Source organism: Camellia sinensis, chromosome 4 (assembly GCF_055761805.1).
Source record: "Camellia sinensis isolate YWXY chromosome 4, ASM5576180v1, whole genome shotgun sequence".
NCBI lineage: Eukaryota > Viridiplantae > Streptophyta > Magnoliopsida > Ericales > Theaceae > Camellia > Camellia sinensis.
In genome coordinates, this window is record NC_138964.1 from 140,588,800 (window position 1) to 140,655,613 (window position 66,814).

A 66,814-nucleotide genomic window follows, 5' to 3' on the forward strand; every position below is an offset into this window, starting at 1 on the left:
GAAAACCAAAAAGAACCACAGAAGTCGAATCATTCGGGATATAATGAAAGCTGATATTAAAACTATAAAAATATTAGAGGTCCCAAATATTCTACTAAAAGTTTTATCAAATGTCTCACATGGGTGTGAGATCCACATGGGACCCACACCCATGTGAGACATTTGGTAAAACTTTTAGTAGAATATTTGGAGTCTCTGGTATTACTCTTAAAACTATAGTGCAGAGAAAATAGCATTTAATACTGAAACAAAAAAAAAAAAGAAAAAAGAAAAAAAAGAAAGAAAGAAAGAAGCAGCAAAGAAGTCGATTAAGCGATTTAAGCCAGCACAGAACTTGTGATCCTATAGATATCTCACTTCATCACAAGGTGAAACAAAGACCTCAGGCACTCGAAAGTAGATTACAAATTTACACAGCTCATCAATAGAAAAGATATATATAGTGCACAAACAAATGTCTCACATGAATCAAAAAGTTAAAATATGTACATAGCACAAGATGTGATGAGCAATGTTTCCACAGTATTAGATGACATTTAAATAAAGTTTTAACCCGGTTTTGGATGGTGCTTTGACAGATGGGACATAACTGAAGATCTTCCTCACAATCGCTGCAAGTCTGCAAATAAACATTAAGTCAAATCATCAACGTAGCGTCAACTTTTTCCTGAAGAAGGGATTGTAATATGAATTGACTATTTTACCTGATATCCGCAACCAAATGCCATATTCTTTGGATTAATGAAGCAGATTTGAGCAAACCTATTGAGTAGGCAAAATAAAGAAGAAAGTTTCAATTGATTCAATGCTCGTTTACGAAAAGAACATTTCTTATATTTGGTTCCATCCTTAAGACTAGTAATATACTAATGATTGCATTAGTTGTGGTGGTGGTGGTGGTGATAGTGGTGGTGGTAGGCGTGGGGGTGGTGGTGGTGGTGATGGTGGCATTAGTAAGTAAGATCTTAGTCCAGAAAACCTTTTTGAAAATGAAAAATATTTTTAATCCAAAGAGGCTTGTTTTCCATTGACTACATGAAAAGTCAAGCAAATGGAGCATAAGATCATACAAGAACCACAAACTAAGTTTTATGATGTTGCAATTCATTATTCCACAACTAAAGGAGGCTAAAAACAAGAAAATAGGGAATTTCAAAAAAAAGAGAAAAAACGATGTTCTTTTAGAAAAGTGATGAGAATGCACTTACATGATCATCTGACATAGAACTTGCAGGCTGACTTGTCCCGGTGGGCACATTATGTCCATCGAAATCAGATTCACTTGGGTGGAAACTGCTAGGCTGTGGATGTTTTGATGTGGGTGGTGGGGGCAGAGGAACCCTGACTATAGCCTGCCCACTAGGACGACTGATTGAACAAAGTAACATAAATAAATAAATCATACAAAATCTGACCATGGACATAAAAACCAAATCCTCAACTCTAATGTAGAGAATTCTAATTGTTACCCCAATTTTTGACGCTTTAATGTTGCTTTATATTGTGATGGTATTCCCCTCAAGGCTGCTCGAGCAAACGCTGCTTCTTTCCTAGATATGTCCATATCCTTCGACATAATTTCTGTAAAATTCACAAACTAAATAGGAAAAACATGGATTAGAGTGAATAGGACAAACAGACAAGATGAACTTCAATTGTCTGCTAGACTTCTATTAATATTTGCCTGGAAATTCTTATAGTTCCTAACAGAAGGGTGCCCAAGAACGTTCTTCATCGTGTCCCATGGTCCATCTCCAACTCCAACTACAATTATTGTCAATGGATATTCTCTACAAACAAACAAGAAGCACATTTGAAAATGTTTTGGCATTTGTAGTGTTTTGGCAACAGAGCTATCACAAAGGAAATTTACAACCTGCAAGTTACCTTGCATTCACAATAGCGTTAATAGTTTCCTCTTCCAGGGGGCTTGGATCCCAACTACCCTTAGCTCCTGTCACCTATGACAACCAGTAATTAATAGGACCTTGAGAGTCTGAAGTTGAAATGTGATCAACAAAGCAAGATAGAGAACTTGATAATTGGAATATAGACCTTGAATTTCATATACATATTGCCACTAAATAAACTTTACATACAATACCATTAGGCATATCATCAGGCAAAAGTGGCAGTTTGGCTTCATATGTGCCATTTTCAATATAAGTTACGGCACATCAGGCAATTAAAACAAACCTACCTTAGACAAAATATCATATTAAACTAAAAAATCCAGAACAAAAATAGATACCGGTCCATCTGCTATTATTACTAAAACATGGTATTGGCAGTCACTTTGCTCAACAATAGTGATGGCCATTTCAATGATGGGAGCAAATGATGTTGGTCCTGCCACATAAAAGAAGCCAAAAATATCAAAAGCTGCAGAATACGACTAGTATAAGAACAATAAAGGAAATGCATGAAACAAATTTCAACCGGAAAGCTTTAGGTGAGGGACTAATTCTTTATATCGTTTCAGCACTTCCTCAAATCCATTGCAAATTCTTTTATCTGGATAGAAACTAAAGATGTCTCGGTCAAGCGTTGAAGCTGCCAACATTGAATTAACATATGATCACCATTATCTGAAAAATGTACTAAACGCTACATTAAAGGTTTCTTCATTAGAACATACCATCTCCAAATCCAAAACAAGGAATTAAGTTATTGTCATGAAAGCCAGATAATGTTCTTCCAATAACTGATATTGCTTGTTCATAAGGGTTCTGTTCATCACCACTATGATGCAAGCTCCTCCCATGAAATGACGTTGCACCTAATACCAAGTATCAACACAAGTTAAGGCATGTATACTAAAAAAAACTTACATTCTAAGATGAGATCAAACCTGTCCACTTATTGCTCCTGGTAAAATCAATGCCAAGAATAAGATTTGAAGTTTCTAGGCCATCAAGTGCTAAGGCTGTCGTAACCTGTTGGAAAAGAAGTAAACTTAGTTGGGTTATTACTTTTTAAGATAATTTTTCAAATGGGATCACCCATGTAGGTAATGATAAGCATCCATCCAAGCCTCATACTGATCATGATCAAGATGGTCAGTCATCTCCTCAGCTACAACAGCTCAAGTCTTACGTACCACAGTTGCAGCCTAAGCCAGATACAGGACAGACAGCAACTGTATGAGCTGCAGCTCAGCTAAAGCTTGGAGGTTGTTAGTTTGTTAGAACTAGAGTCAGATAGTTGTTATGGTTCAGTTAAGTGGTTAGGAGTTATAGTTAAGAGATAGCTTATCTCTATAAATACTGATTGTAAATCTCTCAGTAATGTAGTTGAATATCAAGATCAAATTCATTTGTACCAATCACATATACAGACATCACACAAATATGCAATATTTAATGAGTAATCAACCAATAAAAGAAGGCAAAACAAAGCATTGTGCTTTGCAAACAATTCAAACATGCACTATTCAGCCAGGCCATACAGATAAATCCATTTGTTATGACATACATTTTGATACAAAAATCAATATTGCAATATCATATGCCTAATAATGTCAGTTCTCTGTGGCAATCATTGAAACACCTGGTACAATTAAATCTAAAATCATTCATAAATAGAGAAGTGTTTACCATAACATTACTAATACCAGGAGTTCCATAACCAATGCTTTCCAACCTCAATACTTATGAGATCAAACTCAAAATTCAAAAATCATAATATCAATGAAAACACTAATATCTAGGTTCCATGCAGAATTATGAGTAGCACGATTCAGACATCACAACCAGCTCAAAGATTAAAATGGCATTAATTTTCTAGAAATTAAAGTAGATCCTTCAAAAGATGCCACCTACCGCAAGAAAGCTCTACACATTGCAATATAGTACACCTACTGTTCTGATTTCCACATTATTGGCAATCATCTTGCCCTTTTATTATTACTGAAATAAGTTTAAAAAATTATGTTACCTCGTCTATGTTCTCAAACTTCCTTTCTGGCTCTGGAGGTTGACCACCATAGCTTTGAGTTGGACGTGGTGGGGTCACATAGATTACCCTTTTAGAACTCATGCAACCCATGGCCTATATAATTCACAAAGGTTCTGCAGCATCCAACAAATGTGACTTCTTCTAGTTACATAGATTAAATATTACAAAAATTAATAAAAGCATCCAAAGAATTTATTTATTTTGTTTATAAAAAATATATATATATAACTACTATAAGAATACTAAAAGGCCACATGAAGCTTACTTTTTAGCAATAATCACAGACAATGATGTAATTGAAATATGCAATATCTGAAAAAGGACAATCTTAGCGAGGGTCCAATGTTCTAAGACCAGGACCATTTATCAAACCAGAAAAATGACCGGATAGTTTAACCGTCAATTTAACCGGAATTGAACAATGATGTCATAATTACATAGTAAAAAATTATATAAAAACAATAATAGTTATTCAAATACATTCATTTAAATTATTTTTACATTTTAACATACATAAGTATTTGCATAAATATAGCTTACCAGATATAACAATCATACATATATAAATATATATTGATTCTGTGGCTGCTAAAAGAGCAACTAGTGTTTATTCAAATACATTCATTTAAATTATTATTACATCTTAAGATTTCTATTGGGAAAAATAAATACCCGCCATAAAAAACTCTGATAACACCGTATAAATTATGAATTCATGTGTCAATGGAAGCATATCCACAAAATATATGCACACAAAAAATAACCACACAATATTTAACGTGGTTCGGCCCAAATGCCTACATCCACAAGAGAGAGGTAAATCCACTACAGGGATGGACCTAGGATTTTCATATAAGGGGAAACATATATATACAAACAAAATTTTTAAAAAGTAAGTATGAATTATAATATCAATTTCCACTAACGTGATCAAGTAACTAACTGCTACCTTCCTCTATTATAGACTATAGCTTGTAATTAACACTAGTTTTAAAAAATTAATTTCTTTTATTATATTTTGTCTATTTTTTTGAATTTTATATTTTGATCACATGTTACATAGATATAGAGTAACAGTCACCTTTTTTTTTTTTCTCTTTTTCTTTTTGTAATCTAGAGAGGATGATCCTTAAAATTTGTAAAAGAAGAAAATTTTAGTGGGGGCAATATCTATAATTTGTAAATAATTGTAGCTAATACTACTATAATATAAGCAATAAGAGGAAGTTGAAGCTAGAATTCTGGAAGACCTTAAGGTTGATTAAATCTACTTGGCTACAAAAATTGAGACAAATTTGGTTCAAGGAGGGAGACAGAAATACTAAGTATTTTCATATGGTAGCAAGCACAAGACAAAGGAAAAATTCCTTAGGGAGCCTAATCATTAATGGCGTAAGTATCGAAGATCTAGAGCAGATAAAAATAGGAGTCAAGCAACATTTTCAGAATTTTTCTCCAAAAAGTGGCCCTCAAGACCCGCATTCTCGGGGCATTTTGAACACACACTATCAGATGATGATGCCAGAATTTTAGAAGAGTCATTTTCAGAATCTGAAATATGGGATGCAGTAAAACGTTGTGAAGGAAATAAGGCACCGGGTCCAAATGGATTCAACATGCAGTTCATCAAAAAGTGCTGGGCTATTGTCAAAGATGATATTTGTCTTTTCCTCAATGAGTTTCATCACAACAGCAGAATTAAAAATGGTCTTAATTCTTCTTTTTTAACTCTGATTCCAAAAATCCCTAACCCATCTTCTTTGTTGGACTATAGACCTGTCAGTTAATTGGATGTGCAAGGTTTTGAAAAGCGGTTGCGGTAACCATGATGGTTGCGTTGACAGTTGTGGGGTGTAAAGACCGTAGCGTAACAGTTACGATAACCAGAATCGTGATTTTTTTTTTTTTCTCAAAATTTGAAGAAAATTTACCGATACGCATATTTTTTTTTTCTTTTCAGAATCACATTTTTTGGGATTTAATTTAAAAAAAATTTTGATCAATTTTTGTTATTTTTAAAATATGATCCAATATATTTCATATTTTCAAATCACTATAAAATGAACTTTTTACATTTTATTTCAATAGTTAATGATTTTAAGAATAATTGATTTTAAATGTCTATAAATTATTTTTTACCAATACATGAACTAATTGAATAAAAAATATTCACAATTATTAAATGAAAGGATTATAAAATAAAAATTATGTCATAAATTAAAAAAAAATTATAAAGAAAAAAATTCATATATGATTTTTTTTTTTTTTTGGTTTGGATCAATTGAGTATTTATTCATTTTTTGTAAGCTTTTGTTTTTTGGGAAAAAAGAAGCTATTCAGAATATTGTAAAAAGGTGTAACGGTGTCTGACAGACCGTTATGACCGTTACGATACCACTACAGCCGTTATGTAATACCAAAACGGCCGTTACATATGAATTTTCGTCACACTGCTATAGCGGCCGTAACGGGTGGCGGTAATCACTACAACCATTATGTAACCGCATTACGTAACAGTTATAACCGCTTTTTAAAAGCTTGAGGATGTGTCTATAAAATAGAAGCAAAAATTCTATCAAGGAAATTAAAATCAATCATGCCCAAACTGTTAGATGAAACCCAATCAGCTTTTGTCAAATGAAAACAAATCTTGGATGGTATTCTCATAGCCAATGAAGTTGTTGATGTTGTTCAAATTTTGAAATTAAATAAATAGATTTATGAAGAAATAAAATTATATATATACTAAGAACACATGCTAATAATTACAACTAAATTTCAGCAGAAATACACAAAACAATAAAATGGTAAAGAGACGAAACCGAAGCCTGCACGGAAGCAGTTTCCTTAAAACAGATTTCGCCGCCTCACTGGTCGAGTGCTTAAGGAATCCCAGCGTCTGTCTCCCAGGATACGACGGTCAAAACCAGCTACGGCAGAAGCACTCTCTGTCTAGCTTAGCGAACAAAACAGTGGCAGCACTCTCTCACTGTAAGAACTTTTAGGCAAACTGACTTGTGAAATGGAAGTAAAAATTTTTGTGTTTGAGACTTGACAGGAGGGTCTCAATTTATACATGTATAGGGGAGAGAGGCAGGAGTTACAAACCCCATTAATGCAGGAGTTACAAACTTCATTACCTTTTTTCCATGAAGCTAACTTCATGAGGTAATTTCTCATTCAAATCTCAATGGTTTTTGGCCATTCTATCTGTGGTGTAATGATCTCAATGCAAAGTATCTAGACCCACTTGGACCCAACACAATAGACGGTTGGGACCCACTTTAATCTTTAATTAAAGTCACCACACTTTAATATTAAATTAAAGTCCCCAAAAATTATTTTTTCCAACAATCCCCCACATGAATAAAAATTGACCGAATGACGCAACAAACGAACACCGTTCAACAATAATGACTCGGAGAGAGAGTACAACGGACTAACCCCGACATCAGAGAAGGTAGCTTTTGGCTTTGAACCTCTCCCAGTGAAAACCTATCGAGTTTACTGGCTGATCGGTGAATATGACATCTTGAACTGCTCTGCCGTTTATGTAAACTGAGACAATAGATCTCACACGGGAATTACTCCTACCACCATTCTGTTCTCACTGGTCTGCCCTGTGTGGCCCTGGACACTAGCCTGGTTCAGCGAGTGGTTTCAAAAAATCTTGGCCTGCCCAATTCTTCTAGAAACGGCCCCACTTCACACTCACATAGGTGACTCTACTTGAGTATCCTGCTATACTCAGCTCAATAGCTTAACACACTAGAGTCATTAAAAGCTCAGCTTAACCTCTACACTTGCAGGTATCACTGATAGAAGGAATGGCTGGAGGTTTAACCTCCTCAGTGACATACCACCGTTACACGCAATTAGGTTGTCCCATTGAACCTAGATCTTGGGATCTCTAGTCAACTAGGTTGGGTTTCTATTCCGGTAACTTCCAAAGGCCTCAACCCCATTCCTTTTGACGACGTTTCGACTAACACTCGATTTAACCCTTTGGTTAGCGGATCCGCAATGTTGTCCTTAGACTTTACATAGTCTATAGAGACAACTCCATTCGAGAGTAGTTGTCGTATGGAATTATGTCTACGACGGATATGTCTAGACTTTCCATTATACTTATTACTCTATGCCCTACCAATTGCAGATTGACTATCACAATGAATACAAATAGCAGGCACAGGTTTGGACCAACTTGGAATATCTTCAAGGAAATGGCAAAGCCATTCAGCTTCTTCCATTGCTTTATCCAAAGCGATAAACTCTTATTCCATCGTTAATCTAGATATACACGTTTGTTTGGAAGATTTTCAAGACACCGCTGCTCCACCAAGAGTGAACACATATCCACTAGTGGACTTTGAGTCCTTTATATCTGATATCCAATTTGCGTCACTATAGCCTTCAAGCACCGCTGGATATCGAGTATAATGCAGCCCATAATCCCGAGTGTAGCGTAAATACCTTAACACCCGCACAATACCTTTCCAATGAGAAGCATCAGGATTACTTGTGTATCTACTAAGCCTGCTAACCGAGTAGGCTATATCCGGCCTAGTACAACTCATTAGATACATTAAACTTCCAATTACCCGAAAATATTCTAACTGTGAGACACTTCATTATTGTTCTTGGTAAATTGTAGACTTAAGTCTATAGGTGTCGATGACACACTCGTATCTGATCCACTAAACTTCTCAAGTATCTTATCAACATAATGAGACTGAGATAGTATAATTCCGTCAGAGATTCTGGTAATCTTAATTACCAGAATAACATCTGCAATGCCCATATCCTTCATGTCAAATTTAGAGTTTAACAACTTCTTGGTAGTTTTGATCATTTCATCGTTACTACCTATAATGAACATATCATCAACATATAGACACAAAATGACATAACCTCTGTCAGTGTCTTTGACATAAATACACTTGTCATATTCGTTGATTCGAAACCCATTTGACAACATTGCGTTGTCAAACTTCTCATGCCATTGTTTAGGCGCTTGTTTTAAACCATACAAAGATTTGACAAGTTTACAGACTTTCTTGCTTTGTCCTGGAGCTGAAAACCCTTCAGGTTGCTCCATGTAGATTTCTTCATTCAAATCCCCATTTAAGAAAGCTGTCTTTACATCCATCTGGTGTATCTCAAGATTGCACAAAGCTGCTATCGCAATCACTATGCGAATGGATGTTATCCTAGTTACAGGTGAGTACGTATCAAAGTAATCCAGGCCTTCTCGTTGCCTGTACCCTTTGATAACGAGCCTTGCCTTATACTTGACAATAGACCCATCGACCTTCATCTTTCGTTTAAAAATCCATTTGCAGCCTAAAGGCTTGCAACCTAGAGGTAAATCTACCAACTCCCAGGTGTGGTTCTGTAAGATGGAGTCAATCTCACTTTTGATCGCTTCTTTCCATAATGGACTCTCAGGAGAAGTCACAGCTTCGTAGAAAGTTTGAGGTTCGTTCTCAACCATATAAGTTAAGAAGTCGGGACCAAAAGATTTGGATATCCTAGCCCTTTTACTCCTTCTAGGCTCATCTAAAACCTCAATTTGATCATCACCTGAATCATTAATATGATCATCCTCACTAGCAAGCTCATCAAATTTCTCCAAAGACCTTGGAACCCTTTCATGGGTTCGGCAAGGAAAAATGTCTTCAAAGAAACATGCATTCCTTGACTCCATAATGGTATTCCTGTGTATGTCTGGAATTTCAGACTTATGTACAAGAAACCGATATGCACTACTATTATGTGTATAACCAATGAATATACAATCCACGGATTTCGGGCCTATCCTAACCCGTTTGGGTGTAGGAATTGCCACTTTTGCAAGACACCCCCACATTCGTAAGAATTTATACGAAGGCTTAACGCCTTTCCATAACTCTTTTGCTGAGCTCTTGGAACAAAACACACTATAGAGTGAGTCTGCCAAGCTGTTGAACACATAGTTCCGGCAAAGATAGTCTGTCTGCTTCCATGTGTCAAGCGCCATGACTTTCTGCCTATCAGGCTCATTCTCTGCCACGGCTGGAGGATCCTCGCTCAGAACCTTTGCAAGGTTTAGCGTGGTCAAGTAGAACAGCATCTTTTGCTGCCATCTCTTGAAGTTCACCCCAGCAAATTTCTCTGGGCACTCATGATGACTGAGCGGTCCTCCCGGAACAGTCGGAGTAACGCCATGGTTAACCACAGAGGTCACAACAGTAGGGGTTGGTAACCCAGTTGCCCCGGGGTTCAGATCCCCACCAACATTAGCAGTAGCAGCAGCATCAGTGATAGTTGCCATTTCTGAACAAATAAAACCTCCTTTTAGCTAAGGCTAAACACTTTGGTTTCTATTCCAGAAAACCAAACCAAAATCCAAACTTACAAGCAATTTAAACTTGCAAACAATTTAAAATTACTACAACCAAATACATGCATATAAAATGCGTCTAATAAGCAAATAAAACTTACTACTACAAATTGGTAAACAAACCAACTAAATCTCAAGTAAAAAATTTCTTCAAACATAAAGAAAAATAACCAATCCAATTGAGGATTATAAGTAGTCCAAACAATTCCTTTCTTCGCTTAGGTATGCCTACAAAGAGAGTTAGTAGAAAACGACAACATAATATAAAGCAATTGTACATACAATCAAATATTATTTAACCTTCTAGCAAATCATAGAATAGCAAAATAACTAAGGAATTAAGATACTATACAAGTTACAAAACCTTATAACTTCTACATTAAATTAAAAAATTAATTGCCATAAATTATATAAGAATTTAATTCACAATAACCATGTAAATAAATATAGGCAAGTTACACAAATTTTATAACTCCAAAGAACTACATTTAATTCAAACTTTAATTCATCCAATTAAATCACACACTATTCATGGAAATAACTTATGTGTATAACTCTAGAAAACTAGAAGCAATTTCGCATGCAAATTAGATAGTAAAGCTAGAAGCATGCAAAATCAAAATATAGATATGCAACATTAGACAAATAGGATGAAACCAAATAAGTAGCATGCAGTTTATGTAAATAATTTGAATTGTTTATATGTAATAAACTAATAACCAAGCACTTCAAGTATATAACCATTCAACCATTAACATGCAAAATTCTAAAAATTAAATCATGTAATCTAGTCTAGAAAATTATAAGCATGTAACAAATTAAAACCTAGAATAGAATAGAATTAGCATGTCAAAATTGCAACATCAATAAATTATATTTTATAACCTTAAAATTCATGCAAATCATAGAAGGGGAATGATGAACCATACTCATAAAATAAGATCAGAGTAATATAATTAAGTATACAAATTATGATAGAGCATTCTAATTAAACTAAACAATTAGAGAATCACATTGCATAATTTACAATCATTGAAATAGGGAGCAATTCCGCAACAGTTCCTAGTAACATTATACAAATGTCTATATAAATCTATTCGATCAATTTCATAGGAAAAACATATACTCCCTCCGTCCCAAAATATTAGTCTCTTATTCCATTTTTCATTGTCCCAAAATATTAGTCCCTCTTCAAAAATCAAGTACAAAAATAATGTAAATTTCCTATTTTGCCCTTCTTTTAAATTAATAAACAATATAAAAAGTACAATCATAACATTGATATTCCCAAAAAATGTACTATCAAAAGGGTAATTTTGGAAAATCAACTTTTTTCAAATGCAATAATTATACTACCAAAAAAAGTTGGATTCCCCAAAAGGGACCATTATTTTGGGACGGAGGGAGTATGAAAAATCTGTTTTAAGCTTGTTGTTCAAATTTTGAAATTAAATAAATAGATTTATGAAGAAATAAAATTATATATATACTAAGAACACATGCTAATAATTACAACTAAATTTCAACAGAAATACACAAAACAATAAAATGGTAAAGAGACGAAACCGAAGCCTGCACGGAAGCAGTTTCCTTAAAACAGATTTCGCCGCCTCACTGGTCGAGTGCTTAAGGAATCCCGGCGTCTGTCTCCCAGGATACGACGGTCAAAACCAGCTACGGCAGAAGCACTCTCTGTCTAGCTTAGCGAACAAAACAGTGGCAGCACTCTCTCACTGTAAGAACTTTCAGGCAAACTGACTTGTGAAATGGAAGTAAAAATTTTTGTGTTTGAGACTTGACAGGAGAGTCTCAATTTATACATGTATAGGGGAGAGAGGAAGAGCCTCCAGCCTTTATGGCTGTTCATAATGCACCATTAACCTCTGCAATAAAGGCAGGAGTTACAAACCCCATTAATGCAGGAGTTACAAACCCCATTAATGCAGGAGTTACAAACTTCATTACCTTTTTTCCATGAAGCTAACTTCATGAGGTAATTTCTCATTCAAATCTCAATGGTTTTTATCCATTCTATCTGTGGTGTAATGATCTCAATGCAAAGTATCTAGACCCACTTGGACCCAACACAATAGACGGTTGGGACCCACTTTAATCTTTAATTAAAGTCACCACACTTTAATATTAAATTAAAGTCCCCAAAAATTATTTTTTCCAACAATTGATTTGTGGAAACATAACTCTAGGGGTGTGGACTTCTCTTAAAATTAGATTTTGAAAAGGCCTTTGACAGTGTCAACTAGAATTTCCTCCTATATATGCTTTAGAAATTTGGGTTTGGTGAAAGATGGATATCATGGATTAAAGAATGTATTTCTTTTCCCCACATCACTGTTTTGGTAAATGGCTCCCCTTCTCAGGAATTTTCTCCACGGAGAGGCTTAAGACAAGGGAATCCTCTATCTCCCTTTCTTTTTAATCTTGTGGTTGAAGCTCAATAGTCCCATCAAAAGAGCTAAAGGATTATATCTTGTCAAAGGCGTTGATATTGGAAATTTTGGGCTGAACCTATCACACTTGCAATTTGCAGATGACACCCTTGTGTTTTGTAACCCGGAGTGTGATGAGATTGTTAATTTGAGAAGAGTCCTTAGATCAAGGTTTTAAAAAGCGGTCGCAACCATTACGTAACATCGTTATGTAACGGTTGTGGTGGTTACCGCCACCCGGACGAAAATTCATATGTGTAACAGCTGTTTTGGTATTACATAACAGTCGTAGTGGTACCATAACGGCCGTAACAGTCCGTTAGACACCGTTACATCCTTTTACAATATTTTGAATAGCTTCTTTTTCCCAAAAAAACCTAAAACTTACAAAAAAAAATGAACAAATATTCAAGTGATCCAAACCAAAGAAAAAATCTTATATAAATTTTTTTCTTTATAATTTTTTTTATTTTATGGCATAATTTTTATTTTATAATCCTTTCATTTAATAATTGTGAATATTTTTTATTCAATTAGTTCATGCATTGGTGAAAAATAATTTGTAGACATTTAAAATCAATTATTCTTAAAATCATTAACTACTGAAATAAAATGTAAAAAACTCCTTTTATAGTGATTTGAAAATATGAAATATATTGGATCATATTTTAAAAATAACAAAAATTGATCAAAATTTATTTTAAATCCCAAAAAATGTGATTCTGAAAAAAAAAATATATGCGTATTAGTAAGTTTTCTTCAAATTGTGCGGAAAAATAAAAAAATCACGATTCCGGTTACTACAACCGGTACACTACGGCCGCCTTTATACCCTGCGTCACCGCAACCGTTACAGCGACCACAACTACTTTTCAAAACCTTGCCTTGGATGCTTTGAGTTAATATCCAGATTGAAGATTAATTACCATAAGTCTGTAATTTGTGGAGTTGGAGCCAGTAGTGACTTCACATCACAAGTAGCTGAGTACTTCAACTGCAAAGTGGGGTCATTACCAATCAAATATCTAGGCATGCCTCCTGGAGAGCACTACTTGGGAGCCCATTGTTGAAAAAGTGAAGAAACAGTTATCATCCTGGAAAAGAAAGTACCTTTCTCTTGGAGGAAGAATTACTTCAATTAAATCAGTACTATCTTCTCTTCCACTTTATTATGTTCCCCTCTTTAGAATTCCCGTCAAAGTGGCAAGCTTGATTGATAAATACCAGAGGGTCCTTTCTTTGGGGGGATAGTGATGATAAGAGAAAGCTACATTTATTAAATTGGGAGGCATGATCTGTCAGCAAGAAATTTGGAGGTTTGGGATTTAGAAAGACAAAGGTAATGACACTTCGTTGTGCAAATGGTGACGGAGATTTGCCACTGAAAAAGGATCCACTACAAGAAATTAAGGTTTTAAAGACAAATTTTTAGGGACAAAAATAATTTGTCTGCAAAAATTATACTTTTAAGGACAAAATGAAAGAATTTAAAATATATATATATATTTAATCATATTGTTACATTTTCTAGACAAATTTACTTAGTTGTAGAAAGATCAATCACTATTCCCTACAATTTTAATTGGTTGCTAATAAACCCAAATCATATATTATTGTATTTTACATATTAATTTTTGAACTTAATAATCGGGACTATCAAAAAACAAAAACAAAAAAGCCAGGTTCATCACTCACTCTCTCCCTCTCTCTCTCTCAAATCCCTAAATTCTTTTCATATATCAGGTTTCAAATCCCTAATTTCTTTTCATCACTCACTGTCTACGGATTCGATATTCTGATCTGTGGTTCATCATTGTCTCATAGCATCTCTCTCCGTTGCCGCCTCATCTCTCTCGATTCTCCGATTTCCCGGCGACTCTCCGGTAGCGATTCCGATCAGGTACCATTATATATGTATATACATACATGTATGTATCCGTATAATCGATTTGATATCTCAATTTTAGCCATGTATAGATTCATGTGTTTGTTCAATCAAATTTACCAAATCGAAATATGCAGATCTAAGTAATGATTTTCCATACTTCATCTTCTGGTAGGTAAGAATACCAGAAAGTAAGCGAGCAAAGAGGTTTACATTATTGTGGACTCAAAATTGCATCTAAATCTACCTAAAAACATTTTCGTGTTTGATCTTTAACAGTAGCGTGCAGGACTAGTCTCAAGTTAAATTAGTTCTGTATTGGTGTTGAATAGATAACTCAGAGCTCCTTGTGTTCAGTGATTTGTAATCAAGTGTATTGGTTCAATGAATTGTGACATAATAAAGTGGAAAATAGAAACTACCTGATTTTGCCGGATGAAATCATTTCATTCATTCTTGAAATCCTCTGAATTTGTTGGATGAAATCTTTTTGCACCCCCTCTGTCCTTTAAATTTGCTATATGATTTCATGTCATTGGTTTGGTTACCACAGATTTAAGCAAATTTTGAGGAAGGTTGAAACACAAATTTGTTACTAAGAAGAGTAGAGAATGAAAATTTCAGGAACTATATTCATTGTGTGGGTTGGGAAATCTCACATGTTTCCCCTTGATACACAGCTCTACACACCTAGTAATCCGCTAAAACTACATCTTTTAGGTGTAAGTCAGTTTCTGTTAACAGAGCAAGGGTACATATATAGGACTTGAGAGCATCATTAATGTGGGATCAAATATACTAGAGACTTGTTTAATATTACTTTTGTAAGCAACCTAAGTTTGATTCATAGTGTTTAGTCACATCTCTACCCACATCTAATTGATTTACTTTAGTGTTTGTTAAAGCTTTACAAAAACTGTATTGTTGACCAAATAATTTTGATTATGGAAAACAACAAAATTTTATCTATGAAGGAACACTATGTGTGTACTATAGTTCTATTATCTATACCCTAACACATGTTTTGATAAGTAATGATATAATTTCATTTACAAGAAGGCCGAAAACAAATTATGCTATTAATAATTATTTTAGTTCTGATATATTAGGAACTACCATATTAGTGTATACAAGAGTTATATCCTTCTCTCTTCTGGGTATTTTGTGATTGTAATCAAATTCAGTCCTATGCTTATTTGCTATGATGAATATGCTCTGAAATTTGTTGTTCCACGAATATAATAAGATCATAATCTAAATTGTTCCGAGGTTTGTTTTTAAACCTGGGAGTTTCCAAGAGAATGCTTTTTAGTGAGCTCATATAATTATGGTGCTGAAAGAGAAAAGTAACATTTTAAGTAGTAATTTTCATGATTCCTCAAAAAAAAAAAAAAAAAAAAAAAAAAAAAAAAAAGAGTTGTAATTTTCAAATATTTCTTTTCATGTGTGCAAAGGCTTTGATAAGTAGTTTGGAAGTAAACTGAATAAAAGAATTGAGAATGCCCATCAATTGCCTTAAAATATAACAGTCATGATGATGAAGGTTTATTCTCTCCCTCTTTACATCTCCCCTTCTCATTGCTATTGCATATTTTAGTGGTATGATCATTAATTTCATTTTTATTGTTCCTTTTTCCTTCCTTATTTTACAACCTTTTGTTGTCACTAGAGTGATTCTTATAGTTTAGGAGGGAACTAGAACTTAAGGTAAAACAGGGCAAACACAGGAGCACACATTTATGTGGTCTGGCTTAAAGCTTATGTCAACGAGTGAAAAACGACAGTGTTTATTGACTCCAATTAGCTTAGATGAACACCTAATGGAATTTAGTAAGTCACATTTATGTAATATGCTTTTTAAGCATTTGCTTCAACTATGAGCATCTCATATTTGCCTCTTTGGATCAAAACTCATTCACAAAAGGTTTAAAAGAACAAAAATTGCGGGTTAAAAATATTAATGTTTTTCACTTTCAGAGATGGAAAATTGGCAACTACATTGCTCGAGGCAAAATGTAATATGAAAACTAGTCTTACCTTTCATGATATGCATATAACAAACTCACTGCTACTATCAGCTCCATCAGTGACAAAACCCCATTCATTTAGATACAATGTATGCATGTTTTACAAATCAAAACAACCTTGTCCCTCGCTAATTAAATACATCGGTGCAGACAGTTAGCCATCTTTGCTTGTCATCCCCCACAAAGGAAAACAAAGAAAGTTTTGCAACTTGCGTAGGCCAACATACAAACTGACACACTTCACCTCTTCACCTTTCTATGGAAATGAAGTAATATTGAAGGATAACAAAGAAAGTTTTACATGTATCTTCTTGGATTTAGCTCTCATAAAACGATAGTAATCACTTTGCTTGGTTAGAGTTTTTCAAAAGCAAGGGTTTGGGACTACCAATGATCTATCTACCTAAATATCTAAAATCAAGATTTATCCATTTAGAATTTTTTGAGGGGGTGATTGTGTGGTGATGAAGAATTCGTAGAATCCCTATATTAATGCTTAATTTGATGTTTCTTTTGCTTTGATGATATGGTCTGATCTAATCCTGATTTGTTTGATTTTATTATATTTGTGTTATTTGGAAATGTAGATGCCAATTCGATTGATTGCATTGTTAAATTTATTTTGATTCGCTTGTGTTATGAGAGTCGAAAATTGTAGCATTATGTTTCCTATTTTTTAAGCTTTTACCTTCTTCTTTTTCTTTTTCTTTTTTTTTCTCTTTCTTCTTTAGTTCTTTTGCACCATGGATAGGAGTTGGATGCAACTTCGTAATAGAAGGTCACCTCAGTACATTGATGGGGTGAGGGAATTTATCTTGTTTGCTCGTGATCATATGAAACCAGAGATAGATAAGATTTGGTGTCCATGTTATAGATGCAACAACCATATTCAAAAAACCATAGAGGAAGTTGAAATTCATTTGTATGCATATGGGGTGGTCACGAGTTACACTAGGTGGGTGTATCATGGGGAAGGTTTTGAGTTGAATGATAATGATGACTCACAAAATGAAAATGACGAATATCTTGACAATGTGACAGACAAGGTTCTGCGATACTTTCCTTTAAAACCACGGCTACAAAGGCTATTCATATCCAGGAAGACGGCTATTGATATGAAGTGGCACAAGGATAAACGTGTAGAGGAGGAAAATGTGTTGCGTCATCCGGCTGATTCTGAAGCATGGAAAGACTTTGACAAAAAGCATGAGTCTTTCGCCAAAGATCCGCGTAACGTTAGGCTCGGACTAGCTAGCGATGGTTTTAACCCGTTTGGAAACATGAGTAACTCATATAGCATATGGCCAGTTTTTCTTGTCCCATACAATTTACCACCATGGAAATGTATGAAGGATCCATTTTTTATGATGCCTTTGCTTATTCCTGGGCGTAGGGCTCCCGGGTTTGACATTGATGTGTTTTTACGGCCATTGATAGATGAGTTAAAGGAGTTATGGGAGGTAGGGGTAGAAACATACGATGCATCAAATGGCCAAAGTTTTCAATTACGTGCCGCATTGTTATGGACCATCAACGATTTCCCTGCATATGGTAACTTATCCGGTTGGAGCACCAAAGGGAAATTGGCTTGCCCTTCATGTAATGAGGATGCATCTCACCAATACTTGCATCATTGGAAGAAAACTTGTTACACGGGACATCGTCGTTTTTTGCCGCATAATCATGTTTTACGAAAAAGCAAGGCATTCAATGGTGAGCCAGAGCATAGATCGGAACCCAAGTTGTTGTCTGGGGAGGAGGTTTTGGGACAATTGGAGCATCTTGACTCGACAGTATTTGGGAAGATAGATGAACGTGGGAAGAAGCGAAAACGTTCTCCTCAATATTTGAATTGGACAAGGAGAAGCATCTTCTTTGAGTTACCTTATTGGAAAACCCTCAAAGTTCGCCACAACCTCGATGTTATGCACATTGAAAAGAATGTATGCGATAGTGTGATGGGAACATTGATGAACGTTGATGGAAAAACCAAGGACTCATACAAGGCTCGTCTTGATCTAGTGGCTATGGGTATAAGGCCTGAATTACACCCAAGGCAAGTAGATGGAAAAACCTACCTACCCACTCCTTGCTTCATGCTCTCTCCAACTGAAAAAAGGAGTTTTTGTGAATTCTTGAGTACAATTAAGTTGCCAGATGGCTATGCATCAAACATATCACATTGTGTGAGCGCTAGTGATTGTCGAATTACAGGGTTGAAAAGCCATGATTGCCATGTTATCTTGCAAAGATTGTTTCCTGTTGCCCTACGTGGATGTTTGAAAAAGGATGTGAGCAAGGCTTTAATTGAGCTTTGCTTGTTCTTTAAGGAGTTATCGGCAAAAACATTGAGAGTTGATGTCTTAGAACAACTTGAGAAAGATATTGTGTTAATTTTGTGCAAGCTTGAGAAGATATTTCCACCATCTTTTTTCGATATTATGATCCATTTATGCGTACACTTATCACGTGAAGCAATCCTTGCTGGACCGGTGCAATACCGGTGGATGTATGCATTTGAGAGGTACATGCATATTCTTAAGGGCTATGTGCGTAACAAAGCCCGTCCAGAAGGCTCTATTGCTGAAGGTTACATTGATAATGAGGCTCTTACATTTTGCTCTATGTACTTCAACGAAGGTGAGACAAAATTTAATAGACCAGAGCGGAATTATGATGGGCCTATTAAAGCTACACAAGATGGAAATATTTCTGTATTTAAGCAAAAAGTACGTGGAATAGGAGCTGCAGTTAATGATGTGTTGAATTTAAAAGATTTGAAGAAAGCTCGATGGTATGTGTTGAATAATTGTGATGAAGTTCAACCGTATGTGAGGTAAGAAACCACCATATGATTATATTCACTGCAAAAAATTTCATTGTGAATTCTACTACTTTCACAACTATTTGTGTCAAATAATGTTGTGTAATAATTTATAGGCAATACATGGATGAACTTGAGAGACAAGGTTTGAGAAATGTTCAAGAGAGGCTGGAATCAGAGTTTCATACATGGTTTCTAAAATACGTAAGAGCTATAAATTTTTAACCTTATTTGTGCATTTAAATAATGTAGCTAAGTATATGCTAATACATTTCACATCATAAATGGAATTAGGTCACAAAGCAACAACTTGAAGGGACCATGGACGCTTCCAATCAACTTATGAGCCTAGCCCGAGGTCCTGATAGTCGAGTGACACGATACAGTGGTTGCATTATCAATGGGACCAGATTTCACACTCAAGATCGTGACATGAACCGAAAAACTCAAAATAGTGGTGTGGTTGTTAAGGGTGACCATAAAGGAGAAGCTATTGATTTTTATGGAGTTGTTAGAGATATAGTCGAGTTGAAATATCTAGGGAGAAATCGGGTGCTCCTCTTTAAGTGTGATTGGTGGGATGTTGGCAATGAAAAAAATGGAATGAAACTTGATGATTATAAATATGTTAGTGTGAATGTTACAAGAACTTGGTACAAGGATGAACCGTTTGTGCTAGCATGCCAAGCTATACAAGTGTTTTATATGAAAGACATGAAATTTGGCAACAATTATCGAGTTGTACAAAGAATAATACCTCGGGCAATATATGACATTCTAGTGAAAAGGGATGAAGAGGAAGAGAAAGAGGAAGAGGAAGAAAAGGACAATGATGAACCATACCAAGAATTTGAATCATTTGGTCTTGGAAATGCAGTGCACATGGATGATCAACCCATAGAATTATGCAAAGAAGACATGGAAATGATATGTGTTGATATTGATGGCGAATTCCATGAGGAGAATCTTGAAGATGATGAAGTTAATGATGATATGATTGATTATGATAGTGATGATAGTCAATGAAATTTGATGCTATATAATTTTCTAAGGCTTTTGAAATTCTGTATATATTGTTTGATTTCGTTGGAAATGCCCCTTTTTTATACTTTCAGTTATTTAGGTTGAGTGAAATTAATGTTGTTCTTTTTCTATGTGTTGAAGAGTTCTTGAATTGCCAATATGAATCTTATTTATTTTTTTCAAAAATAAAAATCATCCAAATTATTTAAAAACTTTAGCTTTTATGTAATTATCCATCCTTAGATTGGTTCAGGGTTGCTTTCAAATTGAACCAAGGTTTTCCAGATTGATGGAGTGGAGTGTTAGTATACCTAACACATAATTCAAATGTGAAAATTTGTACTCTAAAAATTGGATGAATTGACTGGGAATTAGTTTTCAGAATTGATTTATAATGTGTAATACTCATTATCCATGGTTATAGATCCGAATTCACTAGTGCATGATTACTTTCTAGGATGAACTTCCAGGGGTGATCTTCAATTGAATAATAAGGTGATTGAGATGTACTCAAAATGTGGAAGTATGGCCGATGTGTGCGGAGTTTTGAACGTATGCCTGTCAGGAATATAGAATCTTGGCATTTGATGAGGGCGAATTTGTTGAGAAACCAATGCTGGCAATGCTCTGGAAACATCAGCTGAAGAAGACCTGAAGGAATCTGGTTGCATAGCACAAACTTGTACAGAACTTGTGTAATCAAAAGATCTGGAAGTTGAATTTGAGAAGTCTGCTAAACCTCTTGTTCAGCACTGAAGGTCATGAGATTGCAGGAAAAACATGGCAGGATTTAAACTTGACATTTTCAACCTTTTCTTTAGCTGGAATTCTCAAACGTTAAATGGGTTTCTGAAATTTGTAACTAGACTAGTTGTTGAATGGAAAGGGAATGCAGTGTAAAAAAATTGTTGTTCCAATTGATATTGTGTGCTGTTGTTGATGGTGTGAGAATACCATAGGCCTACTGGGAATTATGCTGGGCACAAAGATGGCATAGGATCACCAAGGTTGGAGAGTAAGAGACCTAAGGCAACCATACTGGAGAGAGAGAGAGAGAGAGAGAGAGAGAGAGAGAGAGAGAGAGTAGCAGTGAGGGTAAAGCCTCGCATAGGGAGAATGACCTCTTAAATGAGATACACCAAACTGGTATGTGGTATATCTCCAATTCTATATTTCTTGTAGATGAGAAATGTTTAATAATAAAAGAAACACTTTGTACTCTGACTTATGCATTTAATAATAGGTGAGATGTGGCAAGAATAAGTTGAATCGGGAGAAGTTGAAAGTCCTCCACACTGCTGGCTCAAAGGCCTTCAGAAAAGTGCAATATGATGAGGTATTAATTATAGAATCTATAATTTATGTTTTGTAATTGTAATTGAGCAACATAATCTATATTGAGGTTTAATGTGTGCTATAAATGGCACAGCGAGACCATGCCACTGGAGAGGAACTTGGACTTGTTGAGTTGTACAAAAAGACGCATTTCAGTGAGAAAAAAGAGGCATGGGTGCATGCTGATGCTGAGATTAGACATGTAAGACATCAATCTTTATGTACTTTCATTCCTTATATCCTTAATAAAATGTGGATGGATACTTAATTTTATCTCAACTAATGAATATTGTAGTACAAGCTTGAAAAGCGGCAAGAGAAAGCTATTGAAGAAGGATCTTGCCCGATATCTGATGAGCAACTTTCTATTGAGGTATTTGGACAAAAAGTTGGCTACATACGCGGCTTAGGGCGTGGTCGAAAACCAAGTACAACATTATCTGGAAAACTTACCCGTGCCCAACTCGAGAGGGATAATGAGGCTGCTACAAGGGAGGCTGAAGAGCAACGAAGAATCAATGAGGAGCTGGTGGGAAGAATTCAAATCTTGGAGTCAGATCGCACGGAATACAATGCCAAAGTCGACTTCTTGATGCAGCAGATCAGTCAAAGAGTACCCTCTACTGATTCTTCTTCTTAGTAAGTCATCTTTTCAGAATGTTTGAGTAATTGATATTTGTTTCATTCAATAATATGATGAATCTTAGGATATTAATATGATTGGATTGCATGTATATGCTAGTACAGGTTATACATCACTGTGCTTTTAGTATCTTCTGAATTGTTTTCTTCAAGGCAGCAGCACCTGATCTGGGTCCCTTTTGATTGTTTGTGTTAAATCTTAGGATATTAATATGATTGGATTGTTTGTGTTAAATTTGGTTTTTAAGTTTTTGATGAGGTCAATGGAAATTATGCTGGAAATTAAGGTTTAGAAACTCTCTCTAAGCTGACTACATGGCAACAAGAAAAGCACTGATCAGATACTTTTCCTCTTATCACCTCCAGATCTAGGAACTAAAGAGGAAGTGGAGAACACACTTGAACAGTTTATAAAAACAATTGTCTACTTCTCGTTTTACTGTGCCCAGCAGACACAGATAAGAGGAAAGGACTATACATTCACTTTTCTAGAAATTGTGAGTATTAACTTTCTAGAGTGATTTTATAAGATAAGATTACATTAATTTATGAGCAAGGGGGAGGACTAGTTTTGAGCTCTTTCTCTCTGAAGGAAATGGATTACATAATAATGAGTGGGCGAAGACAATTTCTGAGGATTAGTTTTGAACTCATCACAACTTGCTGCATGTATACCAGCTGTGGACCTGATTTATACCACCTTAGGGGTAAATTTAGGGACTATTTTTTAGAGGTCTCTTGCATTACTCTTTAGAATTTTTATAAGTAGACATAATTTTTTTGAAGAACGTATCACATGAGAGACAAACAGTGGGGTGCATTTGTGTGAGGCCCACATGTATCTCACGTGGGAGTGTGGCAGGCGATTTAGAAAAATATTCTCCTTTTTGTCTATATATATATTTGCATAATTACACTTTTCATAGGAGTTATTCCTTTTACTTACTGTTCTACAAGGAATTGTTTTCACTGGAGTAATGTTTGTAATTGAACTTCAGATACTACAATCGGCACATTAAATTGCAATTTATTAAATTAATCTATTATTGGGTAATTTTTAATTGGTAATCTATTTGAGAGTTTGGCCTATTCTATGCAGGTCCTGCAAGCTTGCATTGATTTAAAGCTTGGGAGCTCTCTGCTAGATTTTGAATGTCATTTTAACGAAACCATTGAGAAGAAGATGCGATGAGTTGAGTTGAGTTGTTTTGTTATGTAGGTAGATATAATTCTAATAACAATCTGTTCATTGAACAGTTGAATGCTATAAACAATGCTTATAACACTAGCCTTATAAATTGGAAATGATACTTTTGAAATCTCTGTCATATATACAATCAAGATATTACGTACTAATGAATTAGAGCATGGTATTTGTTTGTTATTGAATGCGATGAGCATTTTTTTTTTTTTTTTTTTTTGTGTAGTTGAATTTTAATTTGGAGATGAGTGGATGGTTTGGTGATATATATTTTCTGTTTGGTTGTTGAGAAATCAAGAAAGGAATATAAGTTGATGTTCAAATTAGTATTTTTAGAATAATTGTTACAAAATCAAAAAAAAAAAAAAAAATTATCAAACTTTTAGAGACCAATTTTAGTTGTCTCAAAAAATATTTAATAAGCTTTTAGCCGCTACTTTTATTTGTCCCAAAAATTAAAACTTTTAACCACCATTTTCCTTTGTCTTAAAAAACTAAAACTTTTACGGACCACTACCATTTGTTCCAAAAAATTAAAACTTTTAGACACCAATTTGTGTTGTCGCAAAAATTAGTTTCTTTGTCTCCATAACTACAACCGTTGCCTTGGACTATAAATAGACTTTCAGAGACAAATTTTGGTTGTCTCAAAATCAAAACTTTTTGCAACCACCTATTTTTGTCTCTAAAAGTCTATTTATAGTGACAAATGCAAAATTTTGTCTCTAAAAGTCATTTTTTGACTTTTCCGAACTGGCCATTTGGGACAAACTTCGTGACGGAGGAAATTTGTTGGCTAAAGTTTTTTCCAACAAATATTACACTTTTAGGAACGAAATAAATTTGTCCCTAAAAAGCTGATTTCTTGTGGTGATCCCTGTGGAAGAAAGTTCTCAGTGCCAAAAATAATGTGAATGAAGATTGTTGGCTACCAAATGGCTCTCTTTCAGAAACAGTTCTACAGGCTGGAAGAACATTTCTGAAATGGAAAGGTATGGATCTAGAGCAGTTAACCTATTTTTGGAGAATATTCAATTCAAGCTAGGAGATGGCAAACGGATCAAATTTCGGTTAGATGCATGGGCTTCATCTACTCCTTTGTCCATCCTCTACTCTAGACTCTTCTCTCTAGCAACAAACAAAGACTCACTCGTCTATCATCACATGCAGCAGAGTATGGATAATCATACCCAATGGAATATTGATTACAGGAGATGCTTGAGGGTATGGGAAGAGGAATTACATCACGAGATGATCAGTAGACTGCAACAACCTCATACTAGTAGAAGAAATTATGAAGACGCTTTGATATGGACTCCTATGCCAACAGGATCCTTTTCTGTCAAGTCCCTTTATGATGCTTTTGAAGACTCCCTTCGATTATCACCTTTCCCAATAATGAAGTTGTGGAAATCATTAGCACCTCGTAAAATCAAAGCCTTTGGTTCGCTTGTATGGTGGGATCGCATTGCTTCCTCTGATCTCCTTGCTCGAAGACAAATCATACCCACATCCAATCATTGTGCTTTTTGTGGTATTGAGAATGAAACTGCAGCCCACTTGCTATTGCACTGTCACCACTCTTGGAAGGTTTGGAATAATATTATAAATTGGTGGGGTTCTCTGTGGGTCACACCAGGCTCTATACAAGATTTGCTGCTATGGTGGTATGGGCAGAACTACACAAATCTGGGCAGATTTATCTGGGAAGCAGTTCCATTGGCAGTGCTTTGGAACCTATGGATTGCTAGAAATAACAAAGTATTCAATTTCAAAGAACCTCTATCTGGGGGGATATCGTGGACAACATTAAAATCAAAGTGGCTACGTGCGTGAAGCACTACAGCAACCTATCAGACTACACAATTCATGACATCATGCATTGCTTGGAAGCAATAAAGGGCCACAAATTAAGGAATGCTTTACTTTTGTGCTACTCTTGTATCTGCTCTGTTTTGGTTGAGGGCTCGTCAACCTTTTATTTAGGTCTTGGCTTGCATATGATTGGGCTCAATTATGAGTGCCAACCTAGTTGGGATGTATTTTTGAGCTATGATGCAACTCAGTCAAGTTTTCTTCTTGTACTTTTTCACTATCAATAAAATCTTTATTTTTCTAATCAAAAAATAAATAAATGGTGTTTTTTAAATTGTAGGAGGGTGATCACCCCCTCTAGGTCCATCCTTGATCCACTAGAAACATAAAATAGAGATGAAATAGCCAAAATATGCAAAACTCAACACTACTACCCAAGCCTCATGTCAAGGTAGTTGAGCCCTTGCTCACCATGTTCAAATTTGCTAAAGTTGAAAATTTCAACTTCACAAGTGAAGTTTACACATTGTTGTACTCGTATCAACAATTTGAACTGTTTATCTCACATGACAAGTTATGACAATTGAGAAAAAAATAATCACATGATCAAATTATATATATATTAGCACATATATCCCAACAATTTCGTGGTCACTAAAAAAGCAACTAGGGTTCAAAAACACCTATAGTTTTCATATATTTATCATTTTTATGCAAAAATAGTTTTCAAAATTTGACAATTTTTTCAGTACTCCTAAAAGAGTGGATTATTTCTAATTTCCGAAAATAATTCGTCAAATAAATTTTTGGTTAAATATATATATATTTAAAACACAACTAATCAAGCCCAATTTAACATAAATTGATTCAAATCAAAGTACACCAAAAATAAATGTAAATATAGGAACATGAAACACAATATATAAAATCTCTTTTACCTTTGGCAAAGGTAGAAAACCTTGGAGTTGCCTTTGAGATCGTTAAGAGGGCACCAGTGAGACCACAACTAAGGCTTCTTATCTTGGTTGTACGATTGAAATTCCTCTCTCCTTAGAGATGAAAGATGAAAGATGAAAGATGAAAGATGAAAGATGAGAGATGAGTGATGAGAGAGTCACATGTGAATTATTAGCTGTTTTGGATGTTATATACCGGGAAAATATCACATCAATGATACTTTCAAAAACAAATTAATTATTTTTATTTTTATTAATATCTAAATATTTTTTCAATTTTTCACTGGGGTGTAATTACTCCTCATATATAAGCTACCACTTTTTTCAAATTTTTTAATTTTTAGTGATTTTTTTAAATTATATCAATTTCTTTTTTGGGGGGTCAATCTTATATAGGCGAATCTAAAAAATAAAAATAAAAAATTGAAAATATCTAACAAAAATTTTGAAAAAGCCAAAATAAGCTTTAAAAGTCTACTATTTTTTGTTTATTTTTTTCTTTTCTAAACTTTTTTTGAAATTTTTTTAATTTTTCGGTTCATCTTGTTAAGTTAAATCTAAAAGCCTAAAGTTTTTTTTTAAAAAAAAAAAATCACTAAAAACAAAAATAAGTGCAAAGAGAAAAAACACCAAATAAACAAATTCCAAACATACTATATTTTTTTTTTATGACAATCCCTATCGTCCTCAAAACAAGGTTGTTTTGAGACTAAATTTGAAAAAACAAAATCAGTTCCTTTCCTCTTTCCCCCACTCCAAGACGATGTGGTCTTAGGAAACTATAACCAGTGCACTACAAAGAATTCAATTTCTTTCTACAATATCATCATATAAATCTATATAAATATAGGAAATAGTTTCTCTCAAGATATTCGATGATATGATTATCATGAAGGGCCTATACAGAAAATTATTTATAAAAAAATTAAAATTGATCAAATATCGAATCATAATTTTACAATATAAGGCTGGGGAGAAGCTTGTAAATTAAAAATTAATTTAAAATTGACTAAACAATATAGACTTTAAATAGTATATTTTAAGCTTCACTGAATTTTGGCCTGTTAATCTAATGGCTCACTATTTTCTTGAATAAAGAATGCAAAATAATGCACATTAAAAAATGATAAAGATTGGTTTTGAGTGCTGGTACAATAATAGACAACTTTACCATGGAATCTTCAACTAATTTGTACGATAAAAAACACTTTTTTAAATACCTTAATGGGGCCACCATGTCAATACATAAAATTTGTTTTGTTTGCATATAAATTATCGAATAAAAGATAAATATTCTGGCATAAATTGATGAACAAAAATAAATTATTCAAGTACATATTTTGTTCAAATATTTATGTCTGAATATTTGATTTTTATTCAAAAGTTTATATTCAAATAATATGAGACTTCTTTGTTCGGCGGATTAGGTTGAATAAAATTATGAATATGGTGTAATTGAGTGAGAATATTATTAGTGTAGTGGTATTAGTTTGGAAATATAAGATAAAATGTGTTTATTTGTGCACTAATGTCGTGATATTAGTTAATTGAGATTAAGGGTTGGTTTAGGAAGTGGGTTGACTTTTTGATTTTTTGATTTTTTTGGCTATTTTAGCTTGAGCTAAAAAGTTTAGTTTGGGAAGAGCTTTTTGGCTTTTTTGACTTTTTTTATGAGAGAAGAGTATAATGATTATGGATTGGATGTGATGTTTTGTTTGTTATGGTTAAAATAGCCTATTTTGTCTTTTGTGGCTAAAATAACAAAAAAAACCCACAAAACCACTTCCCAAACGGTGCCTAAATGTGCAAATTACGTAAAAACCCTTATCACATAGAACATAACTTTATTAATTTTATAAAATAAAGGGCAAAATGACCTTTTGGCCAATAATCAATGGGATTGTACTAACAATCCCACGTCTCCCATGGGTATGCTAATTCTACCATAGAAGGGGATTGATAATCCTATGAGATCAGCAATTCCATATCATTTCTCTACAAACAAACATAGCATAGATGGAATCCACGAATTACTAATACAATCCCCCTTCTCAAACCTCCAAACAAACACGACCAATGGTATGTAATGAAATTTTTTGTAAATAGAATTACCCTTTCACGAATGATATTTTAGGTTGAAATGACACACTTGTCCCTCTTACTAGGCAAGTAGTCTCTCTTCCCTCATGTCTTCTTTCCATGCTTAGTTCTAGGGCTTTATTAGAACAGATCTAAAGGATGGCTCTCAATATCATCTTCACTACTTGCACAATCACATCTCTGAATTCATGTTCTCCTGTGTAAATAAATACACCAAACTAATATTAAACCAAATGATAACTAAACAGAAATATATCAAATTTACATATATATACACATACATACGTACATAGATTACGAGATTTTCCCATTTTGATTTGCAGATTGAAACATTGCGTTTTTTTTTCTTTTATGTAGCAAGTTTACATGTTGAAAGGGATGGATGGAACCTGAGGATCAATGTTTGGCATGCTCATTTGGACTAAAATAGTCATATAGAACAAAATTGGTTATTTTAATCAAATAGGACAAAATATTTCATCCAAATCATAATCATTTCATTTTTTCTCTTACGAAAGTCAAGAAAGCCAAAAAAGACATATCTCAAACAAAGCTTTTTAGCCTTGGACTAAAATAGCTAAAAAGTCAACCCACATCCCAAACGAAGGTTAAGCATCAAATTTTGGAGAAGAAAATTGGATAAAAACTATATGAGAGAGAGCAGTTGCAGCAGATAAAAGGGCTAGTTTGGGAAGATGGTTAAAAGCTGAAAGGGCTTTTAACCCATTTTTAGTCACATTATCTCTCATATTTTTTCATTTTTTTTTCAAAAAAAGTCAAAAAAATCAACTTTTAACTAGCTTTTTAAAACAACCCAAAATACCCTTTTCGCTTAAAAGGGTAAATTAGTCACTTCATATATTATTACAAAATACAGCATGATAGGGTAATTATATTTTCACACATAATTATTTTCAATTTACATTCGTTTGGCTATCACTAAAAAAGCACAAAAGATAAAATAGATTAAATAAGTTAATAAGACAGATTGTCACATTCAAACTATAATCATTTCACTTTTTCTCTCATAAAAGTCAAAAAAAAAATCAAAAAGTTTTTACAAAACGAACTTTTTAATCCCAAACTAAAAAAAAATTCAATTTCAAAAAGTCAACTAAAAAAAATTTTGCCAAACGATGATATACTTCATGAAATTTTTCCTCAATATAAATTTGTCTTAGAATAAAAATATCCTAATACTTTTATTTTCTTCTATTGAAATCATAATTTTAAAACACTACAACTGTCATTTATCACCAATGCCGCCTCTTTCCTCTGTCATCCCCTTCCGTCACTTCTTTTTCTTTCCACCTACAACCACCCTCCGCGATGAACCATACACTCCCCCATACCTCTTGCTATAAACCACCTATTTTTTAGTTTGGCTATGGAGATTTATGATGAAAAGTGATGAGCTAGGAGTATTGACTAAGAGCATCCTCATCTCTCCCCCTAAATCATTTCCTTACCTATTTTAGGGGGTTGGAGCTCCCTTGTACCATACCCTAAACTAATATTTGCTACAGTATATATATATATATATAAGTACACATTTATAATTTTTATTTCTTTTAAATTTATTATTAAAAATAATATTTTAACAGAATAGGAAAAAAAAATTGGGAGTTTGTTAATAGAATAGAGAAAGAATAGGGAGTTTGTTGGGAAAAGTAGAGGAAAAAGTGACTTCTAAACTAAGGAATGAATTTTTTAATAATATTTTAAGGTAAAATTTAGGTAATCTGGTAAGGATGCTCTAAGGTTTTGAAATTGAAGATGAAATTATTATTAGGGGAAAGCCTATGGTATGCACTCCCTTAGGGGTATATACTGTAAGGTCTCGATATCTCACATCGGGAATGGAGAGGGAGTTCTTGAGTTATAAAAGTAAAAACCTTCAACTCTTATATAGCATCGAGGTCTTTTTCTGGGTGGTGAAATCCCTAGCAGAACTCCCCAGTTAAGCGTGCTTAGGCTGGAGTAGTTTTGGGATGGATGACTTACTGGGAAAAATTACTGGGAAAAACAAAAGAACAAATTCGTGCAGGCATGGCCCAAAATGGACAATATCGATGACATATGAAGGGTTGGGGCATTACATATACATATGCACCTTACCACAAATTGGTATAATTTAATCATAAAATTTTATAATATTAATCACAAAATGCGTAATCTCATTACAAATTAGTATAACAAAATATCCAAAATTTTATAGTTCATGTAACAAAAATTTGTGATTTGATTATGACATTTTTTGTTATGCTAATTTATGGTGAGTTTACGCATTTTGTGGTTGATATTACGAAATTTTGTGATAAAATTATGTCAATTTGTGGTAGGGTACCATAAAGTTTTCCTATTATAGAATAAAAAACTAAGAATTTTTATTTTTTAATTTGTGTACTGAAAATGTATTCATAAAGCGTGTGCACTGATAAGAATTAGTGTGTAAAAATAGAATTACTCATTATAACCACCTTACTTTCATATTGAATCTTATTTAGATTTTTTTTAATTGTATCAAATTTTTGTACTTAACACATTATAGTGTTAAATTGATAACCAAAATTAATATGAGAACATAGAATACATATTAGATGTAACAGTGATAATACGTGGCTGCATCACTATTCAATGAATGATCTTATTTTGCTGTAGAAACCACAACTTCATTAGTTTAATGGGAGATAAGCCTTATCCATTAACGACTTTGTGATTTTTTATTAGTCAATGATACCACGTAGAATGGCATTGCACACTTTTTTTTCTTTTTCTTTTTCTTTTTTTCTTCTTTTTCTTTTTGTGTATGACTGATACATTTGAAGGCAAATGAAATTTCACTACATAATGTTCATTTATTTTATTTCCTTATTATTTTTAAGATAATTATATTAACATATCTTCAAGTTTGAAAAAAATTATTTTAATTAAATTCCTTAAATTTAAAGTAATTTTTTTGCCAATATTTATTAAACTATTTTACTTTAACAATGATAAAAATAATAACAGATATATTAATTAAGACGTGAGACTTGCATATGTATCCCATCACTTGAGGTTGAAACTACTTAACATCATATTTAACTGGTATATTTGTTAGTACATTTGTTAAGATCTTTAATATTATTGAAATTTTTTTACATTTTGTTTAAATGAGAAGAAGCATTTTGGTTTTTGGAAGATTTCATTTTTTGAAATTTGGTCATGAACTTGTTTTCTTAATTTTTTTTTTTAAATTAGAAATTATTTTGAAAAAACTAAACACTATAAAAGATATTTTTACTTTTTTCAAAATTATTTCCTTTCAAAAATTTAAAAATCATTTAAAAAAAACGAGTTTCTTCTTCTTCTTCTTCTTCTTTTTAAAAAAAAATCATCTAATTATTTTTGAAAAAAAAAAACTCAACCAACAAAGCGTAAGAAATAAGGGTAGGCAAATATCGGGCTGGGTTGGATTGATAATATATAGTGTACGGGGAGTAAATATTGTTTACTTCCATACTCCTTGCCTCCGTGTTCTTTTCATTTTAATGGTGTCATCTCTCCTGCGAACACAACAGAGGTGAGCTAATCGGCGGGTATCTTGCCGGAAAACCCCTCCAACGGTCTACATAGTACTCTCTGAGAATCTGGGAGAATGAGAGAGTATTTTCGGTATTCAAGATTGCATACCTTCCACTATGAGGTTCATGGCTTTTATACAAGTAGATATCCCTATTATCTACGTAATGCGCATTATTCTCATTGTCTTGGGGCAAGACCATTATGTTCTCTTATTCCTTTACACGCGTGTACTTGTTAGAAGCAGACAACTTGACCATCAGCATTAACTTGGATAAGTGTAGACACCCCATTTTTGACCGCCCTGAAGACTTGGGCGCCACTGATGGTTTACTTGGTGGTGAAAGTTGTGCAGTGCAAGGGTTCGATTTCTTCAGCAAAGAGAGAGTCAAATCCCAACTTCATACCCCTTTTGGACTAAAACAATCTTGATCAAAAGATTTTGAGACCTTGAAACCCTCTCTTTCAAAATATTTTTGAAAATTCTCCTGCGATGTTCCAACGCTCGCATTTTGTTAAATGTCGCGCTTTTCGATAAACTGAGCAAGGACAAAGTGGAAATGAATGAAGGAGAGATGAAATCTTTTAAAAAAATCTTTCAAAACACCTTGTTTAGGGGTTTGGAGTTGAAGAAAAGAGGAGAGGAGAGAAGAAAACAAGTTGGAGAAGCAGTTGGGCATGAATCCCGGCAGAATCAAAACTGAGTAGTCTTCACTCAAATAGGAATAACTTTTTTCACACTTAGAATTTTGAAGTGAGGCTGCCGCCATTAGAAAGAAGACTTCCAAGGATACAATTTAGACTCAAGAATGACCTAAAAAGGAGTCCAGATGAAGGAGATATGTCTGGTTGAATTCGGGCCCAAAAAGCAGATTTTTCTGTCCAACCAGAAGTGGAAGTTTATGACCATGAATGGGATTTTTGGGCCATGTGCCGGCCATGAATGGCCAATGCCGGCCCCCTGCCGTCCAAGGGAGTGTGCTGCCGGCCAACAATGGTAAAGTGCCAGCCAACAATGGTACAGTGCCGGCCATAAATGACAAAAAGCAGTTTTGGACAAATATTTTGCTCCAGCTTGTTCCAACTGTCTCTCTTGAGATATTTTCGACCAAAGCCTCTTGTTTTGCTATATATTGAAGCCTTATATCTCATATTCAAGAGTGAGAACATTGGAGAACAATTTGGCAAAAGATTTGGGAACCTCTCTCTCTAGAAACCCTTTCTAGATTTCACTCTCTCTAAGGATTTTGTGCTTGAAGGCTTGCATACATCCATCTTCAACCTATCAACCCTTAACAAGAGTGGATCATCTTTGGGCTGAGGTAGCTTGGGACTTGGTTTGAGCTCCAAAAGGTGGTTTTGGCTCAAGAAAAGTGGTTGTTCTTGTGTTGTGCTTCAAGGGTGAGTGTTTTCCCTCTTTAAGCTTATTTTTGTACACAATCTTGGCCACCTTTGCCTACTGATTTTGGCCTAGCTTTCAACTACAAAAACCTTTGTTTTTAAGTGTTAAAAATGGTAGTTTAAAGTGTTTTTGGAGTTAAGGGCGTTTCACCCTCTTTGGTGGCTTATTTGCTAAGTTTCTTGCCTTCTTTTAAAGCCTTTGAAATCATCTTGTTTTGGCCTTAAAACCACTGAATTTCAGAGGAATTTCAACGGTGGAAAACCTGTTTTGAGGCTCAAAATAGGAGGGGGTGGTCCCCCCTCCTCTTGTCTTGTTTGCTTGTCTTGATGGCCCACCAAATGAGCATGTGTTTCTACTTCTTTATGGCTTTGTTCAAGCACTTTTTTGTGACTTTTTAGACCAGCCATAACTCTGTTTTGGGTTGGTTTGGTCACCTCTTGCATGCTTCTTGTACTTGTAGTGTAATTGTACTTGCAGCCTTACAAAGTAGCATGTCTTTGTGCCTTGAATTTGCTTAGTTCAAGCATGTTTTTAGCCATTATTTGCCATGTCTTAACTCTGCTTTTGGCTGATTTCGTCACCTCTTGCATGTTTTTCGTACTTGTAGTGCAATCATGCTTGTTGGCCTAACATGCTTCATGTTTTTGTTCATCATTCTAGCATGTGTTAGCTTTGCTCCAGCACATTTTTGCCACTGATTTAACATGTTTGAGGTCTGTTTTAAGTGGTCTTGGTCATGTATGGCTTGCCTTGTAAGGCTATAGTGCAAATGGCTTTGCTAGTCTTGTGTTTTGAGACCTCTAGCATGCCTTATTTGTGACATTTGTGTGATATAGCATCATTTGATATATGATTTCAGAGCATGTTTCACTGTCATACTTTCATGTTTATCACTCTTTCAATGCTTTTGAGAAGTTGAGCATTATGCCTTATTGGTAAGCCAATACATGAGCTTATTTTTCTTGCCATCTATGCTACAAGTCTAGCATGTTTTTGCCACTATTTTGACCTGCCTTAGATCTGTTTTGAATGGTTAGGGTCATTTTAGCATTGCTTAGTATGGTTGTAGTGTAAAGGGCCTTGCCTAGCTTTGGGTTTTGAGGCCTTTAACATGTTATGCATGTGATGTTTGCATGGTATGGCATCATTTAGCAAGTAATTTCAGTGCATATAGTGTAGTCACACTCTCATATACTTCACTTCTTCATAGCTTTTGAGGGTTGTGTATCATGCCTTGCTCATAGGCCAACATGTGTGCATGTTCTTCTAGCATTTTGAGCTTCCATTCCAACATGCTTAGGCCATGTTTTGGCATGCATGAGGTCTGTCCATAGCTGGTTTATTCATTTGAGATTGATAATGCATGCCTCTTGAGTGATGCTCTTTATTAGCTTAATGTATTTGGCATTTGAGCATGCATTACATATGTTGTTTGCATTGCATTGTGTTCAACCGAACGTTATGTTGAACACAAGGTTGATTGGTCCACTTCATACTCAAAGTGATGAAAGTGAGCCAATCTTCCTTGGTCTCTATTGCCTTTGATCATCCATGATGAGGTAGTAGATTTAGAGTCTTGTTTGAATTGCATTCATTGAAATGTATGCAAGTTGGATCTTTGGCCATCATGCATTGTATGCTTGATTGATGGTCTTGGATCCAATGATGCCCCTCCATTGATGTTTTGAAGTGATATGGAGTGGCATAGCACAGACATGTCCTAGGGAGACCCTCACATTCCTCTATTTTGAGCTCTGTTGCAGAATGGAGTTTCAGTACATCAGTGGCCAGCAGTGCCTTATCGATGGTCAGCATCTCTTCATCCGTGGCCGGCACTGCACATCCTTGGCCGGCAGGAGGGTCGGCAGTCACCATTCATGGCCGGCAAGCCACTGGTGCATTCCCCAACAATGATTTGGTAAGCTTCAGCAGCAAGTTCTTGGAGAAACCCTGCAAACAGAGCCTCTAAAGAGCAAACCGGAGAGTTTTTCGGGGCGAAAACCGAGCATGCATCCTTCATTGTTCAAGGCAGAGCTGTAGCAGCCTAATTTAGATGCTTTTCATACTATAGTTGGCTTTGTAACTTAATCAATTTGATTAATTAGTCAAAGTTTTGTAATAATTAATTAGCTTAGCATAGTTAATTAGTTGGTTTGTAATAATTAGTTTAATTAGCATAGCTAGTTAGCTAAATTCATTCGAACCCTCCGTCGAGAGGGCACAATGTTGTAATAAGTGTGTGTGAGTGTGTGAATGTCTTCCAACCCCACGTCTTTCTCCCTTTTATTTACCAACTTTTGATGGTTAGTTTTAGGGCATGTTTCAATTAGCATACTTATGCTTTGCATGCGTGCGTCATTCATTCGTATTGCATGCACGGGGCTCGGCACATCATTCAAACTGCATTGTATTTCAATTCCTATTTGAATACATGTATCAAGTGTAGCATTCATATGCCATCTTAGATAGCCGAGCCTATTTTAGTTGCATTTTTGCATGCGTTGCATTAGGCATCTTGTATGGTTAGGATCATGCATGATTTCTAATTAGCTTCTTTTTTGGCTCGGAGTACACTATAAGTGTTTATGCTTTAGCATCCTTGCATGTATGTAAGTGACTGCCATGATAGCATGCTTGCCATGAGGCTAATTGCTTAATTGATTAACTGGATGAATGCCTGTGGATGAAGGCTTCATTGCTTGAATTAGAACAATTCGTCAAAATGTGCGTTTTAAGCCCACTTTGCAGAGTGGCAAAATCATGTTGTTTTCTAAGCCCACTTGAGGGTGGCAAATCCGCGTCTTAGCCTAATTGCGAGTAGCACTTTCAAACCATTTTCGAAAAACAAACATGAGATGTTTTGTTCCAATTCTTGCGATTGAGTCTATACTTGTATGTTGTGTGCATCACATAGTAAGTTAGCCAATAAACTGGAATAAGAACGCATGTGTTTTCAAAAATAACATATCATGTTAGTAGAGGCCGATCTTTGATCGAGCGAGCGGAGGTACTCATTTCAGGACCTTCCCCTCTCGTACCCAAGTTCCTGAGCCGAGGCAACTTTGGTGATGACGAACACGTGGCCTTAGGCACGAGTCAGGGTTTCCTAAATTTCCCAAAAAAACAAAACATTTAGGTGGCGACTTTGAAATCTGGCAAAGCAGTCCATGTTTGGCGTTTTTTTTATTAAAATCGATTTTCCAAAATGATTTGCCGGATTTGGACTCTTTGGTGATTTATCAGTCTTACATTGCACTTTGTGAGATTAGATTCAGAACCGTGATAGGAGTCCGAACTGTAGTAGCTATGAACCCAATTCGCGCCCTTGCGCGCAAAGCAAGTTCAGGCGATCTACAATAAGTTACTATTTGTCCCTCACAAACCGTTGGGGCACGAGACGCACATAACCAGGACACTCTTGGCCAAGCTAGCAATAGCTCGGTTTAGACTGTGATCCTTACCCATGAATACAGCGCAGTGCTACCACTCAAAGCCCAACCCAGATACTAGCTCGGTTGGAGACACGCAGATGCCCTACAGTTTTCTAACCAGAACTCGATCCTGCTCGGTCCTAGACAACATGGTTGGCTCAGCTTGATTCACATGATAAACATGTCGGTCGCTAAGAGGGAGCTCGATTAGCTCTGTACGACAGTCTCAAGTCCATCTTCAGTGGCCCAGCTAACCACAAAGTAGTGGGCCGAGCTTGGCCCATCATAGCTCGGCACAAAACTCTCCTCTTAATTGCCCCTTAATCCGGTCTACTTCAACATAAGTCGGATTACCATGACTAACTGAGCTCATTTTTTCTCTCCCGGTCAATTAATCTGCTCGATGCAAATCTCACACTTCCAAGAGCACGGCACCCTACTACTCTAATGCAATTTTTTCTCTAAGGCATGAGTCATCTTGTCATGATGATGGGTGTGGCTCCCCATAAGCTTTTCAAATCTTGGCACCCCTTCGAGCACTGTACACATATATAGCCATTGTCTACAACCTTTGGTTCTCCGCTATTTATCTCCTTCACCGGCGGCCTACACAGTGAACCAAAGCACCTATCCTCGACTCTAAGCATCTCATGCCCAAATTAGAGCACTTCTTTCTGGTATCCTACATCTTTATTGTCGTCGGATTTCCCTCACCGCTTGGAGCATCGTTAGAGGCCTAAATTGGTGAGTTACTTGATCTTTCTCAATCCTCCATTGTCATTCTTCATGTATTTAAGTTTAAACTATTATTATCCACCTTCATATCATGATAACAACACACAAATCTTTGCTAAAAATACGTTTTTACATGGGTTTTGAACCACCCCTAGTGTTAAATACCCCTAAGTCTTGGCTATTTATCACATTGTTCATCCCCTGAGATGAATATGGATGGATCTGGGCCAGACCAGGAAAAAATTAACTTTTAATCCAAAATCACAATTCGACCGAGCAAACTTCATGTTTGTCACATTTGAGGAAGAAACCAAGCTATGAACCAAGTAACATAACCGAGCTAAAAATCTACATTCGCGCGGTCGAACTAAACCCAGACCTGTCAGGAAAACCGAGCTAAGATCCATCTCATTATAAAATCGAGCTACAATTCGGTTCATTTGTCGACTAAGCTAAAACCCAACTCGTTTGAGTGGCTGAGCTAAAACCCAGCTCCTCTAAATGACCAAGCTAAAACCTAGCTTCTCTAAATGAGCAAGCTAAAAACTCCAGCTCGTCTGTGTGCCTGTACTGTATTTTCTTTTCTGCTATGTAGAATCCTAGAAGACTAGGCACACTAACACAGGCGCTCTCAAAGACCGAGCAGTTGTAGCATAATTTGACCAACACAGTCTACTAAGCAAATTATACTGAGCTACATGGGGCGATATCACTTCTAGGTAAACAAGTTGGGCGCACTAACTGAGTTCTGTAAAGAGTATGGCATTCTAGCTAACGTACATTTTAAGCTCAGCAAAGAGGGGATAGTTCTTTGGGACAGACAGAAAGCTCGCCCCTACACCGTGCTATCCATCATAGAAGAGAGGCTTCACTTCCCGGCACAACCGTTGATATGCGATTTTTTAAGATGCATCAAGTTGTGCCCTACATAAGTTTCCACCAATACCTTCCGCATAATAAATGGCGTTGCCGAGCTAAATCACCGGCTCGGCTTGAACTTAGGCCTGACTGAGATACTGCATCAATATATGCTCAGTCACATAAGTGATGGGTTTAACTGGTATTTAAAAGTAAGACTAGGCAGAGAACGTCTAGTGACCGGCATGCCAAATAAAGACCTTCACGATGACAACTTCTTCTGGGTAACTAGAAACTACGAAGCCGTTGATGTGCCCAGTTGGTATATAAACAAAGACAAGGGCTCAACATGTAAGCCAAATTCGAAAAGTGGTGAATTTATTTTGGTCTTGTTCTACTGAGCTAATAAGCTTCTTTTACGGGCATCGCCGAGTTGCTAGCATTGTATCCCAACCTTGACAAAGCGGCAGTGAAAACTGCGCTAAGATACAAGAAGCACAGCTGCAACGACCTGCTCAGTTACATGCTGAGCTACTGGTATTCGGCAAATTAGAAGAGCAAAGTCACTGATTTCATGTCCAAGCCTTCTCCTCCACCAAATCTAAGCCTTCTAGACATTCCCCTAATTCGATTAACCAAGGAAGAGGAAATGACAAAGAGAAACAGGATCAAGAATCTCATCACACCTACCTCATCCGAGTTGTCGAGCAGCTGACTGCCTCTCTCGCCTTTTGCAAGGCAAAGTTCAGCGGCCATGCTAGCTTTGGCCTCCACCGCCGTTCAATCCACAAGCACAAAATCATGCCGGCCTGGCAAGAGAGCACGTTCAACTGATCCTTCGGCCGAGCTTGTGACCATGCAAGTGGTCGAAGAAGTTGAGCCTGCTCCTACTTGGCAGCCAAAATTGAAACATCGGGGAAAGAACATCTGGGCTGACACTTCCATCAAGAAAACAAAGAGCACCTCCTTACCTTCGATCTGTCAAAGTCTTTATTGTTGCCGGGCAACATGACCTAGACCGACCACGTTCTAGACACCCAGATGGTCAAGTCTGTTGTGAAGTCCATGACCAGGGTAAGTGTTTCCACAAAAATTTTGTTAAACTATTTGCTCAATTTTTTCCTTTTAACACCTTCGTCTTGCAGGCAATTCAAAAGACGCACCTTGTGATGGACTAGGTTGTCAAGCTATGACAGAAAGCAACTGACACTACCACGCAAGAAAAGTATTTTGAAACTGAACTAGGGCGAGCCAAAGCCTCTCTTAAGCTGGCCAATCCAAACAACGCTAGACTACTTGGTCAACTTGGCAGCACTAATCAAGAGCAGGACGCTACGTGCCGAGCTAGAAGAGCTGAAGAAATAGATAGCTGAAGCCGAGAAGGCAGCCAAAGACAGAGGCTTCAAGGAGGCCGAAGATAACTACATAAAGTAGGTCGAGGCCACCAAGGACATCTTTTTCCAATCTAGCTAGAAGGCGACTTGGGAGAAGCTCAACCATAGGACTTCGACTGAGGTGTTCACCGCTCATTCCCCCCCTCCCCCACTTCCTATCGGACTACATGGTCCCCTATGCTGAAAATGTCTTCAATGCACTACAAGAGGAGGAGACCAAGGAAGAAGGTGAGGCCACTCATTAGGAGCTCCATGGGAGCAAGGAGGCTACTACTGACGAAGATAAAGCCGCAACCAGGGAGGATTTCGTTAATGATCTTTCCCTTCTAGTTTGACTTGTTTATTTTGTTTTGTTTTTTTTTTTTTTCCTCCCTTTGTTTTTCACATTGTAACCGAGCTATCTGTCCCAACTTTTGTAATCCACTTGATTGTCAATGAAAATTTCCCAAGTTTTCCCCCCAAAAATTTATGATCATGCTTGTTATAATAAGTCAAAAAGAATCACCTTGAGCTATTAACCCAACCTGCCGAGCAAATTTAGCTCAGTAATAAGTCTAGAGTTAAACAAGTCATCAACCCAACATGCCGAGCAAAATCAGCTCAACAATAGGCTTAAGAGTTGAATATATCAACCCAACTTGCCAAGTAAAATCATCTCGGCGATAAGCTTAAGAGTTAAACAAATCATCAACCTAACCTGTAGAGCAAAATCAGCTCGACAATAAGCTTAGGAGTTGAACATATCATCAACCCATCCCATCGAGCAAAATCATCTCAGTGATAAGCTTAGGAGTTGAACAAAATATCAACCCAACATGCTGAGAAAAATCATCTCGACGATACGCTTAAGAGTTGAACAAATGATCAACCCAACCTGCTCGATGATATCCTTAGAGTTGAACAAATCATCAAATCAACCTACCGAGCAAAATCAGCTCGGCAATAAGCTTGGGAGTTGAACAAATCATCAATCCAACTAGCTTGGTGATATCCCTAAAGTTGAACAAATCATTAACTCAAACGGCCGAGCAAAATCAGCTCGGCGGCTTGTTGCCCCTTGTCGGCGGCAATACAATAGAAAAAAAGTACAATAATTTTTCCAGTGAGATGAACCATTGTTTTCCATTGCAATAATAGATTTTCAGCGAAGCTAGGAAAAATTACATCTTGAAGTGGAGGGGGCTACACTGTGAGCTGAACTAAAGGTAAAAAAACTTTAGATTTGCTGTATTCCATGGTCTGGTGATGGCTTGGCTATTTACATCTTCCAGGTAGTATGCCCCTTTGCTTGCTAGACCAGTTATCTTATAAGGTCCTTCCCAATTTGCTCCCAATTTTCTTTTGCCCGATACCAAGGTATTACTCATTACTTTACGCAAAACCCAATCCCCAATCTTGAACTATCTAGGATGCACCATCTTGTTGTGCTTGCTAGACAGCTCTTGTTGATATGCCATGACGTGGATTAACGCATTTTCCTTCCGTTCTTTGGCGAAGTCCAATTCTAGGGCTATGGCCTCGGCGTTCAAGTTTGGGTCAAAGTTTTCACTCCGGATGGTAGGCAAGTTGATCTCAAGCGGGATGACTGCCTCTATACCGTAAGCCAAGGTAAAAAGTGTCTCCCTTGTCGATCGTCTAGGCGTTGTTCAGTAAGCCGAGAGGACGTTAGGAAGTTCCTCGGTCCACTTTCTCTTTGCTTTCTCTAGCTTTTTTTTAATCCGTCTAAAATGGTCTTGTTTAATGCTTTGTCTTGGCCATTTGATTAAGGATAAGACGGTGTTGAATTGTAGAACTTTATCTTTAGCTCCTCGCAGAATCCTCTAAAGAGTTTTCCATTAAATTGCGTGTTGTTTTCGGAGATCAAGACCTTAGGAACTTCGAACCGCGTTATCACATTCTGCCAGACAAATTTCTTCACATCTTTCTCCTTAATGGTCACCAGAGGTTCAGCTGCCACTCATTTGGTGAAGTAATCCGTTGCCACGATGAAGAACTTGCGGTTGCCCTGCACAGTTGGGAGTGGTCCCACTATGTTTAGCCCTCACATTACGAATGGCCAAAGGCTTGTTAGTGGAAAGAGTTCTCTCGCTGGTTGATAAATCTGGTGTGCAAACTTCTAGCACTTTTCACATTTTCTCATGTACTTTTGCACATCAACCTACATGTACGACCACTAATACCCTTGCAAAATATCGGGTTAAGCTAGAGATCTCTTGCTAATTTGGCTTTCACATATGCCTTCATGGATTTCAAAAGGAACATCTTCAACTTTGCTTGGATGGCCACATTTCAAGTATGGCCCTGTGAAGGATTTTTTGTACAAGTCACCAGATAGGGAGAGCCAGAACCGCTCAGATTTTGCCCGTATTTTGTTTTCTTCTTTCTTGTTAGTCGGCAAAACTCTGTATTTCAGAAAGATTATGATAGGGTCCATCCAAAAGGGACCTAACACGACACAAAGGATTTCTACCACTTCTAGTTCTTCAATACTAGGCCTTAGTAGGAATTCAATCAGTAGAGGGCTAGGTATTAATTTGCTCACCATGGAAGCCAAACCAACTAGTTCATTTGCTTGGTTGTTCTCTTCACGGCCAATTTGCTCAACTCTAATTAGTTGGAAATTCTTGAGCTCCTCCCTTACAAGGGCCTAGTATTTGGCCATTCTACCGTCCTTGGCTTTGTACTCTTCAGATACTTGGTTAACAATGAGCTGGGAGTTATTGTACACCATTAGCTCAGCTGCTCTTAATCAAAGTGCACTTTTCAGCCCAACTAGTAGTGCCTCATACTCTGTGTCGTTATTTGATGTAAGAAAGCCAAGTGAAATTAAATTCTCTATGGCCAAACCATCTGGCAAGATCAAAACTACGCGCAGTCTGGCACCGTGCCTGTTTGAAGCACCATCAACGAAAAATTTCCAAATTTCTCCAACGAATAGCTTCTAGCATGTTGAGGGGTTTTAAGATTCTTGGAGGATCAATTGTTCTTTTTCTTTGCTCAGCGGCTTAGTTATTTTTGCTTCAAATGAACTCTTGTTGACTGCAACTTACATGGCCAGTTCCCCCTCGACAATGCGTTGTTGGGTCGAACAGCTTGTCCTGTTATTTCCAAACCTAGCAGCACATTGCTAGGTCCTGGTAGCTCCTCAATTGGTAAGTTGACGGTTTGGTGTGCAACTTCAGCAGCGCCTTCTCTACTTTGTTCGGTTTGGCACACAACAACCTCCGCGACACCTTCCCTGCTTTGTTCGACTAGTAGGTTAGGATCATTTAGAGAGAGCATGGGCATACAATTTTCGTCATGCCTACCCTCCTTTGTCCAGTCAGGTTGGCAAGATCCACCGTGCAAATTGGGTGAGTTTCTCGCAAGAACTCGCCAACGAAGGCAACCAACTCTTAGGCTTTAATGGTTGTTATTGGTTGGAACTTGATGTCAAACTGTCCTAATTCAATTGTTGTAGACACCCTATTTTTGACCACCCGCAAGACTTAGGCACTTGGTTTGATACGCTCGATGATAAAAGTTGAATTGTATGCTTTGAATTCACAGCGATTCGGATTCAATCAGGCTCTCGAAATAACCTCAAATCTTCAACATTTACCTTGTTTGAACTTGTGAGTTTCATTTTTGGGCCCTCTTCCACTCTGAGTTGAGTTTGAACTAAAGAACAAGGAAGGGCATCAAAGCCCGGCCATGCATCAATGATGGCCGGCCGTGGCTATGAATGGCCGGCCAGCCCTTGGTGGTGAAAAATACTATTTTGGGTGGGAGGCCGCCAGTTGTCCATTTTTGAAGATATTTATCACCTTTTGAGCTTGAATTCTATAAAAACGAAGTTGTGTGATTGTTTTGAGGGTTGAACAAAATTTAGAGAGCCTATATACACCTTGAGAACTCCTCCCTCCTCCTTCTTCCATTGCAAGCAACCTTTGAGCTAACCTAGCTTCCTTGTGTCATCTCTATACTCCATACACAACCTTGTCTCACCACCTTAGAGCCTTGGTTTATCTTGGAGAAGCATAATTCAAGCTTGAGAGTGAGTGGAAACTAAGTTCGGATCACAAACAAGAAGCTTACTTCTTGAAAGGTATAAGTTTGTTATTTTCTCTCTTGCCTTCATTTCTTTCATTTGCAACATAATTCTCACTGTTTTGTGTTGCTTTGAGTCTATTTTAAGTGTTTAAGGTTGGGTTTGAAGAACTACCAAAAGGGTAGAGAGAGAGCTTGCTCTTTCTACACCTTTACCTATAGCTCAAATCCTTCCTTTTCCACTCTTTTTCTTTGATATCTACACTAATTTTCAGAGTTTTAAAAGGTTCAAAAATCATATTTTGAAGTTTCAAAAGTGGAGGGGTTAGCTACCCCTCCTTGTTCTTGCTTACTAGCTTTCATTCTTCTCTTTATTGTTTAGCTTTTTAGGCTTTTTTCATTACCTTTTAGCCTATATTTTTCATATATTAAGAGCTGTTTTAGGGCTGTCCAAGCCTTTTAAATTGATTCATGTTTTGTTTAGTTCATTTGTGGTCTCATAAGTTGGCATACATAACTTGTTACATGTTATTCCAAGCTTTCCTTTGCTCATTTCCATGTTAAGAGTCTAATTTTAACAATCAATCCACCGTCCCTCTCTTTTTCATTCTTTAGAATGATTTCAACCAATTGAGGTTATTTAATACATGTAAGAAAGACTCCTACTTAATGGCTTAATCTTTTTGAAGATTCATTGCCAACGGTATAGTCCTTCTCTCATGCTTTAGAAGAACCTCTCGTTTGACATTACTTCTTGTTTGGAGGACTTTAACATCACCATGGACAAATAGATTAAAGAATGGCAAGGCTTAATAAAATTAGCTTAAAACTTGGATCAACACACGTAAAGAAAATGGCTTAAATTGCTTTAACTTGGCCGAACGTTATGCCAAGTTCCTTGTGTCAAGAGTCGCCGCATGCTAATCCATGACATTTTGATGATTCTTGAAGCGTTGCAACCTCCCTCTTTGAGTTCATACTATGACAAGAGGGATGGGTGGTCTTATGCTTTGCATTTTATTAACTTTTGTCCACAATTGCATCCGAGACCATCAAGCAATCATTTTGCTCATTAATGGATTTGGAATTAGTTTCAACCTTCCCTCGAAGCTTTCCAATGACAGAGGAGGAAGAAAGGGACAAACAGAGCTTGAGGACACTCTGTCTGCATTGGTTCACCTCAGAGCACAAAAACAGAGCTTTGCACCAAATTGATGCACGGCCGGCAATCTGTAGGCCCGGCCGACCATCAGTGATGCACGGCCGGTCCTCAGTGTGTGGCCAGTAGTGCAATTTTACAAAAAACAGAGGCAGTGGCTGAAGGTGAAACAGAGGCGGCTTGGGCAGACAGAGTAGCTCTCAGGCGTTGTGCATGCAACCTTCATCCATTTCCACTTACGCATTTTGTTGAATGCAATTAATCTTGTTATAATTAATTGGTTTGTAGCTAATTATTTTGTAAAGTGTTGTAATTAATTAGTTGAGCTAATTAATTATTCAAATTTCATTTTGTAATTAGTTAGTTAACTAAAATAGTTAATTGATTCAATAGTCGTAATAAAGTAGTTAATTAGCTTAGTTAAGTTAATTATTATTCGTTCATTTGGTTTTGTAATAGTTTGCTTAATTTGGACTTTCAGACATATATTCGCACCCTCTTGCGTGAGGGATCAAACACTGTAATAATGTGTATATCTTCCAACCCCACGTCTTTCTTCCTTTTATTTAACTTCTTATGATGGTTAGTTTAGGGACATCACGTTTCGTTTAGCATACTTCATGTTTGCATCCATTTGTATTGCATGCACCGAGGCTTGGTTCATCATTCTAACTGCATTGTTAGTTTAATACATTCTTTGAATACGTGCTTAGACCGCATACTATTTCATTATTTCATATGTCATATTAGTAGCCGAGCCTATTAATTGCATTTTCGCTTGTGTTGCATTAGTCATAATTGCATAGTTAGGATCATGCATTTTTCTAACTTTGTTTCTTTTTCGGCTTGGAGTACTAGGTAAGCTTTTATTTGCTTTAGCATAATCGCATGTGTGTGAATATTGCCATGTCTAGCACGCTTGCCATGAGGCTAACTGCTTAATTGATACACTGTTTGAATGCCTATAGATGACGGCTTATTGTAGCAACCCTCACTTTACTCTAGTCATGCTTGCATGTATTTACATGATCTTGTTTTGTTAAGTTGCATTGCAAACCTTGATTTATTTCGCATAAGTGTCGCTTGCATGTTTTGTTCCTTACTTGGTGTGAGTTTAGCCAAGGTCATCTTAAGCCTAGGTTACACCTTTGAACTTCCTACACCTAGGTCCATCTTGGAACCACTTTGGTTGACCTCCACCCTCACCCTAACATGTTGGCCGAGATGTCATTATCTAGGCCGAGGTGTTCATCACCAAGGCCGGGATGTGTATTATCTAGGCCGAGATGTTATACCAAGGTGATCTTGTCCCTGGACTGGTACGATCTAGACCGAGGTGTGGCACATCTAGGCCAAGGTGTGGCACAACTAGGCCAAGTGTTGTCCTTCCTAGCCGAGATCATCGAGACCTTACTTGCCGAAGCTTTGTCCTAGCCGAGATCTTTACCCGCTGAAGTGCCCTTGTCACCTTACTTATTGCTTGCACTTTGTCATGCTCTTGTCTTATCAATCTGTCACCTTTTTGAGGAGATCCAATCAACCATTATCACATGTCCCAGCTGAGGGTTAAGTCAACCGGTAGAGTTAGAAACATATCATTTTGTGTCATATCCTTTGCATGGTAGAAAGAGAAGCTCTAGGAAGAGGAGAGGAAGTTAGAGTGAGAGAGCTAGATTCCAAGCTTGATCTTTAGAGTTTGAGCCGTTTAATCCGTGTTTTGATGTTAGAATCTTGATTTACTCTTGTTATTCTTTATGTTGATCCGATTGCATTGCATGACCCAGCATGATTCATGAGCCATGCATTGATTTAAAGTTTGTTTTAGAAAGAGAATGTGATGTTCATGTGTTCTTGAAGAAAAACCATGTTTTGATTCAAAAGTTTGTATCAAGATCTATGTTTTTGTGTTTATTTTTATAAGATCCTCAAGTATGGGTACCCAAGTCCATGTTTTCAAACTCATCTCATAAAAACTCAGATTTCGAATGAAGAAGTTATGATTTTAGCATTTCATGTTCTTGTTCTTCATGTTCTTCAAGAGGGAAACCCAGATTTTTCCAAACTTCATTTCCTTGAATGTGGTCGTCGGGAACACACCTCGGCCAAGACGTGTGGGACCTCGGCCTAGACCTGGTTAGTACCCAGCATGTTTTCCCGAGATGAAGAGGCAGTGTTGTAACTCCCAGCATGTTTTGCTTTGTTTTGACTTGATTTTGAAAGAAATGCCGAGATCTTTTCCTGTCATGTAAAGCTTGCTTTAAGGATACATTTCATATCCATCTTTGAGCATCTCATCTTGTCTTATTGAAGTGCATTCAGTAGACTTTATTATGTGTTTGTAGGACTTGGATCCTTGCTTGTAATTCCTACACCCGAAGAACTATGTAAGTGGTATTTTTAATAAAGTTATGTTATAATGTTTTGATGAAAGCTTTGCTTTGCTTTGTTTTGGAAAAAGTATTTGTTAAGCATGAATGAATACCCCTACTTTGTGTATCAAGTATTAGCCTTGTTTTGGACGACATTCTTGACAAGTCCGTATGTGCTAGGGGACTCTAAACCTTTGTAGCACAAGTCCGTATGTGCTAGGGGACTCTAAACCTTTGTAGCACAAGTTCGTACGTGCTAGGGGACTCTAAACCTTTGTAGCACAAGTCCGTACGTGCTAGGGGACTCTAAACCTTTGTAGCACAAGTCCTTACGTGCTAGGGGACTCTAAGCTTTTGTAGCACCTTTGTTTAATGTCATCCCTTGTATTATATTGATGCTAGTAAGCCTCCCTTGAAGATTTGAAAGACTTGATTGATGGACTTGGTTCATCCCTTGATTTTGTATAAGTTATGCTAGGTATTGTTTAGAAAAGAGATCTTGAATATCATTCATGCAAAACCTTTATTACTGGTATCATACACTGAGTATCCAAGCTCACCCCCTCTTATATATATGTAGGTGATGAGCAAGAAGGCGGCGACGCCTAGATGATTATTTGCAACTTGTTTTGGATTCGCATTTTGTAGCATCTTGAAGATCATGCTTCTTGGCTTGTAGTTTACTCCTTTTTGTTTATGTCGGCTTGAGAAGCCTTTTGATCAAGATGTATTTTGTACTTTATTTTATTGTATCCAAGTTGTAAACTATATTAAGATGTATGTCATTTCATTTAATCTATGCACAGCTATTGTGAACTAATTAAATTTAAATTTATTGCTTCCGCACTTGTAAACCCTATATGTATACTCTGATTGTGTGTGAATCTTTGCAAGTTGGCCTTTGGTAATCTCGGATTACTGGCCATCACGGCACCATTCCACTAGGGGCGGAATGGGGTCGTGACACTTATTGGGGTCGTTGTAACAAGCCCGCGGGGGGGACCTCACTACAGTTCGAACTCGATTTTCGTAGTCACGGTTCTAAATCTGAACCAAAGAGTCCAAATCCGGCAAATCGTTTTGAGAAAACTGATTTTTGAAAGAAGTGCCAAATATGGACTACTTTGCCAGATACAGAGTCGCCACCAAAATGTTTTTTAATGGGAAATTTAGGAAACCCTGACTCGGTGCCAAAGGCCACGTGTCCGTCATCACCAAAGTTGCCTCGGCTCGGGAACTTGGGTACGATTGGGGAAGGTCACTTCGTGAGCACCCCCGCTCGCCCGGTCAGAGGCCGGCCTCTACTAATCATGATATCTATTTTTGAAAACATTGTATGTTCTTATTCCGGTTTATTAGCCTAGGTTACTATGTGATGCGCACAGCATATAAGTATAGACTGGGTCGCCCGAATTGGAACAAAACATTTCATGCTTGTTTATTTGAAAGATGGTTTGCTACTCGCAAGTAGGCTTAAAATGCAGATTTTGCCACCCGCAGGTGGGCTTAGAAAGGATGGTTTTGCCACTATCTAGTGGGCTTAAAACAAACATTTGATGAATTGTCCCAATCCAAATAACCTAACCTTCACCCACAGGCACTCAGGCAGTTATATCACATAAGCATTTAGCCTCATGGTAAGCATGCTATTCATGGCAGTCACTCACACGCATGCAAGGATGCTAAAGCATAAAACTTACCGAGTACTCCAAGCTAGAACCAAAACTCATTAGAAATCATGCATGAATCCTAAGTATACAGAAATGCCTAATGCAACACATGCAAAAATGCAAACTATAGCAGGCTCGGCTATTCTAAACATGGGATATGGAATGCTACAACTAACATGTATTCAATTTGGAATTGAAATACAAATGCAGTTAGTATGATGCGCCGAGCCCGGTGCATGCAAAACAAATGAATGATGCAAACATGCTGTCATACTTTATGCTAATTGAAATATGCCTTAATCTAACCATCATAAGTGGATAAATAAAAGGGAGAAAGATGTGGGGTTGGAAGACATACAACACACACACGCACACTTATTACAGTTGTGCCCCCGCGCAGAGGGTCCGAATAAATATACAGTCCCGAATAAAAGAATAGTACAGTCCGAATATTACAGTCCGAATAATGTACAAATTCCTACTTAATTAATGAATTAACTAAGAAAGCTGTAAAACTGGCGTGCAAGCCAGGGACTGCCTCGCTTCTGACGTATGATGTACATTAGGCTGCTTTGCGCGGAAATCCACCGGGATGCCCCAATTAGCCTCTGTTTATACCTTTTCTTGAAATGCGCGCCAAGTCCCGGAAAGTTGCTGATTCCTGATTTTGCTGCAACAGAGAGCAGGAAAGGGGCATAGCAATGTATTTTCACAGATATATGCATGCCTCGATCCTCGTGCCACCAATCACGCATACCGAGGCATGATGGCCGAAGAATCGAAATGCACAGCTCAATATATAATGAATGCATGTGAAATCACAACAAGACCTAACTCCATCATGGGTGATCCGGAGTGTCGGTGACTGGGGAATTGAGATACATTCCGTCACTCGGAGTACGAAATGTACCTCGTTTCCCGTGCCCGGGCTAACTCCTATTCCGAACACGATGCAATATGCATGATATGCATGAAATGCAACTAAGATACAATTCTAACATACACAATGCTACGAACATGAGATGTCTCAAAATGCGTGCACACGGGCACGCCAACCGAGAAAATGCACAGAATGTGATCTAAGATACAACCTAGTATGCACAATGCTATGAAAATGAGATGCCTCGAAATGCGTGCACACGGGCACGCAAATCGAGAAAATGACATACGCAATGCAAATGGTATGGAAAATGTGATATGGACTTATACTAACATGAGAGAGCCTCAGCCACACTCACATAAGAAGCCGGTTGATGAAAATGAAGTGCCTCGAAATGTGTGCACACGGGCACGCAAACCGAGGCAATGGCATACGCAATGCAAATGACATAAAAATGTGATGTGGGCTTATACCGACATGAGTGAGCCACAGCCACACTCACATAAGGTGCCGATAGAAGAAAATGAAGTGCCTCGAAATACGTGCACACGGGCACGGAAACCGAGGCAATGGTAGAATGCGATGCAATGGCATGGAAACATGATATGGGCTTATACCAACATGAGTGAGCCTCAACCACACTCACATAGGACGCCGGTAGATAAAAATGAAGTGCCTCGAAGTGCGTGCACACGGGCACGCAAACCGAGGCAATGGTAGAATGCGATGCAATGGCATGGAAACATGATATGGGCTTATACCAACATGAGTGAGCCTCAGCCACACTCATATAGGATGCCGGTAGATAAAAATGAAGTGCCTCGAAGTGCGTGCACACGGGCACGCAAACCGAGGCAATGGCATACGCAATGCAATGGCATGGAAATGGCATATAGAATGCAACATGGACTTATACTAACATGAGAGAGCCTCAGCCACACTCACACAAGAGGCCAGTGGATGAAAATGAAGTGCCTCGAAATGCGTGCACACGAGCACGCAAACCGAGGCAATGGTATATGCAATGCAATGGCATGGGAACGACATGCAAATATGTTAATGGATTTTCAGCAATGAAATGTGGGGGAAAACAACCCCGAAATGAGGCGAAAACACACCCGATGCACGGAATAGTCCCGAAACGTGAATTTTGGGACCCGAAATGGCCTATAGCTATACCAAACATGCACAATATGGATATGCAATGAAAATACAGAAGCAAGGAAGTCCCAAAATTAGCATTTTTCTAGTACAAAACATGGCCAAACAGCAGGCAAAGATAGGGCAAAATTAGCATGCGAAAATGGCCCTAAACATGAGATTATGAAGCAACTCACAGCTGCAAACTCCAAATGGGATAGGACCCTTCAACAACATTGAAGAGGGACCAAAAATAGGCACTTTCACAGAACTGTAAAAACCTCAAAAACAAACATAGATAAGGCTAAGTTCTTATGCAAGAAAATGGACCAAAAGGTGGCCAAAGAGGCAAGTGGTATATGCAATGCCTAAACTGAAAAATTCCCTTCTACAACATTGAAGAGGGATCAAAAATAATCATATTTGCAGAACTGTAAAAACTCCAAAACAATATACAAACATGCTAGAAATGCAATGCACAATGAGGCTCAAAGGAGGCTATAACATGAAGTATGCAAAATATTCCACAAATGGCCAAAGATCCTTAATGAAAGATGTTAAGAAGGTCAAAATAAGGCCATCTCTAGGCCTATAAATCATCCAAAAATGGAAGCATGATAGGCTGCCAAAGCATGTAAGAAAACGGTATTTAAGGAGGATATTGAAGCAAGTGCAATATGGAGGGCTCAAAAAGGGTTGAGCCCTTAATGAAACAAGAAAATGAGCTCAAAAAAATGACCTTTTCAGTTTTGGTCGGAGCTCAAATTAATAAGCAAGAGAGGCTAAGAAATGTTGCAAGAAATGAGCTAAAAAGAGAGAAATGGCAACTCACCCTTGTAGACCAAACTCTAGCAACTTCTTGGACCAAATTTGTTGCCTCTAAGCTGCTGGAATTCCTCTCCTTGCTTCTGAGATGGAGTGGTGGTGGTAGAGCTTGGTGGTGATGAAGAAAACAAGGTGTAGGACTTGGAGTTTTCAAGCAAAATGAGAGAGATGGAGGGAGAATTATGTATCTAGCCTTGAAGAGCAAATTTTCTAACCCCCAAAACAAACAATGGCAGCTGGTTATAAGGACCAAAAGGAGGGTGTAAAGGTGGGGGAAAAGGAGGCAAGCTTTCCCCCACAAAATATCCCCCGGATATTGATATTTTCTAGGGGATAAAGCTCCACAGCTGTAAAGTGCACAGTGCAAGGGTCTCGGCCGGCCTGTTACTTTTGCTCCAGGTGGCCGGCCGGCCACACCCCCTAGCCGGCCGGCTAGGGGTCAAAAGGGTCAATCTGATTTAGTGGCCGGCCACCAACTGATGGTGTCCTCCTATGTGTGTACAACACAACCCTGTGGTTCAAAGTTCAAGAATGTGGGTCCAAGGGGTTCAACATTAGCTCGGAAAGAGGGGTTCAAAAGGGTCAGATGGAATTACTGGCCGGCCACCACTTTTTAGGGTCCTCTCATGTGTGTACATCACAAATATGTGGTTCAAAGTTCGAGAAAATGGGCCCAAGGGGTTCAACACTAGCCCGGAAATAGGGGGTCAAAAGGGTCAAGTAACATTAATGGCCGGCCACCAACTTTTAGGGTCCTCTCATGTGTGTACATCACAAATATGTGGTTCAAAGTTCGAGAAAATGGGCCCAAGGGGTTCAACATTAGCCCGGAAGTGTGAAAAACGGGCGCCAGAGGGCGTCGGAGGATGTATAACTGGTTGCTGCAACAATTACTGGCCTCCCACCCTTCAGTGACCTCCCTGGTGATAAAACAGAGGTACCTGTCAAAAATGAACGAAAACCGTTGCAAAACGAATGCTCGGGGACCAAAACACGCAGTTCGGGGTCCCGAAAATGGGCTGTTAAGCACCGAAAGTGGCATTCGGCCACGAAGTGGGTTTCTCAGACCCCAGTGTCCCTCAAAAGGGAGCAAATAGGAAGTATGCCAAATTTTAGAACAAACGGAGATGGTTAGGCGGTCCCGAACCGAGGCACACGGCCTGACGGCTCCGAAAACCGGGAACCGGGCTCCGAAATGGGCAAAATGGCCTACGACCACGAAAAGTAGCCTACGGACATTGAGAGATGATCTACGGGACCTCTCCCTCCCCTCAGGAACAGAAACAAAGAAAACCGAGCCTGGTTCGCAAACCGAGGCAAAGCACAGAAGAGGGTTCGGAAGTTCGGAGGTAGGGCTCACGGCCGCAACTCTGAAACTTCTGAACGAGCACAACATGCAATATCACCAAGCGCTCAATTAGTGATGTCTGAGTCTTAAGGTCGGTCAAAAATGGGGTGTCTACAGTCGTGACACTTGATCACTTCTTCAAGTGGTTCATATTTCGAAACAATTTGCAAAACAAACATGACTCGAGATGTTCCAATTCTTGCAATTTTAGTCTATACTTGTGTATGTGCGCATCACATAGTAAATGTTAGCCTAAATAAGCCGGAACAAGAGCATATAACGTACATAAGATTCATATCATGATTAGTAGAGGCTGATTTTTGATCGGGTGAGCGGGGGTGCTCAATTCATGACCTTCCCCTCTCGTACCTAAGTTCCCAAGCCGAGACAATCTTGGTAATGACAAACACATGGACTTTGGCACGAGTCATAGGTTTTCTAAATTTCTCCAAAATAAAATATTTAGGTGGCGACTCTGTATCTGGAAAAACAGTCCAATTTTGGCATTTTTTCAAAATCAATTTTCCAAATGATTTGCCGGATTTAGACTCTTTGGTGTTTATCAATTTCACATTACACTTGTGAGATTAGATTCAGAACCACAAGTGGAGTCCGAACTATAGGGGTTATTCCAAGCTTCCGAAAAGGCGGTGCAAAAAAGTCGAGCTACAACTGCCCACTTCAAGATTGTAACATTGCCCGGGGGGTACCTGTGTATGTTAAACAGTTTGGACTATCAATTTCTTTTATCTAGTCTCACGAGTGCAATGTAAAACATAAATGATAGTCTAGATTTGGTGATTTTTATAGAAAATTCATTTTATTACAAAATCATTGCCAGAAATGGACTATGTCACTAGATCTTAGAGTCGCCACCTAATATTTTGGGAAAATTAGGAAACTCGTGACTTTTGTCAAAGTCACTATTCATCGTAACCAAATATACTTGTCTCAGAACCTTAGGTATGAAAGGAGAAGATCATTAATTTAGCACCCCGCTCACCCGATCAAAAGATCAGTTTCTACTAAACCATTATATGAATTTTATTGACTTTATATGTTCATATTCTGATTATTGAATAAATCCTAAAAGTTACTATGTGAAGCAAACAAGTGTAGACTATGTCATTCATTTTGGAACAATTTGATTTCATATAGTTTGAAAGAGTTTTGAAGATGTACAACTCAAAAAAATTGAGTTTACAAACACGAAAATCAATATTATTTCAAATTGAACAAGACAACCTCCATCCACTAGCATTCATAGAGATATATCAAATAAGTAAATAACTTCATGGTAGAATGCTAAACATAGCAAGAAAAACACACATAAACAGGATGTTAAAGCATAAAAATTTACATATTTACCAACGTCCTGCAAATAGCTACAAAACAAAGTTAGTAAAATATGCATGATCTTATATACAAAATCCTAATGCAATTCACTCATGAAATGAAACTAAAGATTCGGTTTCTACTATATGACATGTGAATCATCTCAAGAACATGAGGTAGCACACATAATCACATAAGAATTGATTAAATTCATAGATACAAATTTAGCCGAATCTTAATGTATGTAATATGGATGCAAAACATTAGATATGATGAAAAATAAGACATGATACTTATTTACAAATATAAAAACAAATTAAAATAAATAAATGAAAAGGGATAAGAAGAAGCGAGGTAAGGAATTATCACAACACTAAATATTTACAACACTGAATAAAAGACGTGAGGCAGGAATTATTATAACAAACTATTATCTAACTTAAATATAAGCTAAATCTAACAAATCAAACATAATAATAATAATAATAATAATAATAATAATATATATATATATATACATATATTTGAGAGAAGGGTGTGTGTGGTGGTTTCATCCACTACCGCACGAAAAACATATATTATTATAATATAATAAAACAATAATATACAATATAATATAATTAATATATTATTATATTATTTACATTTTTATTAAAATAAAAAACTACATATTTAAAATAATAAAAAAATGCAAGAAAATAAAGAAATTACATAAGATAAATCAACCAATCATTTCTACCATGTTATATTATATATTTAAAGACAAGAGAAATAAAAAAGAAAATAAATGAAGAAGTACGAAAACTCACTTTTGAAGGAAAAAATAAATTTTTTTATTATTAAATTTTCTTCTTTACACCCTCACAGTTATGGTGTATGCTTTGAAATTTCAGTGAGATATTTCAAGTTCTAACTTTAATGGAATTTTGGATGGTTAAAAAGACTCTGTTGCTCTCAAAATAACTTAAGGTTTTTCAAATCAATTTTTCTCCCTCAAGATTTTTGAAACAAAAATTCTTTTAGCCAAAATTTTCTTTCTCAAAATTTTTCTCCTTTTTTTTCTCTTTTTCTTCAACAAAATGAGGTTGTATTTATAGACTTCTAAAACACCCAAAACACATGGCTAGCCATGTGGTATGAGAGCCGATTTTTCAAAACTGCTAAATTTTTTGAAAAAGAAAAAATCTCAAAAAAAAATTTTGAATAGGTCTAAAATAATTTGGCCAAAACAGATGTAAGGTTGAAATTAAAGCTTAAACCTGACTTTTCTGCTGAGAAATTCATAAAATAGCACATTCCAATTTTTATTATCAGGTGTTCGGAAGAAAGCGCCCAAATCTTAAAGTCAATCAAAATGGGGTGTTTGCAGTTGCTCCTCTTTGACAAAGCTCGAAGTCATTTCATGACATGAGTAAATGTCAAAGCCTAAAGACAACTATTTTGACAAGGTCGTAAGACTTGGGCAAACAAACAAAATGCAAATACAGTTGGTTAAACCCAAGGGTTGCCTATGTATCTCTTTGCAACGAATCAAACCAACATAGTTCAAGGGTGAAATACAAATTGAAAGTTGGACTTACACGCTTTACAAAGCCAATTGTTTTGAAAATTCATGATTTACAATGCAATGCAATGCAATAGGTAAAATGCGAGCCAAGCCTCGTGCAAATGATATGAAGTATAACAGGGGATACAATCCAAATGCACTCACATAAGAGAAGGAAATATAACCTATGAATAGGTTTAACCTACAACCCAAAATAGGGGAGGTATTAGCCGAAGGTGGTTTGAACTGACAACCCAAGAAAGGGATAGTATCGTCATCCCGAAGAGGGGCTAGCATTAACCGATGAAAAATGTTGTAAAAATCAAATGTTGATGTGAATAGATTGTAACCAAGTGATACAGCAATGTGATAGTTGTAATCATGCAAATCATACGCTAATGCAATTAAAAGTTGAATTTTTTTTTCTTTTCTTTTTTGTTTTTCATGACTTATGCAATACAATACAATAGATGATGAGGCAAGCCTCATGCAAATGAAGCATAACAAAGGGGTACAATCCAAACACACTCACCTGAAAGGAGAAAACAATAAGGTTTTAATCAAACAACGAAATCCAGACCGTACCTCAATACGAAATGAAGGATTGATTTCAAACGGGAAAAGAAAAAACAAGTCTTAACCAACCAGCGAGACCTAAACCGTACCTCAATACGAAATAGGAGGTGGTTTTAACTGGGTAAAGGAGAAAAGGGTCTTAACCAATAAATGAGACCTGGATAGTACCTCAATACGAAATAGGGCGATAGTTTTCAATCGAGTAAAAGAGAAATGGGTCTGAACCAATAAACAAGACCTAGACCTTACCTTAATACGAAATAGGACGATGGTTTTCAACCGGGTAAGAGAGAAATGGGTCTGAACCAATAAACAAGGCCTAGACCATGCCTCAATACAAAATAGGACAATGGTTTTTAACCGGGTAAAAGAGAAATGGGTCTGAATCAATAAACAAGACCTAGATCGTACCTCAATATGAAATAGGGCAATGGTTTTCAACTGAGTAAAAGAGAAATGGGTTTGAACCAATAAACAAACCTTAGACCATACCTCAATACGAAATATGGCGATAGTTTTCAACCGGTTAAAGGAGAAAGGGGTCTTAGCCAACAAGTGAGACCTAGACCGTACCTCAATACGAAATAGGGCGATGGCTTTCAACCGGGTAAAGAAGAAAAGTTGGAACAATTCAAGTGATGTGAATGAATTGTAACCAAGAGATGCAACAGTTTGGTAATTAGAACCATGCATGATAGATGTAATAGACAGTACACGTGTGACAGTGAATACAAAAACACAAAGGGACAATGTGAGACATACAATATGCAATATGATGGATATGATGCAAAAATAATATGAGGGGTGCACAATAGATAAATACACAAACTAATTAATTTTTTTTTTCTTTTCTCCAATTTTTTGTCTTTTGATTTTTTTATTTTTGATTTTCTTTTGAAAAATTCTTTTTGAATTTTTTTTGTTGTTTTTTTTTAGAAATTTTTTTTGAAAATTTATATACCATATATATACAGATACAAATAATATACAAAATATGTACTATGTACACATACAAAATATATACATACAGACAAACTATATATATACAGATACATATGGATATACAAACAAATATACGATATACATAATTATATACATACAGATACATATAAAGTATACGAATATACAGATAGATACAAAATATATACAAATGTACACTCCTCCCCTATTTCTCTCTCTCTCTCTCTCTCTCTCTCTCTCTCTCTCTCATTCGTCTTTGTCTAACGTTGTGTCTAGCGCGATTTCAACAATCACAACACACCTGATCGACAACAGCTGGACTGACCCCTATTGTCAAAGATTGCCTTGGCAATCCCTCTTCTTTGGCTTCTTTTTCTCTTCTGTCTTCTTAAACCGAGGCCTGCGAGAAAGACAGAGTAGAAAATTGCAAACTCCCCCTGCCATTACTTTGTAATTTTCCCTTTGGCATTATACCCCCCTAACATGGTTTCTTCTCACCATCCTCTCACTCTCTTCCCTAACCTTAATGATTCCTTGATTAAGATTACGAGCTCCTCCGAGCCTCGACAAACTGCCCTTGTTCTCAGCTTTCTTGCATTGTCAGTCGATCAACTGATAGCAGCACAATCTGATATCGATGCCAACCACTACAAATTGAAGTCCTATATGGAGACAGTGACCGCAATCTCTAATTTGCCCCACCAACTATAGGGTAGGATGAGTGAAGTACATCGATTAAATGCCCAACTCTCCTTGCTCCAGCATATGTACAAGGATGCTCAAGTAGAGATTAGGGTATTGAAAAAGCAGAACAAAGAGCTGAAATAACAGGCCATCTCCATGGCCTGATCCGGAGTTCCTTCATACTCCACATTTGATAGCCGACAAGGAGTAATTTCTTTTGGATGCTCTGTCAATACCGAAGCAGAGTCTTCAAAGGCTTCCCGAGAGTAATTGTGATGCCCCTGTTCCGTAGTATGCTAATTGGTCCTTAATTTGAGTGTGATTATGTGTTTAATATGATTTCATGTGCCATTGTGTGAAAATATGTAGTTTTGAATTTCTATCTATTCACCGTAGGAATATCTGTTTAATTATCTACTTTGGAAATTAAATTGAGGGCCTTATCGACCACAGAACCCGAAATTGATTGCGCCATTGTGATTAGCGTAATCTCTAGAGCCTATGGTGAAATTTAATTGAAAATTTATTCGGGTCAGATTAAGTTGATTAAATTGATGATTTAGTGCCCAATTATTTAATGTTATTAAATAATAGTTAGTGGGGCCTTTTTTGTGAGGCCATATACACTCTCATTGCCTCTTTGAACTCAAAAAAAAATTTGATTTTGGTGCCTTGAGAGAGAGAGGGAGTCGGCCATAGAGATAGAAGGGAGAGACTTGTGCAATTTTGACTCAAGCTTGGATATTTGGAGTCTAGTTCAAGAATTAACCATAGATTAGGCTTCTAGGTAAGCAATTGATTCTTGAATTCATGAGTTTAATGTGTAATCTTGTGTGTTCAAGGTTTGTTTGTAACCAAGAGCATGCGTTGAGTTGGTTTTGTTGGAATGAAAGCTTGATATGTGCATGCATGTAAAGAATACCTATGGAATCACAAAATCTAGCATGTAAATTGTAAATTATGAAAGATTGGAAGTGTAATCCCACATGCAAGCATGTTTTTGTTGAGTTTCGTGGGAATGAGCACTAATTGCATCATTAGAAGTGAAAATGAAAGTCAAAATGGGCATGCATGTTGTTTATTAAAAATGGGAACCTTGAATGCATGAGTTTGAGTTAATTTGGGGCATGTATGTGATTAATTCGTGAAATTGAACTCCATTGTGTTGTAATTTGGTGTTGGTACCATGTTAGTACAAGCATATGTGAGATTTGAGCCATCATATGCAATAAATGTGGTTGAAATGTCAATTTGAGCTCAAGAACACATTATGGAAAACCCAGAAATTTGATGTCCACTCGAGCGGGCAAACCGCTACTCGAGCATGAATTTCGTGCTCCCAGTATTTTCTGCAGACCATGATGTCCGCTCGAGCGGGGAAGTCCACGCTCGAGCGGGGAGCTATATAAGATGGACTTCCATTCGAGCGTCCAAGTTCCACGCTCGTGCGTAAAAATGACATAACCAGTACTTTTGCAGACCTCATGGGTCCGTTCGAACGGGGAAGTCCACGCTCGAGCGGGGACCCTGTTTTCTGAAATTTTGAAAGTGTATTCTATGTTTCGTTTTCCGTTCTCTTTCACTTGCAAGCACTCTTAGGCATGCATTAATCATTTTAATTGAGTTAAAGAGATAAGAATGGAGCCTAAAGAGGAATATGTGAATCAAAGAACGGATTCAATCAGTTGTGACCCTTATTTGCTATATGATGTGTAGGATCAAGCTCTAGGGCAAATCCACAAGCCGATCACTGTGAGTAATATCGATATTTGAAACTTGTCATTTGTCCAATTGCTTATTTCCTTATAAGCCTTATGAGTCTGCCAGTTTGAATTATGGACAAATATTTGATATGAATGAATGGATGGGCCGAAGGCGGTTTTGACACGAATGGATGGGCCAACGGCTGTTTTGACATGAATGGATGGGCCGTGGGCCGTTTTGACACGAATGGACGGGCCGAAAGCCGTTTTGACATGAATGGATGGGCCGAAGGCCGTTTTGACATAAATGAATGGGCCATGACATGAATGAATGGGCCAGAGACCAGTATGTTTGAAATCACAGTCACTTGACTTAAATTGCATCTATAAATGTTAAATAAAAATGTTAATTGGGCCCAAGGCCGTTCGGAGTATGTTGTTCTACATATTGTTTGTATCCTCTTATTTGATATTATTCACTAGGCTATCGCTCACGCTCATTCATGCATTTGTAGGTGAGCCAAGAGAAGTCCAGTCCCAGTCCCAGTGAAGTCTGTGTGGAACAACCGAGTTTTGGAGAGTCAGCCCTCTCGTTTCACGCATGAGACCCGTCCTCGCTCTTTTGTTGTCTTGTTTATTTTGTCATATTGGTGAGGACTTTGTGTATGCTTGTATATAGTTTTGATGGGTTAACTTAGACTTATATGATCCTGTCTGTACAGAACTTTATGGTACTATTTTCCGTTGTGAGTTATTAATGTTTATATGTTTGGTTTATTTGGTGTGCCATGTAAGCACAGTTCTATGGACAAAGTTTTAAATTTTGCTTCCGGTTGGCCCCTTTACTCTGATGAGTTATATCTGTTTTGGTTTGAGGCCGTAGGTAATCTCAGGATTACTGGCCAGTTATGTCCTTAACCCAAAGGGACGGGTTTGGGTCATGACAGTAATGGTGAAGCGAGGCAACTAATGGTAGAGTTGAGCAACGAAGTTGTCTGCCAATGAGATCGATTTGTAATCTTCGCCACCGGGCTGCTGCTAGAAATCGAGAAAATGGTCCCTCCCTCTATTTTTTATATTTTCAATTTTTTTCCTTTCTTATTGTTATTTTTCCTTTTCTTTTCTTTTATATTTCTACTTAGGAAAGAGCACCACTATTTGAGATTATTTCTTCTTCTTTTTTAAATTTTCTTCTCTTTTTTTTTTGTAATGCTGATCAGGGCTTCACCCTGGAGTTTAATAAAACAAGTTTTGTTATTTGCACATCATGACGTGAATGACACAATACTTGAGCATGAAAACATTTTTCTTTTGAACTTGAATCTGAAAGTGATTGATTTTTTAATGAATTCTGAATAAGACATCAAGCCCTCAACTGATTGAAAATCAGAAAAATGACTTAATGAAAGAAAAACAAAGCAAAATCAATCCAAACACACCTATTTACACTTGTTGAAATAAAAGACACTCAAAACAAGACTCTAAAAGACAAATCATTGAGCCTACACAAATTATGTAGTTTTCCATGCTAGAATGATATCAAAACTGGTCGGTCGGCTAATTGATTGACCGGGCAGCTGATTTGTTGTCCAGCTAGCTAAAAAATTGGCAGGCTGGCTAATTCATTAACCGATCAGCTGAATGAATTGATGAACCGACTGAATAATTGGCCGGCTGGCTGAAACAATCAAGAGCATTTGGAGTCAACTAACAACTTGGATGGCCAATTGAATTGTTAGCCGACTGCCTGAAACATGTAACATGAGACTCGAGAGTGCAGAGAGAAAACAAAATTCCTAACTCGACTATGCCCCTAGTTCATTGCTTTGACTTTTTCTTTTTCTTTTTTCTGCTAAAAAGGTTATGATCAACATGAGAGTTAAATTAACATACTTGTTCCACTCTCTATTTTGAAATCATGTAAGTCAAGTCCTGAGCACTAATTTTTTTTTCTTTTTTTGGGTCTAAGAAATGGTCTGGTTTTGGAAAAAATTGAATAATTTTCGAGAAAAATCAGTCAACTTCATTAAAAATCATCAAAATCTATTTTCGCAAATGGTCACTACCCGACCAACATGAAAGCAACCCTTGAGATGCACAACCTTAAGCTAAATAACCCAAGCAGGATACACTGCATTACCACTGAATATGTCTTGCAGCTGAACCTTCCATAAAGAAGAGATAGGACAATCGAACTGAATGAAGATAACTCAATTGATCATGGACAAGATAGCCAAGTTGAGTAAGGATAAACCAATCAAACATGGATGAGACAAGCAAGTTGAAAACGATTGGGGCTAAACTTTAAGATAAAGCTGCCTACATATCCCAAAGATAGGAATCAAGCCTTACGTAGTTCACGGGTAAGGCTCACTCGGATATTAACACTCTCCTTTTGTGCTCTAACTTTTGCCAAAGTCGCCCTTTTGAGTTTTTGACCTTGCGAGCTTTTTTCATTTTCATTTCATTTTTTTTTCTTCATTTTTCATTTTTTATTATTATTTTTTATTATTTTTCTACTCTAACTTTGTCTGGTTCGTCCTTCTTGGTTTTTGGCCCATCTAGCTTCTCAAGAGTAGTACCTTTGTAACTTGTCCATGTTAATTGGTTGTGAGATCTCTAGGTTATCTAAATCCATGGGAATGACTATTTTTTCCTGACTAGATAAATTTGATGATGTAGGAATCCATCTGATTGAGTTTAAACTTGCCCCTAGGGTCGTGGATAGGAACTCAATTGTCCTTCAGCACTGAGTCTTCTTCTCTAAAATTTCAGGATTTGACTTTCTTGCCAGTCTCCATAGGCTTGGGAAACGACTCAGTTTTGAATCTTCGATCACATCCGACCTTTTTGCTCCTTATTCAAAGGCTGCTTCCAATCCGACTATGCAAGCCTCATACTTTGGTTGATCATTGAACATCTGAATCAAGGTTTGAAAGCTAGGGGGTCAGGCGGCCTCAGGTCGAGAGGGATCCTATGTTATACAATCTCAAGATCAATTCCAAGTATGTCTGCGTAGGACCACGCAAAACTATTTTTTTAAAATCTTTTAATAAAGCAACTAATCGCTTGTGTTCTTTTGAAGACAATATGGAACCAATCTGGACCAAGCGAGAATCTTTCTCAGTACCCATATTAAATAAAACAATCTCATCCATCAAGAGCTTAGCACATATCTCCTCCTCTCAGTTGATCAAATTTTTCAAAACACCCTGAGAAATTTCTCCCTCTTCGTTTTTATCGAAATTTTGAAAATTTTGGTCAATACAATGAACTAAAGGCACAGAGAAGTAGGCAAAATTTATGGCATTTTTATTCAAAAGAAACTTTGACTCAGTGATGACACAGACTCAAAAGAAAACGACAAAGAAGACCTAGACATGACAGAGATGTCTAGGTTAGCACTCCTGAAATCAACAGATTTTAGCTGACTAGACTAACTCGAGTCTGACTCCGACTCCGACTCCACAGACTTGATGGAATCAGACTCGGACTCAACATCCGATTCAGAACCTGAAATGAAACCTTTCTCGAATTGCCAGTTTAAGTGCGGGCCATCCACCGCATTCAAAATAAAGCTCATGCAATCAACAGGTGATCATTTTCTAATCACAGAAATGGTCTGATATCCCACAAGTTCTAGGGATTCATGCTAGTAGACATTGTGGGATATCAGGATTTTCTAAAGCTATGGTGCTACAACGACTTAGCAAAATAAAACGAAACCCCCAATCAAATTTTAGCAACATGCCAACTCAATTGATTACTGCTAAATCATGCCAAAAAACTGAACTTAACCCTACAAACTTAAATGCCTGAACCACTCATCTGAATCTAAGAATCTCTATACATTGCACATAACACATACCAGGAAAGAACAAACACCCCTATGGAGGCTAGGGTTACCATGTCTTGGCTTTGAAATGATCTAAGATTTCACTATTCAAACAAGTGATATCATACATCCTAGAAATGGAAGAGCAACCCATCTTAATTATGGAAGATCCCTGAGCAAGCATGGTACATGAACCCAATCTTCTCAATTCTAATTGGAGGAATTCTCCCACTTGGAGCGATGTTCATTGAACTCTTATTCATCCTCACCTCGATCTAGCTGAATCAATTTTACTACATCTCAGCTTCCTTTTCATAGTCTTTATCATCCTCATTATCACATGTACTGAAATAACCATAGTGCTTTGTTACTTCCAGTTGTGCAGTGAAGATTACCTGTGGTGGTGTCGTACTTGACATCAGGCTCCTCAGCTCTTTACCTTTTCCTCTATACTGCTTTCTATTTCTTCACCAAGCTTGAAATTACAAAATCGATTTCTGGGGCATTGTACTTTGGATACATGTTGATTGGTTCATATGCATTCTTTGTGTTGATCAGTACCATCGGTTTCTACGCATGCTTCTGGTTCATAAGGCTCATTTACTCATCCGTGAAGATCAATTGATTGACCGATTGATTGATTGCACACAAATGATTCGTGGACTATTATTCCTTCTCCATTCAGGGATGTACAAGCGATATTATTAGGTTGAGGTTCAAAATTAAGTGTTAGTGGATTTTTTTTTTTTTTTTATGTGTGTGTGCGCGCGCACCCAATTTTGAACATTAATGGTCATTATTCCATTGTTGTAGTATCTCTCGTTCACTATTTTGTAAAACAAATGCAGGAGGTTTACAAAGCTTGTGATTCCTTTCTTTTTAGATTCTTTCATATATTTCTTGGCCCAGCCATGTGACTATCTAACTAGAGAATTGAAATCCAATTGATCATTTTTTCATTTGGCTCTTAAAGTTTTTACTTATTTTATTTTTTTCTATTTTAACTTTTCATATTTCAAGCTTTTTTCAATTTATTCTTAAAGCTAACTTCTGTTTAAAATTAGATAAAAAAAAAATGTTATGCTAGTTGTCACATGATAATAAACATAAATTATTAGATTAAAATTTAAACTTGTATTAGAGTTATATATAATGTAACTTTTAAGAAATCATGCATCCAAAATCTTTGTCATACCAAGGGGAAAAAGATGAATGAGAGAGATAGGTTATGTGCATTGGATCAAATGGATTGCAAAACTAATGTCTCAGTTGCGATTGATTGCACACTTTTTTTAAGTCATTATTTTATATGTTAATGGTGCCTTGGATTGCTAATATAATCCCCTTTTCCCCACCTTCACTTATCTACAAGAAATCAACTTTTGAGATACAAATTTATTTCGTTTCTAAAAGTGTAGTATTTGTTGAGAAAAATTTTAGCCAACTAATTTTTTTCGTAGCAAGGTTTGTCCGGAGTGGTCCGTCTGAAAAAGTCAAAAATTGATTTTTAGAGACAAAATTTTACATTTATCACTATAAATAGATTTTTAGAGATAAAAATATGTGATTGCAAAAAGTTTTTGTTTTGAGACAACCAAAATTTGTCTCTAAATGTCTATTACAATTCTACGGCAAAAAAAAATAGTTTTTGAGACAACAAAAGTTAGCCTCAAAAAAGTTTTAATTTTTGAGACAATTAAAAGCGATCTCTAAAAGTTGTAATTTTTTTAAGATAATTAAAATTGGTCTCTAAAAGTTTGTTTTTTTTTGTTTTTTTTTTTTTTAGCTTTTTGATTTTATAAAATTACTCATGATTCAAAAGCAAAAGAAAAAGTAAAAGCAAAAGCAAAAGTAAAAACCAGCTTCTATCATCATATAGCAAAAGCAAAGTGCTCTGCTAATAATTCATTTACATACTCACAAAGCATAATACAGTTCATCTCATAAAATTTAATCTAACATTTCAACCTCATAATTTCAATGACAATTCAGTTCATTAATTGATATAACTTATGAGTACAATTACATCATTACTATGGAAATAAAATAAAAAAACATATTTGCATTATTAGCATATTCATTCACAATATGAACAAAGTTGTATAGGTTTCTAAGCCAAAAAAAATGAAAAAAATAAAAATAAAAATAAAAATAAAAAAAATCGGCGAAGAATAACTACTTCCCCTTTTTGTTTCCATCGCTGAGATGTCTGTCAAGATCAAGGCTCCATCTCAAGACCGCAACATAGATCACCATCCAACTCGGCCAATTGGGAAGATGAAGATATATACACAAACCAAGAAGCAGTATTTAGCTAATCAACTTGATTCTTTCTAGATCCACTTTAACTAAGAAATTTTTGTAAAAGATATAACCATGAAACACAAGAGACTTGAATTATATACTTGGAAACTACATTTGGTTGATATACTATTATGATCTTTCTATTTATGGATCCGCATCTCCTTGTTATGGGGCCAAGACCATGAGATTATCTCTCTATCAACAGATTATTGTGATTCAATATTTGACCTAAATATCCAAATGTAGGCAGAAGGAGTACCTACACTAATTCACCCGACACAAGTGTCATGGAATGACACTCTGGACCATGCACCATATTTCAGAGTTGGTAAGGGATTTGAGTTTACTAACCAATTAGAATTGTGAATAATATAGAATAGAGAATTTGTGGAAGATTTGATTTGTTAGTTCGTTTCTTTGTGAAGCCTCTATGGCTTCCTTTTTTGTATTCTTTGCATCATCTTGATGCTTTT

At 36.7% G+C, this 66,814-nt stretch overlaps 3 protein-coding genes across 9 annotated transcripts; 2 read left to right on the plus strand and 1 right to left on the minus strand.

Moving 5' to 3' along the window:
- Positions 1 to 308: 308 nt before the first annotated feature.
- On the minus strand, positions 309 to 27,288 carry LOC114312185 (E3 ubiquitin-protein ligase RGLG5). 7 transcript variants are annotated; one of them, XM_082866330.1, is made up of 13 exons: positions 13,897 to 14,164; positions 13,713 to 13,780; positions 3,937 to 4,070; positions 2,852 to 2,936; positions 2,639 to 2,779; positions 2,440 to 2,553; positions 2,252 to 2,349; positions 1,888 to 1,961; positions 1,685 to 1,790; positions 1,470 to 1,597; positions 1,209 to 1,368; positions 705 to 762; positions 309 to 619 (listed from the first exon to the last, which is right to left on the minus strand). In XM_082866330.1, the coding sequence occupies exons 3-12, from the start codon at positions 4,045 to 4,047 to the stop codon at positions 739 to 741; spliced, it is 1,041 nt and encodes a 346-aa protein (XP_082722456.1). In that variant the 5' UTR covers positions 4,048 to 4,070; positions 13,713 to 13,780; positions 13,897 to 14,164; the 3' UTR covers positions 309 to 619; positions 705 to 738. The 7 variants fall into 7 exon arrangements, 6 of the variants coding, with proteins under 6 accessions (XP_082722456.1, XP_028114193.1, XP_028114195.1 ...); XR_003646772.2 differs by lacking the exons at positions 13,713 to 13,780; positions 13,897 to 14,164 and adding an exon at positions 26,477 to 27,288 and having other exon boundaries at positions 705 to 765; XM_028258392.2 differs by lacking the exons at positions 13,713 to 13,780; positions 13,897 to 14,164 and adding an exon at positions 26,477 to 27,288.
- Positions 21,524 to 24,078, plus strand: LOC114303450 (uncharacterized). Its single transcript, XM_082866334.1, has 5 exons — positions 21,524 to 21,691; positions 21,789 to 21,881; positions 21,975 to 22,082; positions 22,176 to 22,519; positions 23,622 to 24,078. Coding segments are annotated over exons 1-5 (564 nt in total). The 5' UTR covers positions 21,524 to 21,673; the 3' UTR covers positions 23,623 to 24,078.
- LOC145824085 (uncharacterized) lies at positions 24,708 to 25,559 on the plus strand. Its single transcript, XM_082923676.1, has one exon. The coding sequence runs from the start codon at positions 24,708 to 24,710 to the stop codon at positions 25,557 to 25,559; it is 852 nt and encodes a 283-aa protein (XP_082779802.1).
- Positions 27,289 to 66,814: the final 39,526 nt, after the last annotated feature.

Bases quoted from the DNA above. Each gene is read 5' to 3' on its own strand.
- LOC114303450 (XM_082866334.1), top strand. The intron at 21,882-21,974 runs GTATTAATTATA...TAAATGGCACAG, and splicing joins GAAAAGTGCAATATGATGAG to CGAGACCATGCCACTGGAGA. The intron at 22,083-22,175 runs GTAAGACATCAA...TGAATATTGTAG, and splicing joins CTGATGCTGAGATTAGACAT to TACAAGCTTGAAAAGCGGCA.
- LOC114312185 (XM_028258392.2), bottom strand. From the start codon at position 4,047: ATGGGTTGCATGAGTTCTAAAAGGGTAATCTATGTGACCCCACCACGT. The intron at 2,350-2,439 runs GTTGAAATTTGT...TTTATGTGGCAG, and splicing joins CCCTCACCTAAAGCTTTCCG to GACCAACATCATTTGCTCCC. The intron at 1,962-2,251 runs GTATCTATTTTT...TGGTTGTCATAG, and splicing joins TAATAATAGCAGATGGACCG to GTGACAGGAGCTAAGGGTAG.
- LOC145824085 (XM_082923676.1), top strand. From the start codon at position 24,708: ATGGAAAGGTATGGATCTAGAGCAGTTAACCTATTTTTGGAGAATATT.